At 35.2% G+C, this 70535-nt stretch overlaps 7 protein-coding genes, 2 long non-coding RNA genes and 1 pseudogene across 9 annotated transcripts; 5 read left to right on the top strand and 5 right to left on the bottom strand.

The window, feature by feature from the left end:
- Positions 1–15932: 15932 nt before the first annotated feature.
- Positions 15933–19226, top strand: LOC125583652. Its single transcript, XM_048750969.1, has 8 exons — positions 15933–16339; positions 17125–17187; positions 17269–17958; positions 18048–18179; positions 18269–18352; positions 18446–18505; positions 18605–18691; positions 18783–19226. The coding sequence occupies exons 1-8, from the start codon at positions 16034–16036 to the stop codon at positions 19005–19007; spliced, it is 1647 nt and encodes a 548-aa protein (XP_048606926.1). The 5' UTR covers positions 15933–16033; the 3' UTR covers positions 19008–19226.
- Positions 19227–19422: 196 nt separating this feature from the next.
- LOC125583651 lies at positions 19423–20152 on the top strand. The gene is made up of 2 exons (XR_007320694.1): positions 19423–19748; positions 19833–20152. It is a non-coding gene; the product is annotated as an uncharacterized LOC125583651 (long non-coding RNA).
- A 6988-nt stretch (positions 20153–27140) lies between these two features.
- LOC125583650 lies at positions 27141–28026 on the top strand. The gene is made up of 2 exons (XM_048750968.1): positions 27141–27707; positions 27782–28026. Exons 1-2 carry the CDS (start codon positions 27180–27182, stop codon positions 27974–27976), a joined length of 723 nt encoding a protein of 240 aa, XP_048606925.1. The 5' UTR covers positions 27141–27179; the 3' UTR covers positions 27977–28026.
- A 2735-nt stretch (positions 28027–30761) lies between these two features.
- On the bottom strand, positions 30762–32567 carry LOC106454224 (protein FAR1-RELATED SEQUENCE 4-like). The gene has a single exon (XM_048749445.1). It carries the CDS (start codon positions 32565–32567, stop codon positions 30762–30764), a length of 1806 nt encoding a protein of 601 aa, XP_048605402.1.
- A 3108-nt stretch (positions 32568–35675) lies between these two features.
- On the top strand, positions 35676–39024 carry LOC125583649. Its single transcript, XR_007320693.1, has 5 exons — positions 35676–35826; positions 35916–36040; positions 36158–36200; positions 36294–36798; positions 38741–39024. It is a non-coding gene; the product is annotated as an uncharacterized LOC125583649 (long non-coding RNA).
- Positions 39025–39053: 29 nt separating this feature from the next.
- On the bottom strand, positions 39054–43925 carry LOC106384091 (putative cysteine-rich receptor-like protein kinase 31). Its single transcript, XM_048749443.1, has 4 exons — positions 42922–43925; positions 42709–42734; positions 42387–42612; positions 39054–41098 (listed from the first exon to the last, which is right to left on the bottom strand). The coding sequence occupies exons 1-4, from the start codon at positions 43384–43386 to the stop codon at positions 40823–40825; spliced, it is 993 nt and encodes a 330-aa protein (XP_048605400.1). The 5' UTR covers positions 43387–43925; the 3' UTR covers positions 39054–40822.
- Positions 40276–40755, bottom strand: LOC125582962 (cysteine-rich receptor-like protein kinase 19). The gene is made up of 2 exons (XM_048749444.1): positions 40594–40755; positions 40276–40515 (listed from the first exon to the last, which is right to left on the bottom strand). Exons 1-2 carry the CDS (start codon positions 40753–40755, stop codon positions 40276–40278), a joined length of 402 nt encoding a protein of 133 aa, XP_048605401.1.
- Positions 43926–45877: 1952 nt separating the features above from the next.
- Positions 45878–48121, bottom strand: LOC125583648 (annotated as a pseudogene).
- Positions 48122–50007: 1886 nt separating this feature from the next.
- On the bottom strand, positions 50008–52654 carry LOC106388559 (putative cysteine-rich receptor-like protein kinase 31). The gene is made up of 6 exons (XM_013828661.3): positions 51648–52654; positions 51447–51568; positions 51144–51354; positions 50804–51041; positions 50548–50704; positions 50008–50472 (listed from the first exon to the last, which is right to left on the bottom strand). Exons 1-6 carry the CDS (start codon positions 52582–52584, stop codon positions 50161–50163), a joined length of 1977 nt encoding a protein of 658 aa, XP_013684115.2. The 5' UTR covers positions 52585–52654; the 3' UTR covers positions 50008–50160.
- A 12710-nt stretch (positions 52655–65364) lies between these two features.
- Positions 65365–69859, top strand: LOC106384088 (eukaryotic translation initiation factor 3 subunit A). Its single transcript, XM_048750967.1, has 13 exons — positions 65365–65485; positions 65717–65804; positions 65889–66370; positions 66440–66655; positions 66752–67120; positions 67203–67232; positions 67307–67534; positions 67639–67800; positions 67883–68311; positions 68391–68597; positions 68692–68772; positions 68859–69060; positions 69152–69859. The coding sequence occupies exons 2-13, from the start codon at positions 65759–65761 to the stop codon at positions 69643–69645; spliced, it is 2946 nt and encodes a 981-aa protein (XP_048606924.1). The 5' UTR covers positions 65365–65485; positions 65717–65758; the 3' UTR covers positions 69646–69859.
- The last annotated feature ends 676 nt before the right edge of the window (positions 69860–70535 follow it).

The raw sequence follows: 70535 nt of genomic DNA, 5'->3' as shown, positions 1-70535 counted from the left end.
ATGCTGAGTTATCATTTAATTGAAATGTTAATTTGTTTATGTGACGGTTTGAAAATCAATTAAGAATTTTGTTAGTCCAAAATTAAATTGCTAGGAAATGTTATATTATGTAGTATGTCTATTATGGACCATTCATTTATCAAATTGAAATTTATTATATATTATTTCCTTAAATAAAACCTACAGAATTACCTAATGTGATTATTATATATATATATATATAGTAATTAATAATTTTAAATAATGAAGAGTTGCTAATAATTTGTATTTTTCTATCATTTTTGTCTAATTCTTTATTATTAAAGTAAATTACATAATTACATTAATCATATATTAAAAATTTATATTTTTTTTTGTATATGTCATATTTTAAATTTTTCAAAACAAGTGTAAATTACTAAAACTGTTAAAAGTCTTACATAAACGTTTGTGATCAATGTTTATTTTTTTTCTATAATAAGATACAATGATAATAAAATCATATAAATAAATAATTTTATTTTAATAGGTGATTATGTTAATATAATTATATATACTTCATATCGTTTAAATTTAATTATATATCATATACAATAGATAAGATTTATTGTTTTGATTTGTTTATCCTAAAATGATTGCGAATAAACAAGAGCAGTTATTTGATTTATATGTGCAAACCAATTTATTACATAATAGAAACTGATTTCTTAGTTATTTAATATATAATTATTATTTTATTATTTCATAATATGCAAAAAAAATAAGTAATAAATATAAAATATTTATTTTGCATAAGGAGCAGATCTTAACCTAAATATATATCTCTTTAATAATTTTGAATCTTAAACATTTTCTAAATCTCAGGTCAAAATAAAAGAAAGAAACAAGAATAAACTCAGAAATCAACATTTATATCGAACAATAACCAAAATGACACAAAAAAGAGAAAAATATCGAAGATAGATAGGATTGACACGTGAAAGTAAACTTATCATAACCATAATTAACTTTTAAATTGCTAAATCATGATATAAAATCTAGATGACATAGTTTCATTGTAACCAAATAGTAGGTATAAGATTCTTCGGCCTAAACGTTAGGTTTTTATGCGATAAATAATTTTTTGACCCAAAATATTTTAAAATTTTTGATCAGTTCATTTGTAAAAAAGCATTATGTAATTAACAAAAAAATGTTTTTAAAAAAATTGTTTAAGGGCCAAAAATATTAATTCGATAAATAATATAAATTTTATTTTTTATACGAGATTTTTAAAATAATTTTCATATAAATTTATTGTCTTATCCTAGTGTATTTATTAAAGGTCTGTAAGTACTTTCAATATTGTAAACTACAATTACTCTCTAAAAATATTTGAATGCTCTAACAGATTCAACATTTCAATTCTTATAGCGATTATCTTCTGCTCTGGTGGAAGGATTTGCAATTGGATTTCGTAGAAGTTGAAGAGTGTCTGAGAACGAAAGGAGGAAGGGAGCGGGGCTCAGAAGAAGAAAAACACTTATTGTGATAGAGTGATGATGAAAGGCGCAAAGCTAATTAGGAAGTATAATAACAAACCGCAAGTTAACTTTCAATCTTAAAAAGTTAGGGGTTTACATGATAATAAGATTTATAACCAAAATTTTCAATCTTATAACTGAAATACTAAAAGAAATATTCAAAAAAACAAGACATTAAATTAGAAAATATTTATTGAAAACCCACATGTATATGCAGGGGTTCACCTAGTAATCATAAAGGTTGGAATACATACACTTATGTAACCCAAATTCTAAATAATAGAATCATCTAAAGATATATAAAAATCAAGAAAAAAATTTCATTATATCTTTGGATCTTTTCTACTCAATTAAAGAGTTTGACCATCAAATGGCTTTTTTTTTTTAATCTCACAACCATCAAATTATTATAATAACCAGGAAGAAAAGGGGCTTTTTGCAGAATTGACCTATAACTTAAAGTCAAACACAAAACTAACCTCTTTTTTTATGAAAATTGGTTTTGCCCTATTCGCCCCACAAGTTCATATAATTTACGAAAATGCCATCAATTTTTTTTTTCTTTTTTTTTCGAAAATGACATTTTTACTCTCTCACCCTCATCATCTTCAAGTAATTACAAGATTGTCATTGTCATCAATACCACAACCACTATGAACAACCAAATTGAAGCTCTTAATGCTCCCAAAATCGATTTACCCTTCTTCTTTTTCCATTCTTGTGAACTAAACACAACATATCTCTCACTTTCTCACCACAATGAGCTAAAAAAACCCAAGATTTTGATTCTAAATTTTTTATGGTTCATAGAGACATAGAAGCTAACGATTCTGTGTGGGTTACTTTCATTTGTGATTCTGTGTGCTTGGAGAAGCCTTATGTATGCTAAGGAACTTATCTCACTAATTTAAGGTATGACATCGAGTTTTTTTCCAGATCTGTTCGTCAGACGACTTACTTGGGAAGTCTTCTGGCTGTAGACAACTTACTTGGAAGTCGTCTGGTCAACGCAGAGGTTATTTTTGCAATTGACTTTGAAATCTGTAACCTGAGACGACTGAAAGTTAAGTCGTCTGTTTTTGTTTGGTTTCAAAAAAATTTCCAAAGAACCTAGACGACTTACATTTCAGTCGTCATAGGTTAGTTTTGCATTTGACTGGATAATTTCAGAAGTTTGACTTCCCCAGACGACTTACATTTCAGTCGTCTAGCAAAAATTAAAATAATAATATTTTTTTAAAAGTAGACGACTTACAGTTAAGTCGTCATAGGTTAGTTAAACAATTGAAAAAAAAAACTTCAAAATTTAATTATACACAGACGACTTATACTTCAGTCGTCCACGAGACGACTTACTTGTAAGTCGTCCAGGATTTTTTTCTGAGATTCTGGTCAAACCTCGTAAATCCTGGACGACTTACATTTCAGTCGTTTCGTGGACGACTGAATTATAAGTCGTCTGTATATAATTAAATCTTGAAGTTTTTTTTTTCAATTGCAAAACTAACCTATGATGACTTAACTGTAAGTCGTCTACTTTTAAAAAAATATTATTATTTTAATTTTCACTAGACGACTGAAATGTAAGTCGTCCAGAAAAGTCAAACTTCTGAAATTATCCAGTCAAATGCAAAACTAACCTATGACGACTGAAATGTAAGTCGTCTAGCTTTTTTGGAGTTTTTTTTTTAGCCAAACAATAGTAGACGACTTATTTTTCAGTCGTCCGAAATAACAGATTTCAAAGTCAATTGCAAAAATAACCTCTGTGTTGACCAGACGACGTATAGTTTAGTCGTCAGGACAACTTAGATTGAAGTCGTCCGCGTCTTCTCCGCTAGTTTTTAAGTCTTCTACGTTAGTTTTTGAATAACTTGTATTTTTAAGAGTGATAAGTAACTTCAAGATATGTAAAACTCATATTTACAAAATATGTTCTCTCCCTTAGTTTTACTAAATTTGACTAAGTTTTTCAACGCAAACTTATAATAAAATATGATATGCTTTGACTAGTTACTATTGTTTGTTTCCATCTCTTAAGTATTATTGTTATAGACAATAATGATAACTATTGTTATGAGTTGGAAGAAGGGTTAAAATACTTCTTAAAATGTTGTATCAATATAAAGCTACCAACATTCTTGTTTATTAAGATGAGAAAAAGGCCATTGGAGTTTATTATTGCATATGAGAGATCCAAAGATAAGAAAAAGGCTACTGAAGTCTATTATTTCATTGATTTGTAAATGTGTAAACACATTGTTAGCACATTTAATACATCTTGGAAAACATTATTACTGATTTTACAAAAAATTCACAACTAAAAGAGTAGACATGCAATTCACAAAACAGACCACAAACAAAACTATTATAGATCATTCCTCTACAAAGACAAGCTTGGATTCCACTTGAGTAAACAAGACCACACGACTTTTAAGAAGTCCAGACGACTTCTAAAAAGTCCAGACGACTTCCAAGAAGTTCAGACGACTTTGTCAGAAAACTTTTAGGAAGTTCAGACGACTTCCAGACGACTTTACAGGAAGTCCAGACGACTTTACAGGAAGTTCAGACGACTTTACAGGAAGTCCAGACGACTTTGTCAGAAGACTTCCAAGAAGTCCAGACGACTTCCAAACGACTTCCAGAAGACTAACAGGTAAGTCGTCCCAGAAGTCTTCCAGATCTGAAAAACGTGCATATTAAATCCAGATCTAAAAAACCTGCATATCCAAAAACGTTCAAATGGCTTAAAAACAGAAAAAATGAGTGAAAGATTAGATAAATCTACCTTTACAGAACACACAAAAATACATATCTAAAAATAATAGATTTACCTTTAAATTAGTGGAAGATGAGTACCATCTAATTAAAAACCTGCAAAAAAGATATATTAGTAAGAAAGACATGAGACAAAACTGGAAAATTCATATAAAGTTTGGTGTTTTCAAGTCAAAGAGATTAGAGTGGGTTTGGAGAGTTTTTGTTTTGGAAAAAAGTAAGAACTTTATACAACAAGAAGTTCCCAAATGAAGAAAAATCAGACATAAGAACTTACCAAAACGCTCAGATCTATTATGAAAGGGAGACTTCGTCAGAAGACTTCCATGAAGTTCAGACGACTTCCTGGAAGTCCAGGCGACTTCCCTGAAGTCCAGACGACTTCCTGGAAGTCCAGACGACTTTGTCAGAAGACTTCCAAGAAGTCCAGACGACTTCCAGACGACTAACAGGTAAGTCATCCAAGAAGTCTTCCAGATCTGAAAAACCTGCATATCAAATCCAGATCTGAAAAACCTGCATATCCAAAAACGTTCAAATGACTTAAAAATAGAGAAAATGAGTGGAAGATTAGATAAATCTACATTTATAGAACACACAAAAAATACATATCTAAAATTAATAGATTTACCTTTAAATTAATGGAAGATGAGTACCATTTGATTAAAAACCTGTAAAAGAGATAGATTAGTAAGAAATACATGAGACAAAACTGAAAAATTCATATAAAGTTTGGTGTTTTCAAGTCAAAGAGATTAGAGAGAGGTTGGAGAGTTTTAGAATGATGAACATTACATTTTTGTTGCAGCCATTTGAGAGGAGAAGAGAGAATGTGTAAATTTTTCTTTATATTGGGAGACAAAAAATCCAATTAGATTAAATATTTTTTACTCAGACGACTTCCTGGACGACTTACATTTCAGTCGTCTGGTGAAGAAATTAAAACAGACGACTTACATGTAAGTCGTCCAGAAGAGTTTAATATTTTTAGCGGGAAATTAAATATTTTTAGCGGGAAACTAAAATAGAAGACTTTCCAGACGACTTACAAGTAAGTCGTCTGGTTTAAATTATTTAAGCGGGAAAATAATTTTTTTAAAAAATTTTAGGTGGGAATATTTGGATGACTTACATGTAAGTCATCTGTTTTAATTTCTTCACCAGACGACTGAAATGTAAGTCATCCGAGTAAATTATTCAACAGACGACAAAAATATACGTCGTCCACACCCTAAACATAACCCCTAAACTTAATTATCTAATTAAAGACTTCATAAAATCAAATCAAACTTGAAAAGTGTTTACTATACACATAAATAAACACATATAGGTGAAAACTAATTTTTGAAAAAAACATTTTAGTTTTCCAAAATCTAACCCTAACAATACATACAATACTACAACATATGTTTGCCAAACTCCTAAACCAAAGTATTTCATGATTCACTACTTCCACTCATCTATCTTCAAAACAAATCAATTTTATCATATCTTAATTTATATCACTTAAAACTGTTTATAATTACTTGATTTTTATTTTTCACGCATCAAAATATTTTTTTACAAGATTTATAAATTATTTTTAAAATAAACTGGTACCAGACGACTTAAACTTCAGTCGTCCAGACGACTTCCAACATCTCAGACGACTCAGGCGATTTACTGGGGCTATATTCGTAAACAAGGGGTTGATCTCAGATGGCTTCTACTTTTTTGTTTGGTCACAAGGGGTTGAGCTGTAATTTTACTAGGCTTTTAGGTTAGTTTTGCATTTGATTCAAGTTTGGGTATAGGTTTGAGATTAAAATCAAGTTGTGGGTTAGTTTTGGCAAAAACCCGGAAGAAAAACTACAAAAATCACATTGAAGAAGGAAAAACATTCTAGAGTGTCCATCTCTTAATTTTTATTCGACCATCTTATATCTCCATCCCAATGCAGTACAACAACAAAAGAAAAGTTTTAAAACAACAATAGCTTACTAAGGATTAAAAAAAAATGTGGAAAAAAAGCAACAACATGTTCTCATACGAAACTATTATCATTTTGTCTAAAAGAGTTTTTCAAAACTGAAACTGATAAAAAAATTATATTCATTCGAATATGTCACAAGCAAAATTAAGTGATTTGGCTATCTTATTTAATAAAATAAAATTTAAAGCAATATTAAAGTCTTGTCAATTAGTGTTTATAGGAAAAACATGAAGAAATATGTTAAAAAAATATTATTTTTGTTTCTAGTCTTTTTTGTATCAATGATATTTTTAAGATACTTTTTTCTTAATGAGGGCATAAATTTTGTTTATCACTTATGTATACAATTTGTGCTCGCACGGCTAAGAGTTACATATGTAAATGTAATGTTTACTAAGAAATTAAAAAAGTTTACTAAGAAATCGCAAGATAATTTGATAAAGAACTTTGAAAAACATTTTTTGGTATAAATGTTAGAATTTAGACCATTTTGGTAGATAAATGGTTGTTATTGAACAGCATATTACATACATAGAAATAAAGCGAATAAAAACAAAAACATTACAGGTTAATTGAAGAGAACCTAAATAGACTTCAAGAAACAGATAATGTCGGATAGAATAGAAGCCGAGGAGGAGAATTACGCTCCCATCGATATATTTTATTTCTGAAGTTCAGAACTCAAGTTCCTTTATCTCATTATTTCGCCAACTCTCAGAACCATACGACCCGAGCCCTTCCAACCATCGTTTGTTTCTGCAAGTACAATTGTTTGAACAAAGTATAAATTTGACACGCTTAAAAAAAATAAAAAATAAAAAATAAATTTGACACGCTTCTGAGTGGCGGCTTGTACAATATTGTCCATAGTTACCGTCTGGTCATCAAACTCTTTACAATGTAAAACATTAAGGATCGCAAGGTTTTGGAGGCCTGTAATTAGCAACAAAACTCCTGGTCTGCTGACATAAGCGCATTGCAAACTCAGCCTCTTGATGTTCTTGAGGTAACGCACGATTTCCACAACAGTCTCTTTTCCTAAACCACCCAAATATTTTAAGTTTGTGAGGTTATTACAGCTCTCTCCCACTACTTGAAACTCAAAAGTCTCTGTGAGAGGGTCATCATGAGCGATAATCAATGTCTTCAGATTCTTCCATTTACTGAACGCAAAATGCTAATAATTTCGTATGAGAACATATTGTTGCTTTTATCCACAATTTTCTTATTTTTTTTTGTCCTTAGAAAGCTTTTTTGTTGTTTTATAACTTTTCTTTTGTTGTTGTTGCTGCATTGAGATGGAGATATAAAATTTATTGAAAACCCACATGTATATGCAGGGGTTCACCTAGTAATCATAAAGGTTGGAATACATACACTTATGTAACCTAAATTCTAAATAATAGAATCATCTAAAGATATATAAAAATCTAGAAAAAAAATTCATTATATCTATGATATCTTTGGATCTTTTTTACTCAATTAAAGAGTTTGACCATCAAGTGGCTTTTTTTTAATCTCACAACCATCAAATTATAATAACCAGGAAGAAAAACTACAAAAATCACATTGAAGAAGGAGAAACATTCTAGAGTGTCCATCTCTGAATTTTTATTCGACCATCTTATATCTTCATCTCAATGCAGCAACAACAACAAAAGAAAAGTTATAAAACAACAAAAGCTTTCTAAGGACAAAAAAATAAGAAAATTGTGGATAAAAGCAACAATATGTTTTCATACAAAACTGTTAACATTTTGTGGAAAAGAGTTTTTCAAAACTGAAACTGATAAAAAATTTATAGTTATTAGAATATGTCACAAGAAAAAATAAGATTTGGATATCCTCCTTAGTTGCTCTTGTCCTCCTTTTATAGATAAACATTTTCATATGTTCGCCCTAAGTTTGTTTGACCTAATGGGCTGAGCCGTGCTTTATGGGCCAAGCACCTAGGCCGAGCATTTGGACAGTTAAGCCGAGCTCGCAAGCCTAGCTGGTGGCGCCGAATATGTGAGGCGAATCCTTTATTTGATGGCTTTTGTGAAAAGATGTAATCTTTTCGAAAATTCTATTTAAATTGGATTTCATATATCCTTTTGATTCTGTTTCTTTATTTGACAAATATTTAGATTATTTTATACCTTACTAGGATTTTTCTTCTTGGCAAATACAGAAGTAAGAGATTTTAACTCTTTTTTTGGTTTTAGCTTTTTTGGTTAAAATTTGAAATACACAGAAAATGATATAAGAAAAGATATTTTTTCTCTGGTTCTTGTTCATTTGTGACGGGTGGAAATTTCTATGGAAAATATTAATTTTTTCTTATTTGTTTTATGGTGAATTTTTTTAATCGAAAGCAGGCACAATGAAATTAGAGAATACTTCATGCTAAATCTTATGAAATCAATGAATCAAATACAAAATAATATAGTATAGCCAAACTTAAGAAGTAAAAATATTGTTGTACAATAAGTTTGGTATACTTTTAAATAATAAATATAAATATATTAGTTAATATATAAGAACTTGATAGAGGGTTTGAATCTTTCATATCTTACAAATTTGGAGTATTAGACTATTGCAAATGTTGTCTTTCCCCCTATTTTCCTAGTTTTTTTTTTGCTTTGCTCTCCATAATTCAAAACAAATTGATTTGATTTTGAGTTAATAATACTGAAAATCCATATTACATGTCTCTATATTTTTCCCCATTATTCTAAAAACAGCAGAATACATTAGTAGTTTGAATTATGATATTTAGGTTAAATCGCTGGAAACAACTAATCTCAAAGACACTCAAGAACTTAGACACAAATTATTGCCAAATGTAAATTTCATATTAGTATTAGACGAGTTTGTAAATTTTAATTTTTTTAGAACTTAGCCAAGTCAGCCTTGAAAAAGAAAACAAGGCTGAGTCAACATGTTATAGGGCATTACGGTTTAGTTATGGGTTCGGTTTGGTTTGGGTTATTTGGGTCTAAGAAAACTTGAACCAAAGTCAATCCAAAATTAATTTGGTTTGGTTTGGTTTTAGTTCAGTTTGGTTTGTGTTCAGTTCGGTTTTAGTTCGGTTTAATCTTGTTTTATTTTTGTTTTTCAGTTTAATTTATCAAAAGGATTAATACATTTCTTATCATTTTCTTTACATCTTTCTTTTCTCTCTTTTTTTTCATCTTTTTAAAAATTCTTTTTAAGTTGGATTTCACATATTCTTATGAATTCATTTCTTTATTTGCCAAATATTTAGATTATTTTATACCTTACTTGAATTTTTCTTCTCGGCAAATATATACCGAAGTAACAGCTTTTAACTCTTTTTGGTTTTCAGCTTTTTTTGGTTAAAAGTTGAAATACACATAATGTAGGTAAAGATATTTTTCCTCTGGTTTTTGTTCATTTGTGACAGGTAGAAATTTCTATTGAAGTATTGAATTTGTTTCTTATTTTTTATGATGAATTTTTTTATCGAAAGCAGACACAGTGAAATTATACTATTCATGCTAAATATTATGGAATAAAGATATTCTTAGGAAGTAAAATTATTTTTGTACAATAATTTTTGAATAATTTAAAATAATCAATATAAATATATTAATGAATGTACATAATAAGAACTTGCTAAAGGGTTTGAATCTTTCATATCTTACAAATTTGGACTATTGGACTATTGAAAATGTTGTCTTTTCCTTTCCTAGTTCTTTATTTACTGTCCGCAACTTCAAAACAAATTGATTTCGATTTCGACTGGTAAAGCAGATGGCAAAGCAGTTGCATTATGCTATAGAAGCATTATGCTACATAATCAGAATGCTCTTATAAATGCAATTAATACAGTGATTGGTATAGCAATTGATGATTATTTATATATAAAATTATCTTATAAATTAGTATATAAAATATAATTAGTTTATTTCTGAATAATATAGATACATTATATTTATAATATATATTTTTACTAATTTTTAAATTTTATTGATAATAATGAATTATATTTAATTAATTATATTTTAAAAGCAAAATAATTTTATTGAAAAATTTTATATTCATTTAAGTTTCTTTTTAAGTACTATTTTATTAAAATTAGTTTTTGAATTTAAAAAAAATAAAAATTAATTTTTAAAAATATAAAAAATTTGGTTATATATAAAATTTGTAATACTATAATATAAAATAAATTAATTCTATTAAATTATTTCAAGAATTTTATATATTTTAAATGCAAATGCTCTATCAAAAACTTCATATGAAAGCATTGGGTAGAGAGCATTTGGAGAGCAGTTGCATCATAAATGTTATTCTAATTAAATGCTTTTAAAAAATTGTTGATTGGATAATGAGGAGCATAATGTTTATGCTAATGATATGCCAAGTCAGCCTTCAAAAAGAAAAATCAAAGAAGGCTGAGTTAACATGTTGTAAAAAGTGAGTTTGGTCACTTCTAAAGGGATTGAAGTGTGCGATTGTCCTCTTCCCAAGAATCTCATCACTTATGAAGCAGTCGATGAATCTGAAGATTGCAGTAGGTGTCTGAGCTTGGTTTTCATGAAAACTCTTGTGTCCTTCAGTCTATAGACTTGAGAGTGTCGCCTGATCTGCTAAACTTTTCAGTGTCCAACTTACAACGTTATCACGCAGAGAGACCCATTGTGAGAATGATGTCAATTTGTAAAATGCAGTAGCATTAGCCCAGTATGTGAGACAACTTACTACACTACTATAAAAGCCTTTCACTACAAAGAAAAAACAGTGTATTTCCGACGAAAGTGTATCGTTGGGTTTATTTGTTGATGTTTAATCTGAATCGGCATGTACAGGAACAGGATGTGTACAAAAATTTGATGGTGAATTATTTAAAAGATTTTTATTGATTAATCAAGAGACACATTACAAGAGTAAAGACTGAGTTTATGTGAAAAGATGATTAGCTCGGCAAGAACAAAGAGAATAGTGAAAACCCTAGCTCTTGTGTCGAGAAGCGTGTGTTTGTAAATAATGGTTTTCTCGTTCTTCTCTTTATGTACTCGCCTTTCTTTTTTTGTCTCCAAGTTGGCATAAGCTCTTGCCAACTTACTAAATTAAGCGGAGTTATATTTTTTTATGGGCATTATCCGAAGGATAATCAATCTCCAATGATAAGTCCCTTCCCCCAATTCATCCTAAGAGGAAAAACTTATCTCGATAAATTTGTAAGAAGTTTTTAAAGAGTAAAAGAACTCGGCGTTTATCTTCCAAATTAAGATGATCTTCCATCTCCGGGTGCCGAAAGGAACCAATCCGGTTTAGCCCTGAACCGATTAAATCCCGGTTACTAATAACTGATGGATTAAATCCCGGTTACTAATAATTAGGTGCAGTGAAAATGGATCTTTCATATGTGGAGCTGAAATTACAGAAGAAAACGTTATGATGTCAAGAGTCGAAGGCCAACCTGGATAAACAACTTTCCCACTCGGTCAACCGTCAAAACCATCAGAAGTCTGCTCACCCGTATGAACGTAGGAGCATGATTTATGTATCTGATTCTGAAACCACATCAGAGACTGTGCAGGACATCGACCTTCTTCTTCTACGTAGATGACTTGCAGCTTCCAGGTGCGTTTTCCTGATGCCTATGGGTAAAATGGAATTTGTTTTTATTAAAGAGAGATATTCCATATTTTAGGGATATAGAAGGATCTAACCTAGATTTATACTACAGTTTCCTATAAAAGGGACTATTAAACCCTAGAATAAGAAGATCGACTATTATACACTTCGATTATAAAATCATACAACTAGAACTAAGGTTTATGGACCAATATGATGTACTCCTGCTCTATAAAACATTATTTTGATCTATTCTTCTTGTTTATACAACTTCTTATAAGATTTTGGGAACTTGTTAAAAATATTTTTTTGCCAAACCATTTTTATTATAAAATATTTAAAACTTTTTTTTTATTATTGAAAATATTTATAAAGAATTTAATAAAATTTTAAAATGTAAGCAATGTTTTGAAAATGTTTTGAAAACAGCATAATTAATTCATATGGAAGGGATCTAACCTAGATTTATACTACAATTTCCTACAAAAGGGACTATTCAACCCTAGAAGAAGAAGATCGACTATTATACACTTTGATTATAGAATCATACAACTAGAACTAGGGTTTTCCGGACCAGTATGATGTACTACTGCTCTATTGATCAATAAAACATTACTTTTGATCTATTGTTTTTGTTTATACAACTTCTTAAAAGATTTTGGGAACTTGTAAAAATATTTTTTTTTGCAAAAAAACTTTTATTATAAAATATTTACAACGTTTTTTATTTATTGAAAATATTTATAAAAAAATAAGAAATTGGTAAAATGTAAACAATGTTTGGAAAATGTTTTGAAAATAACATAATTATTTTAAAATCCAAAATATGTTTAAATTTGAAAAAAAAAATGAATATTTCACAAAAAAAATTAAACTCACTAATCCTAAAATTAACATCTAAATCTTAAAAATAACATGTGAAAGCTAAATTAACACTTAATCCTAAAAATAACATCTAAATCTCTAAAAGTAAAACTCATATAAAAAACTAACAACCTAAAATAAAATTACCCGCACCCGTCTGGGATTTTTCACTTTAGGCGTACATGGGATAAGACATATTTCCAAAATACATGAGAGAAACTATGGAAGAGAAGGACATGGCGTAGCCATATCATGATAGTGTTTTTGAAGCACTTGAAGCAGCTACTCAATTGATTTATGATAGATTTGAAGAAGAAATTTCTTAGTTGTATGTTGCTTCGCAAATGATGAAAGTAAAGACAGATTAAAATTCGACGTAAAAACGTGTTGATGAGATATTTGAAGCATTTAAAAAATGCTTCCGCAGCCGAATAAAGCTTCATCATCATATTACAAAACAAAGACGCTGACATGAGCGTTTGAGTTACCAGTCCAGAAGATTGATGCATACGAGAAGAATGAAACACTATTTTTGAAGGGAGAAATTCGAAGTTGGTCCGTTGTGGTGAAGATTGATACCATCCGACCAATGGCAAAGGAAAATAACATACCAAAATACATAATGTTTCACATGCCGATTTCAGATCGTCTGAAGCGTCTATACCAACTCGAGGCAGCAGCTTCCAAGATGTGGTGGCATAATGAAATTATGTGTATACGCACACCAATTAACCTAATGTGCACATTACCACAATCGAATGGTATGTCGATCTAGCACTTTAGGATCGAATCCACAGAGACCAACTATTACACTTTATCTGTATGGGATCAATATCAAGCTAAAACAATTGGGGGTTTTAAGATTTGAGGGTTTCGTGAGAAACAAGTAACAAGATTAATTAAAGATTTCAGATGATTAAAATGCTAGCCTAGGGTGGTTTGGTCGGTGTTAAACAGGTGTGAGCCAAACAATTATTCAAGTTTAATTAAGAGCAAGTCTAGAACTCGGATCACTCAAGTAGAACAGTCCATTGTCGTGGTACTGCTCCCTATGCTGATCGATTTTGATACCTAAACTCTCGTTTGGATCAAGATGCGACAGCAAGCAATAGAGATCAAGTCCGATATGTTCACAAAACACCCTAACATCTACTTTCGCTGGTTAGGGATATGATGCTCATTCAATTTATGTCTAGCAACCTATAACACTTTTGATGAATATATTAAACCTAGAATCAGGCACTAAGTGGTTAACTTGATGCAAGCCTTAAGAACAACAGTGAATGAAGACAATCGATTTATAATTTATCTATGTCAAGCTCACAAATCTAACACCCTAACACCCTAGACTAAGCAAGCTGACTACTCAGCCACAAAACAAGAAAACACAGAGACAGAGATATAAAGTAACATGAAATACGACTGAAATAAAGTAATAGGGTTCAGGGGGTTCTTCTCTAAATTGAGAGAGATGGCCTTCTCCCTTTTACAAAGTAGCAAAATCTCAAGTCTCCAACTCTAAGGTCCGGTTTCTTGTGTAAAAAGTAGCGTAGAATAATAAGAAGAAACATAAAAAGAAGATATATCAAAGCCACAAGCGGCTGGGAGAGAAAATAGAGAGATTAGGGCAAATCCTGAAATAGGTTGTAGTTTCCTTAAAAATCTCTGCCGCTGGAACAGATACTCGGAACAGTCACTCGGGTTGCTCCGCTTTCCGAAATAGTCATCAAGACTGTTCTGCGTGAAAATCATCAAATTGCACTATTGTCTGCCTCTTTTGTTCCAGCTAGTCCATCTACCATCCAATGCAACTCCAGACCTGTAATGACTCGAAAAGGACTAGGAAGACTCGATAAAGACTTGAAAACCAATTGAAAAGCATATATACAAGATGTATAAAACACCATATATCACATAAGGAACATGCGTCTCCAGAAGGCGAGATGTATCACCCATCTGATGCCATAGCGTGGAAGCACTTTAATGAGGTATATCTAGCTTTGGCTGCTGAAATTCGTAATATTTATCTGTGGTTTTCAACATATGAGTTTAATCAGATTGGTATAAATGGTGAAATACATTATGTTTGGTACATTATTGTAATTCCTTACAATTGGGAATGTGCATGAATTTTTTTTTTCTTTTGGTACTAGTGCCCGGTCCCAAACAACCAAAGAAAAGCCTACACATTTACCTTCAACCGTTGATTGAAGAATTGCATAGCTTATGAAAGGATGTTGTGGAGGCGCTTGATATTTATAGGAAAGAAAAATTCAAAATGTGAGCAACGTTAATGTGGACAATAAGTGATTATCCATCGTATTACATGTTGTCAGGTTGGATGAATCATAGACAAAAACATGGTTGGTTTGATTATGACAAAGTTTTTGGATGCGGATCATCCCTATAGGAGAAATGGTCAAGCATTTAGATGGGGGAAAACATTAGGAGAACATCTTCCACCATGGTTGACTGAGAAATAATATATTAGATTTATCGAAAACTGTTATTTATCGAAGCAATGGACATGAAAACCCATCATAGACAATATATAGATACAAGGTTAATCACAATTTTCTAAGATGAGTATCTTCTGAATGTTACCGTATAGCGAAACTCATCTTCACCAACATAATCTTGATTTCATGCTCATTGAGAAAACTGTAACATCCCAGTTTGTGGTATATGAAAAGACTTAAGAGCATTTGTTTGGCTACCAATGTCGTCAAAATGTGCATACCTTTTTTGTTTCACACATGTTTCGAACTCTAGAATTAAATGATTTGTGATATTATACGAATGAAACCAAAGCACCGGAAAAGATCGTGTAATAATTACAAGGTCAATATACAAATATTAATTAAATTGTCCCTTGCATGGAATGGATCCACAAACCGAATGAGCAGGATTGAGAAGTTTATTAGCCATGGATAGTCGGTCTTTACTATTTAATCTTCAATTTTTTCTTATAACAGTTTTATATTAAAAAAAAAACCATCGTCATCATACATATTAAATAAGGAATGACTTAAAAAATTTAAAATAATTAAAAATAGAAAAAATCATTAAAATAGTTCATATGAAAAAAAAAAGTTGAAATAATTGTTTTTTTAATCAAAAGTGGATCCATATCTAAATGGATAATCCATAATTTATTTTATCCTAGTAGACAAAATTGATTGGAATAATAAATTGAAATATTATAATAATATATATAAAAGAAATAGGAGGATCCATCCATAATTATGAAAGAAAGAAATAAAGGTTATAAATATTCCTACAAATCAAGTCCTCCTATTTTCTCGATTCTCGGCGCAGGCAAAAAATGGTGGTGTCTCGGCGATTTGCTCAAGTCTCGAGCGACGAAGAAGACGATGTCCCTGCGAGGAGGGCCAAGGTACGGAACTCGAGGAGCCCTGAGGAAGCAACGGAGGGGAAGCGGAGGAAGCGTAAGACGGTGAAGCTTTACGAAGATTTCGAAGACGATGTGGAAGAGGAGGAAGAAGAAGAAGAAGAAGAGAGGCCCGAAGACGCGAATCCGGTTGGTGAATCGGTTAAGGTTACGGGTAAAGGCAAAGGGCGAAGAACCCACTTCGAGCAATTCGAGTATGACGGCAACAGATACAAACTGGTGCGTTGTGTTCGCTTCCGGTTTTGAATTGAAAGTTTTGAAATTTAGGGATTTGGGATTCACTGAGTGCAGTGCACCTTGTTCTACTGCTTGATGTTGTGTTTTGTCTGAGTTTGCGGTTTTGTTCATGTTTCTGATCCAATCTTTGAGGTTTGGAATTGAAAAGTTGTGAAATTTAGGGATTTGGTTTAGATTTTGTTTTCCTGATTGGTTCTGCAATGTACCTTGATGTTACTACAACGAACTGGTCAGTTGTGTTCTGTTCACTTTGGGTTTCTAGGGTTCTGGTTCTACCTCGATTGATGCATTATGACGGATTTTTCTTCTGTGATTCCAATCTATAGGTTTTCAATTGAAAGTTGTGAACTTTAGGGATGTGGAACTCATCACGTATGCTAGAACGCACTCAGTGTTGGTTTAGTTTCTTTTTTAATCCGTAATTGGGTCTACAGTTATTACCTTGTTCCATTGCTTGCTGTTATTACATTGTTGTAAGGAACATTGATGTCTACGTGACATGATTAGAATCAATTGCTGTCTTGGGTTTACTTGGTTGTTAGCAATAGATATTATAGTCTTTGAACAGATTCAGATGTATAAAATGGTCTTATACTCTCATGGTTGTTGTCACTTTATTTGATACCCATTGAAGTGTTTGATGGATGCTTCTCTCTGGTTTTTGCAGTTTAGATTTCTAGCGGCGTATAACCATTGTGCAAATATTATAGTTTCTTACTGCACATTGCTAAGAGACCATTTGTTCTGACATTTCCTTTCTTGCACAGGAGGACCCGGTGCTGTTGGTTCCAGAAGACAAAAGTCAAAAGCCATATGTTGCCATTATCAAGGTACTAGTGTGCTGCTAGATTGTGTATATGCTCACCAGTTCTTGTTGTATCATCCGCTTGACTTGTTTTATTTTTTGGCAGGATATCACCCAAACAAAAGATGGAAGCATGATGATTCTGGGACAGTGGTTTTACCGTCCAGAAGAAGCAGAGAAAAAGGGTGGCGGAAACTGGCAATCAAGTGACACACGAGAACTCTTCTACAGTTTCCATCGTGATGAGGTGCCAGCAGAATCCGTTATGCACAGATGCGTGGTCTATTTCGTTCCAGCCCACAAGCAACTTCCCAAACGCAAAGTCAACCCTGGTTTCATCGTACGGAAGGTGTATGATACCGTTGAGAAGAAGCTCTGGAAGCTGACTGATAAGGACTATGAAGACACAAAGCAGCATGAGATCGACCTCCTCGTCGAAAAGTCGATGGCCCGACTGGGCGATCTTCCTGACCTTGAACCTGAGGAAGTCCATGCTGATCTGGAGAATCTGTTGAAGACTAAAAGATCTTTCCGGAAAGTGAGCTTGGCTCCTGTTGATGTCAAAAAGGAGGAAGATGCATATTTAAAGCCTGAGACACCTGGAAGCGCTGCTATTTCATCAGAGTATCATTCTGTCTTACAGAAGTTTGATTCGCTGACTGGTGATGCTCATCGCGACAAGTGGTTGTCGAAACTTCTGGAAGCTGTTCAGAACATATGCTATACCGCTGAGAACAAACAAGATGGCGATGAAGCAAAGGTGGCTGATAATGGATCTCACAAAAATATGTCAAAGGTCTCTAACTAAACGTTTATATACTTTTGATCACATTCCAAATATTAAGTAGTTGCTAGAATAACCTTTTGGTTTAAATTGCTTGATAGGATGAGAGTTTCCTCTGGCCAGATGCTGCTGTTCCTCCGGTGTGTGCTCTTGAGCTGGCCTTACATGCTTCTCTTGCATCGGATTATGTTAAGTATAATCAGAAGATGAGAACATTGGTTTTCAATCTAAAGGTGAGAATCTGCATCCATGACATAAAAAATTACTATTGGCGTTTCTTCCAAGTACTTCACAGTAATTCCATTTTTTGTTTCGTCTGCAGAACACTGCTCTGCTGGCTAGACGATTACTCAATGGCGAGTTAGAACCTGCAAAGATTTTGAACATGTCACCCACCGAGCTAAAGGTTAGGGACTTGTTATGGTACAGATTTGTATACAGATTCTCCTTCCATGTGATTGCGAATAAAGATTTGTTTTTTTTTTTTAATGGGATTCAGGAGGGTCTAACTGCTGAGGAAACAGAGAAGAAGGAGCCTGATGATGCGGAACGAATGCAGGTTTTTTATCCATTTCTGACAATCTAAGTTTTATCTAGTTTGTTTGATTTCAGTTGGGGAATGTCATTTGACCATGTCATGTCTTGGTTATGGGTGCAGATGACTGATGCAAGATGCCCGAGATGCAGTGAAATTAAAGTTGGTCTGAGGGATATCATCCAAGCTGGGCATGGAGATCGCTACGAGGTTCTTTGTGCTTTTCCATAGTCTTCTTCTCGTAATGTGCATATCCATGGATCCTAATAATCACATTCCTGGTTCTGTTTTATGCATTTAGCTGGAGTGTATTGCATGTGGACATTCTTGGTACGCCTCGAGGGATGAGGTGTCAACTCTGACTATTGACACTGCAAAACCTGCCAAAGGAAAAGAGAGTGAGGTGGTAGATAAGAATTTGACCAGTCCTCGTGAAGGTGAGAAGAAAGCGACAGAAGAGTCCTTGAAGATTATCAATGTCTCCAGTGCTAACAACAACCCTGTAGCCACCAAGAAACCAGAGTAAATTAGTATGTTAAGGGTTTTCAACTTTCAACAGGATGCTTATGATTTGGAGTATAAATTGAACTTGGTTTCATTATAACATATGATTAACCGTATAGTTAAGTTTGGTAAAGCTTATGCATGACAATAAAACCAAGACTTGGGTTATTGGCATGTAACGATTGTCTATGAAACCTTCTCATGTGTACTAAGCTCATGGGTCCTCTCTTTGATTTGTCAACAATCGTCTTTATACGTTTATCGACAATACACAATCCGAGTAGGGAAGTAAATGGGTTGCCTGCCTATTCTCCCCCTTAGATACACTGACCCTATTTATTTCCCCCCAAACTATGAAGCTCTTCATAAACCCACCAGATCATATACTTTCTCTTTAAGTCTCCCCCCCCCCCCCCCAAACTTTTTTAATCTCCCTTTCTAATTAATTTCGAAATTGCAATTAGATAAATTAAAAACGCGTTTAGAAAACAGCGATTGCCCAATTAAAAAAAAACCAGACCCGACCCGACAATTAAAAAACTTGACCCGACTTTAAAAAAAAAAAACAGATTGGCTATCTAATTGAAATTAGGGCTCGTGTCTCTGCTTCACGACACTTATTACGAAGAAGATGACAGAAAAAGAGAGAGAGAGAGAGAGAAACGAGAGAAGAGAATGCTGAGGGGAGAGAGACCGTGAGGAACAAGGAAGATGTGGAGGAGAGAGAGACAGTGAGGAATGTTGAAGGGGCTGTTGTTTTTAGGTATGGAGAATTTTTAAGCTTGTTTAACCGAGATTTCGTTATTGTTTATGTCTGGATTTGAGTTTGAATTTTTTTTTTTTACAGAAATGAAAGAGGTGAAAAGGAAAGTGCTGACACCATGGTTGAAACAGAGAAGAAAGACTTAGAAAGGAGGTTATGAGAGAGTACGAGGAAGACATGAAATCTGGAAAACGAGATAAGATGGATGAAGCTGAGGATACTCTTGGTAGATTTGAGTATGAGATCGAGTCCACGAAGATATCAGACTTACACAACCTACTCAATCTTCTCAAGCTCAAGACTAGTTAACACTTGATGTGGCGTACTTGTGTGGCTTTTGTTATTAGGGTCTGTACTCCGTGGCTTTTGTTTTAAATTCTGTGTTTTTATCTTCTACTACTCTATTTCTAATGATGCAGCTAAAATATAAGTTAAAAAAAAATATTTACCAAAACAAGCCAGCAACGTCATTTAGTGTTCTTAGCTTTCTTGCAAGAAGACAATCGTTGTGATCATGATTATCAACATACTTTCTCGATTCTGAGTTACTTGAACTTACAAGTTCTCCAGCAAAAAAAAATCTGATGAGAAAGGCATGAAGAACAGGAAAAACAAACACTTTATTCTTTAAAACTCTAAGCATAAAAATGCAAAACCAAGCATAATTTTCGATCATAACAAGTCAAACTCATGTTCTAAACTTAACATCACAAATCCACATAAAGAACATGACCATTTTCGACACTAAACACATAAGAGTCTTTCATAAGTCTAAACACATAAGAGAATGTGATCATTCAGTTAGCAGACCCCTTTCCAAAAAACCATATCCTATCATAGCTTTCAATCATCTCTTCACTCATCTTAGTTCTCATGGCTTCTTCTTCCATCTTCTCAAGCCTTGTTTCTTGAAACTCAAAGCGCTTCATCACACTCTGTTGCAGATCATGAACATCATTCACAAGTCATCATGTTTTGCATCCACCTTTCCAATCTCATCTATCACAGCCTCACCTCCCATTGTTCTCTGTCGCCAAGAAGATGAGGCTGAGCTGCTCATGATCAGTGGAGAAGTTCTTTGTCACTCTTTCTGATCGTTTCTCTCTCTGTTTTTCGTCTCTCTCTCTCTCCTCCGTACTTGGTCATTCTTCTCTTTGCCTCTCTCTCTTTCTCCTCTGTTCTTAGTCGTCGTCGTCGTCGTCTCTCTCTCTATTTCACGTCGTCGTCGTTGTCTCTCTCTCTCTGTTTCTCGTCGTCATCTCTTTCTCTCTCTTTTTCTTTTCTTCGTTGTCTGAAAGAGTGACAAAGAACTTCGGATATCGACACAACCCGAAGTAAATAGACACAAGTTAATCTTATAGACTAGGCCTGCGCATTTTGGTATCACATATTTCGGATATCGGTTTGGATTTGGTATTTCGGATTGGGCCAACAAAGTATTGGTTCAGATCGGTTTGGGTAGTTTTGCGTTTGGGTTGGTTTGGATAGTAAATCGAGAAACCATCTGATACCCATAAAATGTTATCTGATACCCACAAAATGTTTGGTTCCCTTTTGGCTTTGGTTTTGGTTTGATTATTTTGGGTAATTCAAGTAACACTTCAGATATTTTGGGTAAAATATCAAGTAATTAAGTATCATTCGGATAATTCAGATTGTTTTGGATATTTCAAATCAAAATATTTTGATGTTTTTGAATAATTTTGGGTAGTTCGAATATATTTTGATATTTAAAAAAAAAAAAATTGTATACTTTAGATAGATTTTTAAATATTATGTACATATATTTAGTTATGTTATATGTATATATAATTAATGTTTATATATATTTGGATATTTGTTCGGTTCTCGGTACTAGGGGAGGATGGACTTCAAAGCCCAGCAGAGACACTTTAATTATTTTTTGACCCCAGTCAATTTCACTCCTGGGTCCGCTACTGATCAGAAGTACTTTCGGTTAAAACCAAAAGCCAATGTTGTTACATTCTTGTGAAGAAACGATGTCAATTATGCTTATGAGGACAAACCAGAAGATCAATAAAGAAATCTTCTTGGCCTTTCTAGTGGTTGTACAAATGATTTTGTGTTAGTATATGCATGCAGATACACTCAGTATCAGTTTCATAGTATTTGAATTAACTATGCAAGTTGCCAAACTTAAATGTCAATGGAATTAGAAAAGCTAAGTAAAACTCAGAGAGGCAATTATATTTGTTGTTGATTATGAACATGTTGTTGAAGTTCCAAAGTAAAAGTTCATGATGTGGGATGCACTCCGACACCACGATGTTTGTTGTTGAATGAATCTCATAAAGTTAATAAATAAAAAATCTATAAATTATTAGCCGATAAATTAATAAATATATTAAACTAATAAATTTTGTTAGTTCCGAATTAGACCGATTCAAAAATATAACACAAATCGATAAAATAATAAGATAATATTTTTTTCATAAACTTTTATGTTGATATATAGTTCCATTAAAATAATAAATTAATCACTTATATATATGTAGCTTATATAAGTACAAATAAAACATTATATTGTTTGCTTTTATATTCACGATGCAATTTATTTCTATTTTTCTTAACAGGTATTTTATAATACTTTGTAAAATTATATTTAAAACTCATCTAAAATTTATGATACACTAGGGTCAGTCCGCATTACGCGCGGGATATGATTGTCGTGTGATGTATATTACTATATAATTGTATATTTTTATTGTATGTGTTTCATATTAGGATTTGCAAGAGGAGTGTACAATGGCGTTGATGGTTTTTAAGTATTTTTGTGTGTTAAGGGTTTATAAATGTTAAGTGTGTTTATATTAAAATTTTACTATATACTTTGGGTGAGGTGGTAACGGAAATTGAAAATCTAAGCTATTTTATACATGGAGAATTTTCATGTTTACTTTGTTGGTACAATTATTCATGTTTACCATTACTAAAAAAACATTTTGAATAATAACTTCTTCAGTAACAGATAAAATACTCTTATACCCTTGTTATGTATATAATAAAAAAATATTTAAATAAATAAAAAAAAACTTTTTTTCTGTTTTAGAATTATACTTTTTCAAATTTGAACTTTTTATAATTTATTTTTCCAATTTTTTTTTATTTTTTTTAAAAAAGTTTTCTTTTTGAAATATTTTTTTAATTAAATTTTTAAGTATTTATTTATATATTTATTAGAATCCAAAATTTCACATTTCAAAAACCTACCACACTCTTCATCTAAACCCTAAATCTAGAGTAGTTAATCCAATATTTATAAATGTTTTTTTTTTCCTCTTTAAAAGTGAGGGTAAAAGTGGTTAGTGTAAACATGAAAAGTGGTATTATAAATGTAGTATTTTTGAGAATTTCTCTTGATACATTTGATATTGGTGGTAAGTGCCATTAGTGTTAATTACTAAGTGAGCCGTCCATGCATACAATATTCCGTGAGCTGATTTTAATATATAGAATCATCGTTGTTGTGATGTTATGGTCTTTCGGTTCGAACAAATTTACATCTAACAATTGTTTTAATTTTCTAATGTCTCTGTTTTTTTTTTTGTGGAATGTTATTGTCCTGTCAGACTAAAATGTTACGTCTCTTGTTTAAATCACATGTAATACGTTGCTTTTCTATCCCAGTGAAGTGATTACAAACTATAACCCTATAGATATTTCTTTTCTTTCTTCGTGCGACCAAATGATCTAGTTTGAAGGACTTTACATTTCATGTTTTCGGTATTCTGCTCGTCAGGTTGTAAACCCGTGTTTACACTGTTTTCATTTCCATGTTTAACGACCTTCTCTTGTTGTGCTAAAATTGGTGAAGCTCTCTGAAATTACTCTCGTTTGTCATTCAATTCTAATTTTGCTTGATATTGTAATGTAAATGATAATGGGTGGTTCTTCATTGGGGTACAAAGATTTCTGTCTATGTCGAGATACCAATTTTCATGATATATTAAAAAGAAATATTTTTTAAATATATTAAAATATATTTTTTCACTTCCTGCATCATTGGTATTGAGATCATTGAAAAATAAATTAAACTTAAATATATTTAAAATACATGGTTTATTTGTTAATATTGATTTTACTATGATTTTAAAAATGGTAGGTTTTTTCCTGAAATCTTAAAAACAAAATAACTATCTGAAATAAATAAATAAATGAAATAGATTAATTGTTTTATATAACATTTATTTGATAATGAAAAATAAATATTTTTAATGTGATAAACTATACAATTTGTGTTATTTACAGAATCAAAACACACCGTAGACTTTCACGTTCAACTTTAATATTATGCTGATTCTTTATTTTCTCCTTCACAATAATGACAATTCTTAGTGTTGAACTTGTTAACAAAATAATGCTTAATGTTGTTCTTTGTTCACTTATTTGTAGTGTAGAACGTGAAAGCTCTACGATCTACGCATTTAAGATTGGTCTTGAGCACAATACTAAACGAATATAAGAAGTGTTATAACTCATCATGCTGAAAATGATACGAATATGCGAAATCGCTAGAACATACAATTATTTCACTTTCTCCAAAACGTATTGTTTCAAGGAAACTCTAAATATATATGTTTTGGAAATACATGCTGTTCTGACCTTCACTTATTGATCTTTAGTAGCCAGAGGAAAATCGAAAACTCCATCACAGTTTTCACTTTAAGAAGTGGCTTTTCCGGCAGCTCTTTCTTCTCCTTGATTATATCCTTAGGGCCTAAGAAACTGGGCTGATTCGTTTAAGACATTAGCCTTGTCCACACTCTATCCGTAATCACCACATTGTTCTGTTTATATTTTATCCTCTGCAACAACAATAAAAAAAGATCAGGTCAGGACGATTCCAAGACCACAACTCTGTTATGTCGAACCAGATTATTCCATTGTAACATATATAATCACAACTCGTATCCTTCCGGGATTGAAAGCAAAAAATGTGTTTGATCTGTATCAGTAACTTACGCTGTAAGGAATGTATGTTTGTCTTCTATTGATAAGACTACTGATGTAGCTAGTGTAACCTGCCACTGCACCATGAACAACGCTCTGAGCAAGAAGCCTAAAGTAAACAGTGTTTGATGCATTGGTAGAAACAGTCCGAATCATGTACGCAGGATCTAAAAGCAAGAAACAAATAAATGAATTTAAAATATCCAAGTAGTTGAAAGTGGGGAGAAAGGGTCATGGTTTTTGTTACCTACGTATTTGAGATTCATCACCATGCTAATCTTCTTAAAATGATCCTATCACCAGAGAAGAAAAAAAGGTGAAAACACACTGATGAGTTTTAAAATTATCTGGAATTGCATAAGAGAAAGTTTGAATCTAATTTTTACCTTGATGCTTTGTGGTAGCCAGAAGTGACATCTTTAAGAAGCTTGTTATCAGAGGCGTCTGTTAGATTCCATGCTTTTGCACATCAACTCTTTCCCTGTTCTTCAGCAAGAACAATCACCATGTGACCATTCAACTTGATCTGTTTCTCAATGAACTCCAAGATCCACCTTTTCCTTCGAGATAAAATGCTGACTCAGGAGGTTAGGTATCAATCGACATCTCTGCTAGCTTATGTAGCATACATCGCTATGAAACCTGTTGTAAATAATCGAGTAGCCTTTAGTCATTAACAGCTCAAAATGTCTTTTAACTGTAATTTTCAAAGCAAATACAAATGAAGAGAAAAACTTACCACTGTAAAGACCCACAGCTTACCAAACCCGAGACCATTCTCTTGCTCGCTCTGAGCCCCCTCAACAATACCTGTATTATATAACCACCAGAACCGTTGATGCAAAAATTCTCATTCCAAGACGGGCGCTTCCGAAGGTGAGATGTCATTTTTAACCTGCTGTTATTGTAGTGCTCAGGAAATGGTTTCATGCAACTATATTTTTCATTTCCCTGTAATAAAACCAATAAATGCTATAAACTAATGTTTTCTTACCTGTAGATACATCAGAAGGTTCACTGGTAATTTTCAGAGTAGGTCGCCGAAATAATTTGATGTCACTATTATCAGCATCGCCTCGTTAGAGCTTTAAGCCGTCCTGCCCGAACCACTCTCGATTCACCATACTTCCATCACCGCCGTTGAGCCAAGCAAGAACCTGGAAGAAGGCTGACTTTTTTTATAGGTGTTATCCAAGAGAGAATACGCTTTGAATGATTGATCGTGCCTGTTGTGGTCGAAGAAGTAAAGATGGTTGCTAAGGGAGACTTCAATGGACCCGTAGGTTACAGAGGAGAAGAATCTCATACGAAACGACGCCAATGAAACTCGACCAGAGATTCCTCATGACGATTCGTCTTAAGCAACATCCTGGAAGATCAAAAGACCCGATCGAAACCCATAGAATAGAATCCTCACGTCGGACTTTAACTCGAAATGCCCCTCCTTCTCCATTAGAAATGCTGATTTCACCGTGTAATAAAAAATAATATATTTTTTATTTTTTTTTAAATATAAAATCGGGTAGAACGTGGTTAAAGACGCTAGGGACCTTAATGAAACCAACTTATTACCAACCCGACCTGCTCTACCCGACCCAACCAAACTGAACCGGATCCTATTCTCTAAACGAAGCGTTTTGTCTCTCTCCCTCTCCACCTAAATCTAAATCCCGTCTCGTTCCTCTCCGGCTTCCCTCTTGCGATTGCGACGAAACCCTAGCCTCCGTGCGTTGTGGCTTTCTTCGTCGTCCTCCTTCTTCTAAATCAAGAATCCATCAATCTCTCCGTAGACGTCCTCTCTCCCTCTTATTTCTCGGGTCTCAACTCTCTAGAATCGAGAACCGCTTCGTTTCTTCTTCTTTCTCCGACGAAATCTAGTCTCCATCTTCGTTCCTTTCGTAAGTGAGTAGTTTCCTCTGAGTATTACATTGTTGAGATGTAATAATTGATGTTTGCTATGCGGTTTGCATTTGGAGTAATTGACGGTGACTTGTTGTGTTCTTAACAGCGTTTCTAACTTCTTGTACAGGAAATGAAGGGCCGAAAAAGAAAGAATCCATCTACTACGTGCGTTGGAGTCTCCAGTAGAACTAGAGCTAGAAAGGCGGTCTCAGCTGGGAATGAGCCGACAAGAGAAACGACTGTAGTTTCTCTCTCTGTTGATTCAGAAAGTGATGACATGTCTGCTGTATCATCTAAGGTAGTTTTTGCACTCGTTTCATTGTCAGTGTGAAAGTATACTAGTTTTAGTAGTAACAAATGACTAATACATATATATTATGATTGCAGGCAAGGCAACCACCACAGCCCCTTGAATTATACTTCAAGAGCACAAAGTTCACGAAGACTTGCAAGATTCAAACCAAGTGCTTTGTGAATAATACAGTGGACGTGATTAAGAAGCTTAAGGAGGAGGTTAAATGGTTCACAACCCATTCTCAATTTCGTCACTTCTTCCACATGCCTGATGAACAATACCTGAAGCTCCAAGGAATATGGATGTTACTCTTGCGCACCATTTCGACTGAAGAAGAAGATGTTGCATGGTTTAGTCTGAATGGTGTTCCCATCCGCTATTCTATGAGGGAGCATGCCCTCATCTCGGGCTTAGACTGCCATGAGTATCCAAGGAAATATTTGAAGCTCGGGAGTACGAAGTTTGTGGATTATTACTTCGGTGGACTAAAGAAGATCACCATAACAGATGTGGAGCAGAAGCTGTTGTCTATGAAGACGCCATGCAATGATAGATTGAAGATGGCTGTCTTGTTCTTCCTTGGTCGGGTTATCAGAGGACAGGCAAAGGATTCCGGACCAGTAGACCCGTTCATCTTAAGGATCGTGGAAGATTTGGATGTTTGCAGAACATTTCCATGGGGTCGTTTGACATTTGAAGATGCAATAAAGAACATTAAGCATATGATGGAGCTTCTGAAGGGTGAAGTGCACCCGGCATGCGGCTTTCCTGGATTCATAATTCCATTAGAGGTGAAGCATACAATTTAGTCAAATATGAGTTGTTTTATAACCGTAAATCTGACAGCGCTACAATATTTGTGTAGATTTTGGCTTTTGAGTGTATTCCTAAGCTGGGGAAAACATTTCGACTATCTGCAGACACACCTTCTGAAGATTGTCCTAGGATGTGCAAGAGCCGGAATACAAAGAGTAGCATGAAGGGCTATCCTTTGAAAGATATATATGCTGCACTTGGACACACAAAGGTATATGTATATATACTTTGTAGTAGAAACTAGAAGAATATAATAAAATTTAAACTGATTTTCCTTTTCTGTTTTTTTTTCAGGTTATTAACAGTGTGTTGGTGCCAATTGTGGGTGAGGAAATCATGCTGGCTCGTATAATTGATGAGGAGCGAGAGTATCATTGTGAGGGAAGCACAAGTGATACTTGGAACCACTGGCTAAATGTGAAGCAGAAGAAGATATTTTGGAAAGCGCTATACGACTTAGATGTTGCTGCACAAGTGTTTAAAAAGAAGAAGGACAAAGAAAAGGTGACGTTTTTAGAAGATTCGTCTTCTAAATCTGGATTGGAGAGCTTGAAAGCTCTGGAAGAAAAGATTTTGGGGGCCATGAGTGAAGTGTTTTCTGGTCTTAAATCAGTGGTGGAGGCAAAGCTGGGTGATATGGATGTGAGGATGAGTAAATTTGAAAAGAACCAGCGTCAACTTAGAAGAAGGGCTAAGAAAATAGAAGAAAATCTGACTTCTATTGAGAGCAACAAAAATGAGGAGAGGAACTATGGTGAAGATATGGATTTTGGATGGGATGATAGAGATTATGGTAGAGCTGAAGGGAAGGAAAACAGTGAGAAGGCTAAGGAAGACAAGGAAAACAGTGAGAAGGCTAAGGAAGACAAGGAAAACAGTGAGTCTGGCGAGGAAAAGGATGTGGTCTCGTGTGGGGAAAATAGTAAGGATGGTGAGAAAGAAAACAATGAGAAGGGTGAAGAAGAGAAAGACCAAGAACCTGAAAAAGACAAAGAAAACAGTGACTCTGTTGAGAAAGGCGAAGAATACGTGGAGGAATCAGATGAAGAAAGTTCTCTGTTAAGGCTTCAGGAAAGAGTGAGAGTGCAAGCAGAAGAATTTTGGAGGACAATTGATGATGAGTCTGAGGCTGAGGAAGAGGTTGAGAAAGAGGGTGAGGAAGAGGCTGAGAAAGAGGTTCAAGAAGAGAAAGAGGATGAGAAAGAGGCTGAGAAAGAGGTTCAAGAAGAGAAAGAGGGTGAGGAAGAGGGTGAGAAAGAGGCTGAAAAAGAGGCTGAGAAAGAGGTTCAAGAAGAGAAAGAGGCTGAGAAAGAAGAATCCAAGGGAACTCCTACCTCTACCGGAGTAATAGTCATTACACCACGTGGTAGAACTAAGGCAGCAGCTGCGAGGAAAGCAATCTCTATATCACCAGAGATTGTTGTGGTAACAGGGATTGCTGAGCTAGCTGAGAAAGAGGTTGAGGTAGAAGCTACTCAGACAGAGCAAGAAGCTATTCAGACTGAGATTGTTGAGAAAGAGGCTGAGGTTACTGAGAAAGATGCTGAGTTAGCTGAGAAAGAGGATCAAGATGTGGATGAAGAGGAGGAAAAAGTAGAGGAAAGTGAAGATAATCCTGTGGAGAGTCCCTCTGAGAAACATGCTGAGCTAGCTGAGAAGTCAGTTGAATCTGATGTCGATCTAGATGTGGAGGAAGAGGAGGAAAAAGCTGAAGAAATTGAAGATAATCTTGTGGAGAGTCCCGCTAAGAAACAGACTGAGCTAGCTGAGAAGTCAGTTGAGGTAGAATTAAAGACTAAGCGCAAGCCTAAGGTCAAGGTCATAGCAGTGCCGTATGGCATTCCCAGAGCTGAGAGACTAGCAAAAATGAGAGCTGAAGCTGAAAAAAAGAAAGCTAGAGCTGAAAAAAAGAAAGCTAAAGCTGATGGTGCACCTAAGAAGAAAGGCAGGCCGAAGAAGACTGAGGCTACATTAAAGCCATGTACGCCGCTGCCGGAGAAGAGAAAAAGTGAACCATCACGGTGGGTGCAGTCTCCTTTCACTGAGGAAAAGACTGATGAGCTAGAAGTGCCAAAGAAGAAGCTTAAAACAAAAACCTAAAATGCTTATTTTATGTATATGTATTATTCAAGTTAGGATGTTATGTTTCTGCCTAAAATGCTTCTCTTGAACTTGTTAGGATGTTATGTTTCTGCTTCTGGATGTTATGTTAAGTTTCTGGATGTTTTATGCTTTTTAAACAGGTGTGGTAACTCAAAATTACAGGGGAAACTCTGGTCAAAATTTTGGAAAAATACTTCATAATTTTGAAAAAAATTACTTTTTAAAATTTGGAAAAATACTCCATTTTATAAAATAATTAAAAACAGTTTACATGTAAAATGCAAACCACATGTAAAACGTGCATGGATAAAAAATGCACATGTAAAACGTGCAGCCGTCATATATTTTGATATTATATTTTGATTACACTTAGTAATTCTTGGTAAGTTTCAAGGACTTAGTAATACTACCTTACACATAGTAATCTTTTGGCAATTTTTAGGTTTATCTAGTAAAACCCTGAGAAAATGAGCTTTTTTGTAGTAAAACTGATGCTTTTACACTATAATAATTATTAAAGAAGACATTTTCAGGAAGCATTTGCCAGGAATACGTATTTTTTTAGATTTTCCTTACTATGGTCTAACCATTCATACAATAACAATGAAAGTTAAGAGAGTTTTTTGAAAAAATGAAAAGATTTTTCTTAAACTGCTGAAATAATCATAAAAAATAGTCTTAATATATATTTAGTAAGTAACTAGTCTACAAATTGATAATAATCATAAAATATATATCGATTCTACATACTAAACATAAATACTCATACTAATATATATGTGGTCCAAATAACACATAGTAAACCCAGTATTCCTAGTAGTTCAAATAACACATAGTAATTCCAGTAGTTCTAGTAGTCCAAATAACATATAGTAATTCCAGTAGTCCTAGTAGTCGGAATAGCACAATGAAACAAATTTCAACAATCAAACACCTGAACCTGAACCACTTCCACATTCAAAATACGCTGCCATACCTCTTCCTCTGGCTCTCCCTGTGTCTGTGCTTGTGGCTCTCCCTCTTCCACTCCCTCTGCCTCTTTTTCCTCTTCCACGCGCTTCTCCTGCTGATGGTTTCCTTGTTTGTTGTGGTTTTCCTTTCTTGACTTCAAATTCTGGAGGAAGTACTTTCTTTGCTCTAATTTCTTCTGGTATAACCCAATCAGACATATGAGGAACATGATATATTGTCCGGTGATAAGCCAAAGCCCATTGCTCTACCAAATAGTACTTAGAACAATACTCAGATAGATGGAGTTCCTTTCCCGCTTTCTCAGTCATGAATGTGGCAGCAGCTACTGCATGAACACATGGATATTTGTCTTTATCAAATTGCCCACAGGTGCACGTGTTCATAGCCATGTCCACGGTATAACGCTTCCCGTCACTACCATGCACACTGTACTCGAGATGGAAGCTGTTTAACTCATCAACCCGAAGAAACCCTGCATCAACACATCTTTTAGTCATTTCCTCCTCCACTATAGGCACAAGCTTCAGTGCGGGTGGCATTTCAGCTGCCTCTTTCCTGTGCTTGTTAAACCATTCAGCAATTTTTCCAATGATAAAATCAAACATTGGAAGTAAGGTGAACTTTCTTGCGTCCTTAATAACACCGTTAAAAGATTCTGCTGAATTGGTGGTGTCAACATTGTACCTAACTCCTTCAAAGTAACATCTAGCCCATTTCTTTTGTTCACAACTTCTGTCAAGATACTCCGCTGCACTAGGATATTTCCTGCCAAAAGCGTCATAAAGGACCAAGAACTCCGCCTCTGTATAAGCGTGTGCGCACTCCATAAACTTAAATGCACATGTTTCTCTGTTGTTACGGACGTAGCCTTTAACATTTTGAGACAGATGCCATATACAATAACCATGAGCGGCCTGAGGGAACACTTGATGTACTGCCTTGATCAAGCCTTTGTTTCTGTCCGAAAGAAACACCAATCCAGGGAGATCCGATATCACTGATTTCAACTGTTCCATAAACCATAGCCAACTCTCATATTTCTCACCATCAGCAACACCAAACGCAATTGGGTAGTGGTGATGATTGGGATCCTGAGCAGTCGCAACAAATAACACTCCACCATAAACAGTCTTCAGGTGTGTTGCATCCACAACAAGGACTTTTCTCATCGCGCGGAATCCTTCTATGCTAGCTCCCAAAGCCCAAAACAGATACTTAAATTTTTTGCCCTCATCCACAACCACACGAGTTATTGTGTCAGGATTCACCTGCTCCAGCATGTGCATATAACAATATAATAAAGAATAACTCTCTTCAGGAGTTCCGCGCACTTTATTAGCAGCTAGTCTTCTTCCTCTATATGCCGTTGTGTATGATACTTCCACAGCAACTCTCTGATGAACCAAATCGATCAGAGCATTGGGACGTGGTGTGTCAAAACTTCCAGGATAATCTTGGGCCAGGATAGATGCAACGATTTGTTGTGTGCCTCTCCTTCTATTAGGCAGTGTTCTTGTGGTAACAACAGAACATCTATGCTGCTTGATGTAACTTCTAACTGACCAAAGATCTGAATTCGTTAACTTTGCAACACGCACAAACCACTTGCAGCCTTCTTTGGCTCCTCGGCATTTTATCACATATCTCTTAGTATCCGACTTAATTACCTCATACTCAAAACACTTCACATGTGACGCCGCCTGAATATGAGTTTGCGCTTCCTCCTTGGTTCTAAATTCTTGATCTAAAACCAAATCCATACCATCATCCCACTCCTTATAGACAACTGGTGTGACTTCAACTGAGGGTCATGCTTCTCTTTCGGTGGCATTCTCATGCATCTCAATGTCTTCGTAAAGTGTAAGCACACCACCAGTACCTTCATTATCAGTTGCATCCTTCTCAGTACCTTCTTCATCACCACCCTCTGTCTCAATAGCCTCTGTATCAATAGCTTCTGTATCAGTAGCCTCTCTATCAGTAGCCCCTCTTTCAGTAGCCTCTCTATCAGTGGCCTCTCTATCAGTAGCCCCTCTTTCAGTAGCCTCTCTATCCAATAGACTGCCATAGAAATCAGTGTCATCATCCCTTTTGTTGAACTCCACATGTAGAACACTTCTACAATTCTCTTGATTTACTTGCATTAGATAACAAAAACGTCTTCATCTTCCCAGATATATGATGGCTTGTTCGAATACATTACCATTGGAAAGTAACTAATCTTCGCTTCCATCTTATAGTCATCTACCTTTATCTTTCTGCAAATACGCTCAACCAAAACATAGCGTGTGATCTCATCCACTGATTTCTTCAACACAATAGTGTGAATTTCATCTTCCCCTTCACCATCTCCCGAAATCCATTTCATTTCAACCCCATCTTTAATATAATATCCTCCATAATCAAAACAAATCATTGTACAATGCGGATTTTTCATTTTCCTGAAATAAAATGAATTATAATTAGAATTAGCATTACTAAGAAGTTTAAATTTAATTCTCACGTAATATTTTACTGTTAGCATTCTGACTAATACTATTTTTTTTCAATACTATATATATAGTAAAACCAGTAATACTAGTAATATTTGTAAACATAGTAATACCAGTAGTATCAGTAATACCACGTTGCATTAGTAAAACGGGTTATCTTAGTAATACCCAGAAATTATCTTTGCACTAATTAATCAACTTTTTAGTCCGATTTTGTTCGGATTTTGCATTACCCATGTTATATAATTCATATTAATGAAATTACACCGAAGAAATCATCAAAACGGGCTCAAAACGTACATAAAATATACCCTGAAACCAATAAATACAGTTTACAAAATCCTTTTAAATCTCTTAAAATTTGCATTCAACCTTTCTTTTGTTACACTAGCCGATATATACACTTATTTTTATAAGTATTCCAGCAAAAATTTAATCAAAAACGGACATAAATTAAACCCGAAATTCATATACACAGTTTTTAAATTCATTTTTTCTCTTTCAAATTTTCATCAATTCTTACTTTTTTAGGTTACCCATGGTTACACAAACATTTAAAAGATATTTCACACAAAATTTCATGAAAAACGGACAAGAATTACCTGATGTTAAAGCTTCAAAATCGCCAATGAAGGATGAGGAAGAAGAGCTCTTCACGCTGACAGAGGAGAGAGGAGAGGGAACATGAAGACATGTGGACCAAGGTAAATCTGATTGGTTAAGGTTGTTTGTGGACCCCATTTGGTTGTTGTGTTTGGTTGAGTGTATTTAATTGAAAAATTAAATGAATTAATGAAGTGGAGAAGAAATATATTAAAGAAAGAAAGGTTACTGTAGGGAATTCAAAGACAAAGGGGTAATGGGAAAAGAGAAAGGACAAGAAGAATGAAATTTTTTTTCATAAGGGCATTTGGAGTTACCCCCCCCCCCTCACGTCTCAAGCTTTCGAACGCGTAGAACAAAGGCTATGATGAACCCTAATTTCAAAACAATGTGGATTAAGTTTCACGCAGACGGGTCTTGAGGACAATACAAAGCCCAAATAACACATAACGAAACCCACATATATTGCATAATTCACTTAATGAAACGCGATGTTTCGAAAAAAATGGACAGGTCTCTCGCTATCCTTGAATGAATTAGTGACGTGGCGGCCTGTAAGGAGAGAATTCTCTTATTTATATAAATAGATATCTCACACGCACTAAATAATATAATAAAAATATTAAAATCACATTTATAAAATTTAGTTCGTATATAACTTTTAAAATTAATTATTTTCTTATTTTATAATAAAAAATAATTATAAAAAGGAAAAATATTGTAAATTAATAATTCCATAAACTAATAAATGCCATAGTCCCTATTAATTTATACAGTTTTTACAATATACGTACTGATGATCATATGAGTTATAGAATAGGAATCACTAATAAAGTGTGGAACTTGTAGTCAAATTAATGATTCAAGCCAGCCAATAGCTTTACAATAACAATACGTTGGTACCTTCATTTGGTTATTAATAAAATTGTAACCAAATTGATCAACCTAAAGAAGCAAAACTAAGTCCTTTTTCAAAAAAAAAAAAAAAAAAAAAAAAAAAAAAAAGAGAAGAAGCAAAACTAATACTATACTTTAAGTTAAACTAGATTTTGACCCGCGCTTTCAAAGCGTGGGATTATCTTATTTTGAAATATATTTTATTTATAACATGTATATTTTTTAATTAGTGTTTTTATGTTATATTTGTAGTAGTGGTTTTATATAATTAGGATGATAAGTATCTATATATAAATATAAAAATATATAATCTTGATGCTAATATAATAGTATAGATGTATATGTGTATATATATATATGTATATGTATTTATAGTTGAGAGGTTTTGAAAGAGTTCAAATATTAAGTGGGTTTTTTAAATACTATCAGACAAATTTTACTATCAAAACTAAAAACTAATTTGGTATCTATAATTTTCCAAATTTGTAATAATTAAAAACTATAAATGTAATTTTTAAAATTAAAAAAATATAATTTGTTTTGTTTAGTTTTGTAGTTTTCTTCTTTGTTTTTGGGTGATCTTTATCTATATGTAAGGGTAGCAGTAGATGATTAGTGTTAATTATGTAAAGTTTTTTTAAAGTGTAATTAATATCATTTTGTCAGATTTGTTAAATGGGACGTTGAAATTATTTTTCAATCTTATTAGTCCACACTGGAATATGAATTAAGTCTTTTTTGCATATATAACTCGGCTTGAGACACTATAAGATGGTCCAAAAATATATTAAATATTTTCTTTATGTTGAAATTAAAAAGACAAAAAAATCTGATTCTTTAGTATTATTAAAAAATCAGATAGTCAAAAGTAAAAAGACAATAACTCTGCCGACATATTCCTTTCCTCCGTAACTTCTCTCAAATTAGAAAAGCAATCGACGATCCTCGTTGTTTCCGATTCGAAGATAGAACAAAATAATCAGAAGGAGTAATCTCATGTCTTGTTCATCTATGTGTGTTATAAAAGGTAAGCATTACTATAGTTTCAATCGATGATTAAATCTTTGTTATTTTTGTTCTTGGTTTTTAACAATTGAAACCACATGCAATTGACAGAATAAAAGCTCACAGAGTAAAAGCTCTTTCTCAAGTCTACGGAACAGAGCACGGAGATCTCAGATCTGTTCAGATCTTGTTAAGAACTTGGATCGAAGAGGAAGTCAAAGATCTTATAAAAGCATGTAAGTTTTGAAAACCCGATTCAACTAATCTGTTTTAGTTAAATCTGTTGCTTACTTTTCGTTTTTTTTAAGTAAAAAACTTTTTAAAAAAATTGCTTCTCTCTGGAAATTGTAAAGGAAGAAAGGATGCGACATGATCCATCATCACCGATCTACGAAGGTATAACACGAATCCGACCGTTTTGTTGGTCATTAGATTGTACGCACATAAAAACCATTCGTTACGAACTTAAGTTTTATGTTTTTTTTTCAGATAATGTTGCATGTGTGATCCGATGATAAATCTGTTTATTCCGATGAGAATCTGATGTTTTTGTTTATGTCCGAAGACGATCTGATAAAATAAAGTATCTCTTCATACATACCAAGCTCGGAAAGCACTGATCCAGATAAGTCTCGGACTATAGGTTTATTTGGTTGATTTAGAATTGACTTACGGTATATGTTTTAGATTTTAGTTAGTTAACTTAATCAAATATACAATTGATGTACATGTGGTGCAGTATGTTGTACAGAAGAGGAGATTGAGAAGGACATTACACAAAGTTAGGAAAGCCTAACAGTACACAGATAAGTCTCTGCCTATAGCTTTATTATTTGGGTTATACATGAGAAACGGTATACGTTTTATACTTAGTGAGTTGACTTAATATATACAATTCATGTGCAGGTTGGGCAGTCAAAGGTATAGAGGCAGAAGTTTTATTCATTTGAAGGACATGGGACAGAGACATGACAGCAAAGAAATACAAACTAAAGTAAGTGCATTTTAAAAGCTTAAATTTGTAGTAATTAGGCTTCGAACTGAAACTGGTAGTTAGGGGAATAAACCGGAAGATTTTTTGATGAATGTTGATTGCAGTAGACGTGTTTCCTACATTAGAGACTTAAAATTTAGTGTGTAAAATTCGATTAGAGATGAAGCTGGCATCTGACTTATATGGCATTTCATGTTATGTTTTGAAATATAAAATTTTTGCACAATTCAAATATGTTTGTTTCTAACAGTCATTGTTTGGTATTGAGGGTTTCCAGCCTCATCATGAAATAAAAATATTAGGATCCTCTATGTTTCGAACTTTTCCAAAAGTTCCAATAATAATATAAGCAAAACTTATTAATATAAAACAGTAACTAAACAAAGCACGATAGTATGGAAATAATTAAACGAAAACAGTAGTTCCAAACTATAAAAGATAAAACAAACAAAGAAAACTAAAGATTATCGAAAATCTCTTTAAAGAGTGTCTTCAAGCTGTCAAAATAAATTTCGTATATTAGTTTTATTTCGTCAGTAGGATTGCATAAAATAAGCACTATAATTGCTTTATAATATTTACCTCATCCCAGCTTCCATTCAACAACTTGAGTGGAGATTCAGAAACAATCCCATTAGCTACCTTGTCTAGGATCATTATTTTTGACACACCAGTATCATCCTTGACCATCAAGTGAAGCCAGAACCTGTAGATTTGACAGACATCAGTTACATTTTTAATTGGTCAACACCACTATAATATTGAAACCAAGTGGTTGTGTTTTTAAATTTAAAGTCATACCTTGGTGAAACTTTCAAGACATAGTCGTTGCATGCCTCACAAAACCAAATAGAATCCCTAATAAGATTCTGCCCCTGGCTTTTCAAGTTATTTACCACCAAATGCCATTCCCTTTAATTTTTTTTTAAAAAATCGTCAATGACTTAAGGCCCAAGCCGAATGCATACTATAAAGGCCCAAACCGTATGCATACCTGAATAATCCTTATTTTTTAAAACATCATCAATGCCCTATAACATGAAACCATCTTCATCTTTTCTCAACCCCTATACCCTAAAATGAAAAGGCTTAAAAGATGAAAAAAGACTTCCGAACAACTCACGTGTGCAAATAAAAATATGACATTTTTACTAATAATATTTTTCAAACCTTATACCCGAACGTATTCATACGCATTCTCATGTTTTTACAGAAAAAGATTTTAAAAACATAACCTAATGGTTAGTTTATTCCATATTATAAAAAACATATTCAATATTTGTTAAATGTATATATATATCTATGAGAAATCAATTATTTTAAAAATTAACCAATCCCATATCTAATAGATACGGTTTATTTTAAAATAACTGATTTTTGTTCATAATATAGAGTATCGATACCATATCTATTCTAACTATAATTTTAACAACATAATATTCCCTATAAGATTTTCCGATTAAAAAGGTGGAAGGTATGTAGCGCCTACAATCATGGTGCAAATAAATGTACAACCAAATTTAGAAAATGAAGATACACAATTGGCTACATTCAGTGAGTCTGGTAAAACATTTAGGGAAATATGAGTCTGATAAAAAATTGCTTGGATTGAATTAGATGACAGAAAACTTACTTGATGTCTCTAAGGGTGAAATCTAGTTTTTTACGCTGGTACCCACCAGCACACTGAATGGTTTCGACAGCACCACAATCCAAAACTTGGCCCAGCACATCTATTAATCAAAACATTTTCAAAGTTATTAAATGTAGCACGTACACAATATAATTGTAGAAACTATCGATCACGTTTTTACCTATTAGCAGTTTTTCATCAAGAGTTTCAGATAAAACGCTTTGAAAATCGACCAAATTAAGATATAACTCATCATTCATGAAATTGGACTGAGTAACGACTGTTGCTTGATTGAATGAAATCTTGTAGATATGGTTTGTTGTGCGATATGCTCCTCCCGCAGGCCTGACTTGGAAGTTTCTGATGTTGTGCCATACTCCAACCAGAAGAAGTCTTCCTTTACTCTCAAAGTAAGTCTTTTTGCAGCTTGCATGAATTTTATGCCCCTTGTACATGTTACAATTAAATAAATTAGAAATATTAACATCAATTAATATCAATGCTCAAATTACACAATTTTTTTATAAAAAACTCTATTCTATTGAAAAGGTTTGGATTGCTTACATTCTCATCAGCCAATACGAATTCCATGGTTTCCCCCCCCCCCCCCGTGATTGATGTTTTGTGACCAGGAATGTAGAACCTTGACATGAACCATCTTAGTAGTGTGCTTTGGCTTCAAGTCGCTGATGCCGGTGATTTGTTGTTTAGAATCATTTGCTGTGTTGTTGAGCGCTTTAGAAGCCATTCTTTTGGTTTTGCGGTATGAGTGTTTTAGGAAGAGGCGTGGGTATTTATAATAGGAAGAGGTTATAGGAAGAGTAGATTAGGTTATTTGAAAACTTGTAGGCTACTCTAAATATTTGCGAGATCTTTATCGTTAATAGTACTAAATGCAGTTACCAGAAATTTTTAAAATATATTATGTGAGTAAGTTACACGCAATCTAGATTATAGAAAGATATTTTTGAACTTTGAATGTAGCCAATTGTGTATCTTCATTTTCTAAATTTGGTTGTACATTTATTTGCACCGTGATTGTAGGCGCTACATACCTTCCACCTTTTTAATCGGAAAATCTTATAGGGAATATTATGTTGTTAAAATTATATTTAGAATAGATATGGTATTGATACTCTATATTATGAACAAAAATCAGTTATTTTAAAATAAACCGTATCTATTAGATATGGGATTGGTTAATTTTTAAAATAATTGATTTCTCATAGATATATATATACATTTAACAAATATTGAATATGTTTTTTATAATATGGAATAAACTAACCATTAGGTTATGTTTTTAAAATCTTTTTCTGTAAAAACATGAGAATGCGTATGAATACGTTCGGGTATAAGGTTTGAAAAATATTATTAGTAAAAATGTCATATTTTTATTTGCACACGTGAGTTGTTCGGAAGTTTTTTTTCATCTTTTAAGCCTTTTCATTTTAGGGTATAGGGCTTGAGAAAAGATGAAGATGGTTTCACGTTATAGGGCATTGATGATGTTTTAAAAAATAAGGATTATTCAGGTATGCATACGGTTTGGGCCTTTATAGTATGCATTCGGCTTGGGCCTTAAGTCATTGACGATTTTTTTAAAAAAAATTAAAGGGAATGACATTTGGTGGTAAATAACTTGAAAAACCAGGGGCAGAATCCTATTAAGAATTCTGCTTTAATAGTATAGATTTTGACAATTTCAACGTGAACGATTTTAGTCACTCCAATCAGCAAAACACAACATCAGTCACCTTTCAAACAAGGATCTAAAAATACGTAACACACACAAATACAGTTCATAGCCTCTAGAACAAAGGAACCAATTTGCCAAAATGACATCAAGCCCTTCGACTAGGTACCAAAAACCCAGGTTCATGTGGCGCTGGAAGACTAATTTTGCTAGAAGTGAGCATCGAGTTGATTTTACAGATTTTTGGTCGATCTGCATGATCGGCTTGAACACATAAAAGTGCAATATGAATGCATCGAGTCACTTGTTCGATTTGATAATTATCACCGAAAGTCGGGTCCACAAACTCTTCTGCCGCATAGCTGCCTTTCCTCCAGATCTTCCAAGCCTAGTGAATAAAAAGAACAGGACAATTCTTCTAAGAATTTGACCTTAGTTGAAAGAAAAGAATCTAAAAACTACTCACATATGTGACCAGATTGCAATCAGTATCACCAATCCTGTAGAATCTACTACTAGTATTGCCGCTAATGATCTCAAGAACCAAGACTCCAAAGCTATAAACATCAGATTCCATGGAGAACTGACCAAGATTCATATACTCAGGAGCCATGTAGCCGCTGGTCATATTGTAGCGTTTTGTCCAGTCAAGCTGTGGTCGATTCGTAGTGTCTGTGCATGAATATATTAGCTAATTAATCAAGAATGGGATATGGATTCATCAGAGACTGCGAGTTGGGAACTTGGAATGTTAACAAACCAAAGAGGAACATATCGAGGCTTTTGTTACACAAAAACTCATAGACGAGTATCTTTTCTTCTCTTTCCATGCAAAAACCTAAAAGCCTAACAAGATTATTATGCTGAAGCTTTGCCACCACAACGACCTCGTTCTTGAACTCTTGGAAGCCTTGTCTTGAAGTTCTTGTTAGCCTCTTAACCGCAATTTCTGTTCCGTTTGAAAATGTACCCTATACAGTCCAATGTATATATAAATGGAAAAATCTTATAAATTGCACATTTTTAGTTTTTGTCACAAAAATAACACTAAAAAAAACTCCAAATAGTTTTTATTAATCAATAAAAGTACTAAATTACCTTACTTCATAAACCATAACCTCAACTCCACCTTCTAAATACTAAACTCCGAACACTAAAATAACTTGATTTAGTGTTATCTTAGAGTATTTCTCATATATATACTAGTTTAAGATCCGCGCAATTGCGCGGGATGAATGTTATATATAAAACTAATTATTATCTATTATTATTTGTATTCATGTATGTATTATGTATATAATTAAATTAGAGTAAAGGCATAAATCAGAACAATACATCTTGTTTATTTACGATATTTTTTTGGTAAATTAATCAAAACAATCATTTTATTTATTTTATATGGTATATAACTAAATTTCAATGACATGGACATAGATATATAGTATATTTTAATATAAATATTTATTATTGAGAATTCATACTCATATGATAACACAAAATTTATAATGTGCGATTTTTTGAATGCAAAATATTAAGGTTTCAATACTTTTTCAATAAAAATTTAGAAATTATCATATTTAAGTATTTTCCTATGTTATATAGTTTAATTTTATATTAATATATAATATAAATGTCTAGTAAATGAGACTTCATATTCATACGATTTATGGTCATTTGTATCTTGTTATTACCAAAACAATTAAACCATTGATCACAAAAGTCTACTATGACACATTTAACGTTTTTAGTAATTTATAGTCGTTTTAAAAATTCAAAATATAACATATAAGAAAAAAAAAATTTATTATATGATTAATGTGGTTGTTTAATATCTTTTAATGATATAAAATTAAACAAAAAAGAGGTAAGATACAAAAATTATTATCAAATATTTATGATTCATAATCATTGATTGTCATATATACGTTAATCATATTAGGCAATTCCGTAGCTTTTATTTAAGAAAAGTGTGAGAATATTATTTTGTACACTATTTATCAATTTAATAGTTAGTTTAATAAAAAGTATATTATAAGTTAAGATGGACCAACCAATTTCTCTAAAAATTCTGAATTTCATTCTCATGTGAACACGTGACTACAAAAGAATGTCGTAATGTTTCTATTCTCATGTAAACACGTGACTACAAAATAATGTCGTAATGTTTCTCAATTAATATATAAGAGATATATGGATTGTTTCATAATGTTCCACTTAAGCTAATAAGGAAAGCTATTAAGGAATGTAAAGAACCCATACCTTGTAAACTACACCAAATCCACCTTCACCAAGTTTGTTCTCGTCCGAAAAATTATCTGTAGCGGCTTCAATTGTATTAAGATCATACTGCAGCTGATGTGTAGTTGCCATGTCATCATAAGCTGCAAATATATCATTGGCTGCAAACGAATGTATGGTATTGTTTTGCAAGGAAGTATATAAATCTTCAGCTCTGAAATGGATAAAAGTATAACTCACTTTCAAGTTTCATTGGTTTATATGATTTTCTACTCCTGTAAAATGCAAAGCCTAGAGCAAGCAGGAGCACAATTATTGCTACTGGGACAACAATTGCCACTACAGTTCTTGTGGAGATCGTTTTGCCATCTGCAAAAGCAAGTCAAGATTTGGATAGTCAGAAATGAGATTAAAAGGTACTTTCAAGATTAAGATGCGGATGAAGCATATATATATAGCAAAAGAAAATATCCTCTAAAACTCTTTTGAAGAATATAATTAAAATATCTAAAACTTATTAAGTAAAATATCTTAACGAAGCCTAAAATCGTTTGACGTTGTCATGTGTCAATATATAAAAGATTACGTTCCCAGGGATATCTCCAGTGTAGTACTCTGCGTATTGCGGCTTGAGAGTAATCTCGTTGTAAAACGAGCTGTTGGAATAACGAACATAACAGAAAGGAGGGCTCCAGTCATATGAGTCTGTCTGGTTCTGGCAGTCTTGTAATAAATATTTGGACGAGGCTTGGATACAGTCTGAACAGATCTGTGGTTCAGTCCCTGGGATGCACATCCCTAAGGCATATATCCTTCCGGGGCCTTCACCAACAGAGACGTTGTAGTAGCCGTCTTGAGAGATGACGTTGGAAGCAAGAGTTGCGAGGACGAGACGACGGTTGGTATCGTAAGTACCGTTGGGTGCGAAAAACATCTCGTCCCCACATACTACTGCAGACACGTAGTCGAAGCTAACGGCCAGGGCCAAACAGAGGATTGAAAACAGACTGTTCAGCCACATTTTTTGAGAGAGAGATATGATGTGTATATGAATGTCAATGCTTTAGTTTATAAGGAAGTGTGTAAACCTCTTTAGCCTAGTTGATATATCAATTAGGCCAATAGCTTTATAAAAACAATACGTTGATACTTTCAATTCCCTTTAATGTTAACATTCTAAACCAATTTTTTTTTAATTATACAGGATATCCTGGTCCCACAGAAATGGTCCAGACTAGTCACGTGTTACCATGTATCGGTCCTCTGTCTCTGACCATGCCGAAATATTAATTTTCCAGTAGCCAAGATTCGAATCTTGATAGTTGTACTGTAGTGGGGTTTTGCCCTCAAGTTAATCAACTCCGGGTCACAACGCCTTGTTAGATCATAAACAATAATTCTCGATCCTTTTATAGCTGTCTCATAACGTTTTCAACTCAACTAGTTAATATTTTTTTTTCCTTTTTTTTTTTGGTCAAAAACTCAACTAGTTAATAAAAACACATTTTATAAACGAATCATAAATCATTCGAGTTGAATAATGAAATAATCATGGTTGACAAATGCCGTTTCCAAACCGGCAAGTGTGACTATATATAAACAGAGTAAATAGACACTTAGCACAATCAATCCGTTGTCAAAAAAAAAAACCGAATCAATCCAGGGATTGAACGTATTAAGTCTAAGTCTCCCACAAAACAATCTTACAAACTATACTAATAAGAACCAACCAGCAGAATATGACATAATACTCTGTAATTCAGTATGATCAAAACATTTTTGGCATAAGATATCTTTTTTTTTAATTGATTGGATAAGATATCTGCCGCCTGATTTTTCTCTCTATTACCGACCTAACGAGCATTCCGGAATAAGAGACATCCAATGCTTGACGATCTGCATGAGTTTCTTGAACTATTGCATACATGATGCTGGACGATCTGCATACATGATGCTGGACGATCTGCATACATGATGCTGGACGATCTGCATGAGTTTCTTGAACACACAATAGCCCGGCATATATGGATTAATCTAATGACTTCATCATTCTCATAGCTTTCCTTAATGGCAGGATCTATGAGTTCTAAGAATGAATAGTTGTTCCAAAACCCAATCCTGCCAAATTGATAAACAGTTATTGAAAGGCGATAAGTTTTGAGAATTTGACTTAATCCTGTGCTCACGTACGTGAACAAGTTGCAAAGTGAACTGTTCATTTGGCTGTTTATATAGCACCGGTTTATTAAATACTCGGCCTTGATTACGTACAAACCAAATCCCTCTGGTTACATTAATAGATAAACATTAGAAGTTTAGAACACACAATGACACAAAAGAGATTATTTAACCAAAAAAAGACAACTAAAGAAATATAAATAAAATGAGGAAAGCAATATCATATTCATTAGTTAATAAGAAACTATATAATAATATCATCTTCAACGAGGATCTAGCTCTGTGATGGATGCGTCATTAACAGAACAATGAATTTGTTTTCCAAATGAATCCAAGCCCTCAGCTTCCAAATCTTGGTCCATACTACTTTGGAAGCAAAATCCAGGTGCATGAGGCCGCTGTAATGTGATTTTGCTACTACTGAGTAGCAAAATGATTTTAGACATCATAGGACGATCTCCGGGATCTTTTTGAACACATAAAAGCGCAATATGAATGCATCTTCTAACTTCTTCGCTCTGATATCTCTGCCCAAAAGCCGGGTCTAAAAGTTCTAACGCCGAACCTTTTCTCCATAGTCTCCAAGCCTAACATTAATATATGGTATTATAAAAAAGTCCCATAATATTTTATATATCATAGTATTAAAAGAGACAAAAAACACTAACATGTGTGACTAAATTGACAGCTGAATCATCTTTTTCGTTGAAACTACTATTCATTTTTCCACTTATGATCTCAAGAACCAGGACACCAAAGCTGTAGACATCAGATTTCATGGAGATTCGACCGTGCAGGGCGTACTCAGGAGACATGTAACCGCTGAAAAAAAATCCAAACTGAAAATATACTTTACACTACACGACTGGCGATCAAAAGGTTTCATAAACTTAAAAAAAAAAGCACTTACAAGGTACCAGCTATCTTTCTAGTATTAGCTTGAGTTTGGTCCATGCCAAAAATCCTTGCCATGCCAAAATCCGCTACTTTTGGGTTCATGACATCATCTAGAAGAATGTTGCTTGCTTTGATATCACGGTGTATGATTGTGAGCCGTGAATCTTGATGAAGGTATAGAATCCCTCGAGCAATACCTCCAATGAAGGTATAGAATCCCTCGAGCAATACCTCCAATGATATTGTACCGTGTTGTCCAATCTAATTGCTGTCGCTTTATTGGGTCTGTGCATTCGATATGATACCAATCAGGAGTCTAGGTTTCAACAATGACAAACAAAAATACCAAGAGAATTAAGGATTAGAAACAAACCGGATATATATATTGTCACAAAAATAGTTCTCAATGAAGAAAATGACCCAAATAAGTTTTATTTAAGGGTAAAAATACATGGTTAACTAATCTAGACTTGGTTTAGAGTTGGGTAGATTTTTGAGGATATGGTTTCAAATTTTTTTTTAAAAAAAAAATCAAAACAAAAATGGGGTATTTTGGTCATTTTTTTAAGTCTATTTTGTGGCAAAAACTTAAAAAGAACTATCTGAGAGAATTGCCTAGAATTTATACTTATACTATCTCTGTTTTGAAATGGAAAAAAAAGGTAAAAGCTACTCACTTCACGATTTAGCGTATTGTATGATTGTCTTCTCTTGAAAACAAACAATCCTAAAGCTAACAGCGCGATAAATATTCCTGTGGATACAATAAGCGCCATTCTGACTCCTGTAGATATCGTTTTGCCATCTGGAGGAGGAGGAGGTGGTGTTGTGGGTTGTAATTCTTGACGATCTTGAGAGCTTTGAGGAGGAGGGGACGATGCTATGTTATGGAAAGCATTGCGAAACCGATAGAGATCGAACCGGAAAAAGCAAACTGGTCCCCTAACGCTACCTCCTTGCTTCTCACCGCAACAGCTTTGGTAGTAACGAACATTTTCTTGAAGACAAGCACTACAGTCCGCTGAAGAAATCCCCGGGATACACTGCATCAGTGCGTATATTGTCCGGGAACCGGACAAAGAAGTTGTATTCGCAGCATAATGTCGGCCTGAAAGCGACACGGGACTTGAGGACGAAGCTGCTGATATCATACGTTCCTTGAAACCTCCCCATGTTCTCTTATACTTTGCAACATCTCCAATGAAATCTAAATCATAAATAAACTCTTCTCTTGGCCGTAGATCAATCTGGTTAAAAAACGAGCGGTTTGAGTACCGAACAAAACAAATCGTATTTGTATCGTCTTCGGATCTCCAGAACCATGAGTTGGTCTGGTTCGGACAGTTCTGTAATAAACTAACCGACGCTAGTTGAATACAATCGGAACAGACCTTGGCTCAGTCCCTGGGAGACAGAGGCCTAATGCATAGATCCTCCCGGGGCCTTCACCAACAGAGGCGTTGTATTATCCTTCTCGGGAACTGACGTTGGACGCAAGAGTTGAGAGAACGAGGAGACGGTTTATGGCGTAAGTAACAGTGACTCTCCACATATTTGTGCAGAGACAAAGCCGAAGCTAAAGGAGAGGACAAGACAGACGATTGGCAAGAATTTTTTCGTATACATTTTAGGAGATTAGTTTTGCTCATAAATTTGTTGCAGTATCAGGGAAGCTAAATTTAAATCAGATAAACTTTTAACGCTGGGGAACGTTGATTTCGTCAAAAACTTGCGTGTCTAGAATTTTAATTGAACGTAATTGAGTCAAGAATATTATTAAGTCAAGTCGAGTCTGTTAGATGTTTTGGAGTATTTTGTAAACGCTTTAAATTTAGGAAAGTTGCAAAACACACTCAAAATATTAGTCAACTGCAAAAGTAATTCATTGAAAAAAAGTTTCAAAGGTATTTTTTAAATTATCTTTATCTTTAAAAAGACCTCATATTTACGAAATTGGAGTACTACTAGTTATGAATAGTTAATTTTTCTTTTTAGTTTTTAATTTAATTATTAATATCCCGATGGTTTAGAAGATAATGATGATCGGAGGCGAAGCCAGAGCTACCACTATGGTGGCACGTGCACCCGTAAATTTATGAATATTAAGTGTTTTGTATGTAAAAGAACAAAGAAGTCATCTAGATGAGATGGAGCTAGATGAGATGGTTTAGTTGTCATGTGCACCCCTTAATGTCTCAAGTTTGAATCCCCTTTACTCCATTATTAAATTTTGCACCCACAAGGAAATTATTCTGGATTCGCCCTTGAATTGATGATCACAAAACGTTGTTAAAATATGCATTAACTCTGCAAGTGGCAAGGATCGCTCGATTTTAGAGTCAGGGGTCGACAACCGATCCATATGTCATGGATCGACCAATCTTTGCTAATCTGAGAAAATAGGAAACTTGTCATTAAATGTTTCATATATTACTCTGTAGGGTTTATACCCTAGGCTGTAGCTCAAAATATTACTAAAAAACTCAACCTCCATCAATAAAGTAATTTATGTCCGCAGACGTAGCCCTAGAGGTGAACACGTTAAATCTATGGGTCTTTCATTATTGTTTGTGTAATTTGTTAATGTGTTCTTCTCATATTTGTCACAACAAACTCGTATCAGAGCTTCGGGTTTTGTAATCTTGTGAGAAGATGTATAGGATAAACATGAAAATCGAAAAATTCACTTGTAGGAACAGTTTCAATCTTTGGTAAATCAAGATGAAAGTGTTGTTGAAGCAACAAGGTCTACGGGCACCGTTGATAAGGAAGAAGGCTGAATTTGTTACAACATAGATGGAGGTTATCAAAGAAAAAGCGTATTCAATGATCTTGTTGAGTTTGCCGGATGAAATCATCATCGAGGTTTTAGGTATTGATACTGCATCTTGTTTTTGGTCGAAGTTAAAGAGCATATACATGACAAAGTCTCTGACTAAGAAGCTACTTCTGAAACAATGTATTCGCTTTGAGGATGCATGAAAGTGCATAACTTCAGGATCACTGATATATACCATGGTTTTAACCACTTTTGAACATGGTATAAGTCCTTTAAAGAGTATTTGTTATGTGTTTTGAGCCATTTTAAAGTCATTTCAGGTCTAGGTATGCTTTGGATCTTTGGAGCTTGAGGAAGTACACTACTAAGGGTATCGATCGACACTGTCAACAGAAATCATCTCCAACTTGATCTTTAGAGCTTGAGGAAGTATGAACCTCAAAAGATCAAGTTGGAGATGATTTCTGTTGACAGAGTCGATCGATACCCTTAGTAGTGTCGATTGACACCCCCCTCCTTGCTTCACGTGAAAATTCAACTTTGTAGAGATATATCAGAATGCTTAGAAATTTCTCTTAATTGCAAAAGAAGTCAAATCGTGTTTTATGTTAACTCTGAGGTTTTTGAGATTTTTGTAAGACAGACTTGGATACTGCAGGGAGATTAGGAATTATTGTGGAGAGAAAGATCTGAACTCATACTTGAGAGAGGATTTGGAACTCCAGTGTTGTTTACTTATATCTATTATGCATTTTATTCAGATTTTGATTTGTGGTTTCTCAATTATCTCTGAGTCATCCGTTTGTTAGATTTAAGGTTCTTCAAAGGTTATTGAATAAATTGATAGACTTGATAAGATTGTTAGAGTAATCAATTAGTTTCTCAATTAATTATATTGAATATAGACGCAAGGTGGACTCTCTCTCCCCGGCAAGATGCAAGCCTCTCGTTTCTGGCTATCGAAAGGTCTTTTATGGGAATATGCTCCCTCGGGTGTTGAAGCCACATGTCAAGTATATCATTCCAATCATTTGGCACCTGCTAACTTGGTATTCAGTTGGAATTCTCATTATAAGACTTTTTGATGGGTTAGGAATAGGTTTTACTCTTGTTTTTAGTGGTAGAATTAGGTGGCGTAAGAGACGGTTTGTCCCGGGTCTTTGGATGAATTTGTTCTCGCAGTGGTGAAAATACAATATCACTTCAATTAGGTAGTGTAGGATCCTTATAAGTGTTTATAAGTGTTCATAGGTGTTAGTTGATTTTGGTATTGTATGTGGGGTTAAAATTTTGAAGAGGTTGTAATCTTGTTAATGAAAGCAGATCATGTTTGAGAAAGAAAATGTCAATGGTATGTTTTTCGTTCATTCATTAATGGTAAAGTTTTCTTTTCATTCGTTAGTGTTAGTTTTTTATTCATCATTAGTGATTAATTTTATATAGTCAGTTGTTACTTGGAGGATAATTATAGCTAGTCATTAAAGCTGCAAGATTACACATATACGTTGGAAATTTTAAAAAAAAACTATTTACCCTCTTGGAAGCATATGCCAATTTCTAGAAGAAGGCTAACATTTGATCAAGGAAATAGTGCATAAAGTTTCAAGTAAAGTTGTGGGGTTAAATTAAACCTTAATAGACTTGCGGATTCCAAATGGATTTTCTTATGTTACAGTCAAGGACTGCAAATGACAACTAAACTCAATCCCTAAGAATTTTTTTTAATTAATTAAAATTGACAATAATGTATGTAGTATGTACGTACCTAGCTAATTGAGAAAGTTGCAGTATCCAACACATACAAAATAATTTATATCTTAAAAAATCTTTACAAACAGGATTTGGAAACTGGACTTGCCTGTGCCGTAAGGAAAATGATACCCACAAATTTTTGGGAATGATACACACAATTGTCATATATGGAGAGAATAAGCAAGAATTTCATCGAGGAGTGACTATAGAATAAGAAACAGAGTTGAATCTAGAATGGCCCGGCTCGGATCCATAGGTTAAAGGGTCTAAATTGGATCTGTTCCTGAGGAAACATCCAGGTGCTCGAGGCATAGGTAGGACAGTGGAGCTATTGGTAAGCATTTGAAATATTGTAGACATCTCTGGACGGTGTGCAGGAGTCTCTTGAACACATAATAGTCCTATATGGATGGATCTAATGACTTCATCCTTCTCATAATTTTCCCTAATCGCAGGGTCGATGAGATCTAAATGTGCTTCATTGTTCCAAAGCCTCCAAACCTGGTTAAACAACTCATATTTAGGAGATGATCACAATTAAAATAAATTAAGATTTTGATTTGATTTTTTTCTCACATGTGTCACCATATTTCCACCAGAATCATCATCAATATGATAGAAGCTACTGTTCTTCTTGCCACAAACAATCTCCAGAATCAATACTCCAAAGCTATAGACATCAGATTTGGTAGAGAAATGGCCGCACGTCACATACTCTGGAGGCATGTAACCGCTGCAAATTACACAAAACAATGTTCATGTTTAATAAGAAACAGAAAGTGTTCATCGGTATTTGTGTTCCTTTTAAGTAAAGAGAATGGTAAATACTAACAAGGTTCCAACAACTCTTCCTGTGGTGTCTTCAGTTTGATCCACTCTAAAGTTCCTTGCCATTCCAAAATCTGCTATTTTAGGATTCATATCAGAATCGAGAAGAATGTTACTCGCTTTGATGTCACGGTGTATGATAGTGAGCCTTGAGTCTTGGTGAAGATAGAGAAGCCCTCTCGTAATCCCTCCGATGATGTTGTACCGTCTTCTCCAGTCTAGCTGGCTCTTCTTTATTGGATCTGCATTAAAGTAAGACTTTAAGAGAATATACTAAAAGGAATATAAATTAAACATATATATATATATATATATATATATATATATATGTTTATTGTTATTACCAAAGAGGAAATAATCAAGGCTCTTGTTTGGGACAAACTCGTAGACAAGTATTCGTTCATCTCTTTCTAAGCAAAACCCATGAAGCCTAACAAGATTCTTGTGTTGAAGCTTAGCCACAATCACAACCTCGTTCTTGAACTCTTGTGTGCCTTGTCCTGAATTTCTTGATAGCCGCTTCACCGCAATCTCGGTTTCATTTGGTAGCATTCCCTACAAATGTGCATATGAATAAGAAGAGCTTCTTATTTCTTAGCTTCGATGACAATTTAGCAGTCATAGATACAAGTATAGCTTATATATACCTTATAAACTTCACCGAATCCGCCTTGGCCAAGCTTGTTATTCGTTGAAAATTTATCTGTTGCCACTTCAATTGTCGCAAAATCATATTGTAGGGACTGTGGACTAGTCATGTCATCATCAGCTGTCACAACATAGAGATGATGGTGTTACTATTATGCAATCCAAATAGGTAAAAATATAAACTTGAAAAGGTAACTCACTTTGAAGTTTTAACTTCTTATGCAATCTCTTCCAAATAACTAATCCAAAAGCAAGCAGCACCACAAATGTAACCACAGAAATAACAATCGCCACAATAGCTCTTGTAGCAATCTTTTTTCCATCTGGAGGAGGAGGAGCAGGAGGGGGAGGAGTAGGAGGCGGCGGAGCAGGTTTGGAATGCGTGTCATTAAAAGCATCAAAGGCACCAAGGTATGCATAACCATCCCACTGGAAAAAGCAGACCGGCTTTCCAACACTTCCACCTATGTACCCATTGCAGCATCTTTGGTAGGCACGTACATTTTCTTGAAGACAAGCTTCACATTCCTTAGAAGATATCCCCGGAATACACTGCATCAGCGCGTAAACATTATCATCAAGTCTCTCACCTATCCGAGGGGATACATCAGCTAGGTATCGAGATGGGGACTGACCGACTCGGGTGATCATAGATTCCATGAACGAGTTCCATACTCTAGTATAAGTTGTAACGTTACCCGTGTACATTCCAGTATCGTATTCTGCTTGTGTCGGCTCTAGATCGCTCCGGTTGAAAAACGATATGTTGGAGTAGCGAACGAAACAGAGAGTCTTGTCGGCTCTCCAGTCCCATGAGTTGGTCTGGTTCGGACAACTTTCTAGTAAACCATCGGATGCGGTTTGGATACAATCGGAACAGACCTCTGGATCAGTCCCTGGGATGCAGAGGCCTAAGGCATAGATCTTTCCAGGGGCTTCACCAACCGAGACGTTGTAGTAGCCGTTTCTAGAACTTACTTGGGATGCAAGAGTTGAGAGAACGAGACGACGGTTTGTATCGTAAGCACTGTTTGGTCTGAAAAACAGAGAGTTCCCACATCTTTGCGCAGACACAAAGCCGAAGCTAACGGCTAGCACAAAACAGAGGATTATTGACAAGAGATTGTTTAAAAACATTTTTAAAAAAGATTGATGATTTTGGTTAGATCAAAACATATTTTTGATCTAAATAAGACATTTCCACTACAGTAGCGTTGATTTTGGGTCAAATTAGCTTGCATGTTTAGAATTGTCGTCAAGTCAATATTGGCAGACGTTTGGATAAATTCAAATATTTTATTAAGGATGAAGTAATCATGCTCCAATTATCAGTTCTCCACGACCAGCAGCCCTTCGATAAAGTCTTTAAAGTGACGTTGGAACTTACGAAGGCAGCCAATAATATTACTACTAAATATGTCAACTTTATGATTAGAAGATTCGAAATAATTTGATGAAACTGAAGTTTGTCAACTTTATACATTAGAAAATTATTAACAGTTTTATGAAACAGAAGTTAGGTAAATTAAAGTCAAATTAACAAGACTTATGATTATTACACATGCCACTCAGCACTAAATTAAATAAAATTTTTTGTTTCATTGTGCACAGAGTTTGAAAACTAGCTAGAGTTACTTTACTACAGGAAAAATTGTACGGAGTGTGATTGTAAACGTGCTGAGGTTATACTTCAGAGTGCAGTATAGCAAGAATTCAACGAGGAGTCAGTTTGATCGTTGCGTTGTCAATAGAACAAGGAACAGACTTGCTACTAGATTGGCCTGGCTCGGATCCATACGTGAAAGGGCCCAAATTGGGTTGGTTCCCGAAGAAAAATACAGGTGGGTGAGGCACATGTAGAACAATAGAACTAATTGGTGAACTTGACAAAGAAAAAAGGTTCACTTCGACTTGAAAACGCACCATTTTGGTCTGAGGGTGATTTTGGAAGCGATTAGCGAAAGGGTTTTGAGGATGGATTTGGCGGCGCCGGGTTCACATGTCTCGCCGGAGGGAGTCACGGGTGGAAAGGAGATTTGCGACGAGGGTTCTGCAGTCCGAAAATCAGGAAATCTTGCAGAATTGAAAAAAATTCCGAGCTGGGTTTCTATTGCGCAAGATAAGAAGGTTTTGAAGAAGTATGATGTTGCGGTCTCTCACAAGGATGGTCTGCATTTGGTCGAGATCCCGGATGAGGTTTTGGACAGTTCAACTCCACTGTGGGAGGATTTCATTGTCAGAAAGTTTCTGGATGTATCTCCACATGTAGCGAAGGTTCACATGGTTGTGAATAAGATCTTGAAGTGGATGAATCTACAAAGGTGGAAGTATTTGAAGTTAACGCAACGACAATGAGGTTCAGGGTTTCGAACCCGAAATCAAGGGAGAAGATCTTGCGCAGAGGCATGCGGAACATTGTTGGAGTCCCAATGGTTGTGACTAAATGGACACCAAGATCAGAGGAAGATAGGCAGGAGGAAGAAGCGACTCCAATGTGGGTTCACCTACACAGGGTTCCACTGCATATGTACTCTTGGGAGGGGCTCAGCTTCATAACAAGTGCAGTGGGCTTCCCTGTAAAGTTGCATCCGGAGACGATCGCGTGCTCCAACTTTGAAGTAGCAAAAGTTTTTGCTAAGGTTGATGTCTCAAAGGCCCTGCCTAAAGAGATAAAGTTCCCAAAGAATGGAAAGGAGTTTGTTGTGGAATTTCAATTCCCCTGGCTTCCGTCTAAATGTAAGCTATGCAATAAGTGGGGTCACACTGAAGAAGTCTGCTTGACAAAAGGGAAAGCTAAAGCCATAGGGAAGGAGAATGACGCGGTTTTGGCTACTACTACTCATTAGGAAGTCTACAAAGGGGATGAGGTTCAGGCTGTAAACACTGAAGTAACAACATAAGAGGAGAAATCAAAGGAGGTGGAGACACAAAAGGAGGCAGAGAAGGTGGAAAATGGGGAAAATATAGCTCCAGGAGTAACAAGTAATTGGTCACTGGTTTCTCCAGCGAAAGTTGGCAGATCTCCAGGGCGAGCTCTCCAAAATCAATTAGAGGATCTTCACATTTCTGCTTCGAAATTCTCAGTTCTTAGTATTGATGATGAAGAAGAGGAGGGTGAAATCAAGGAGAAGGAGCTAGAGGGTTCAAGAGAGGAGGCTCCCGAAAGTAATGGAAGAAAAGGGGAAGAGAAGGAGTTGGAAGTGGCAGCTCATACTTCTACTAATCAGGAAGAGGAACATGCTACAGATAAGAATGTCACAAAGCGTGTACTGAGTTCAGCAAAAGGGTTCAAAGAGAAGAAGGCTAACTCAGTGGATACAAATCCAATGGCAATGAGCACAAGGTATTCTCGACGCCATCTTTAATATGTCGAGCTTCTTTTGGAATGTGCGCGGCTTCAACAAAACTTTGAAACATTCTGTGGTTACTCAGTGGCTAAGCAATAAAAATTTGGAGTTTGGGTGTATTTTGGAGACAAGAGTTAAAGAAATTAAGGCATGAAGGATATTAAGTTCGGTGTTCAAAAACTGGTCTTATATGACCAACTATGAGCACAGTCAGGGAGGAAGGATTTGGTTACTTTGGAGAGATACAGTCTGTATGACACCAGTGTACAAAACGGACCAGTTAATCACTTGTTCGATTGCATTGCACGGTGAGGAAGAGTTTTTTTGCACGTTTGTTTATGCTAGCAATCAGGCTGAAGGAAGGAAGGAGCTATGGAAGATTTATGTCATCACCATAATTCTCTAATGTTCCAGAATAAAGCATGGCTAATTATGGGGGATTTCAACGAGATACTAGATGGAGGTGAACATTCGGGAGCTGATAGAGGAGTGAGATCTTCAATTGGCATGAGAGACTTTCAGAACATGGCTCTCCACTGTCATCTGTCTGATATGGGGCATCAGAGGCCGTTGCTCACCTGGTGCAACAAGAGAGAAGAAGGGCTAGTTTGTAAGAAGTTGGATAGGGTTCTAATAAATGATGTGGCCTTGCACATATTTGCAAACGCTTATTCTGTTTTCGAGCCGGGTGGCTGCTCTGATCACATGCGGTGTATGATCCATATTCGGCGTCCATTTAAGTATGTAAACGCTGTAGGTAGGCTACCTAACTTCCTACCTATGGTAAAGGAGTACTAGGAAGCAACTGAGCTACTTTTTCTCTCCACGTCCCGCAATGTTCTGGATTTCATAGAAGCTTAAGAATCTAAAGCCGCTAATCAGAGAGCTAGGCAGAGAGAAGTTGGGGAATTTGACTGTAAGAACAAAAGAATCTCATAGTCTACTCTGTGAAAAGCAGAAGAATTCATTAGCAAACCCGAATGTGGAGGCGGTCCAGGAAGAGGCTGAAGCTTATGAGAAGTGGCTACATGTCGCGGAGTTAGAGGAGGATTTCCTTAAGCAGAGGTCCAAACTCCATTGACTGGATGTGGGAGACCAAAATAAAAAGACCTTTCATAACTCGATCAGAGCTAGACAAGCTCAAAATACTATGAGGGAGATTCGATGTTCTGATGGTCGGGTTATGTCGAAGCATTTGGAGATTAAGATCGAGGCTGAGAGATACTTCTCGGAGGTGTTGAATCAGACCCCGGCCAGTTATCAAGGTGCTACGGTAGAGGAGAAGAAGGACCTGCTTAATTTTATATGTTCAACTGAGGATTGTCGTATGTTGGAAGCTGAAGTTATTGCAGGGGAGATCAGGAAGGTGCTATTCTCCATGCCATCAAATAAATCCCCGGGGCCTTACGGGTTTCCTTGTGAATTCTTCAAGACTTCATGGCCAGTTTTAGCTCAGGATTTCACAATAGCGGTTCAGTCGGTCTTCCAGTTGGGGTTCCTTTCGAAAGGCATCAATTCCACAGTCCTAGCTCTTATCCCAAAGAAAGATGCTGCTGTGGAGATGAGAGATTATACACCCATTGCGTGTTGCAATGTGGTCTATAAGGTGGTGTCAAAAATCATTGCAAACCGGCTGAAGGGTATTTTGCCAAAGATAATATCTGAAAATCAGTCTGCGTTCGTGAAGGGAAGACTGCTGATGGAAAATGTGTTGTTGGCGTCTGAGCTAGTGAAAGATTACCACAAAGAACAGATCTCTCGACGCTGTACGATGAAGATCGACATCTGAAAGGCGTTTGACTCGGTTTAGTGGTCATTTCTCCTAAACAGTTTAGTGGCAATGGTTTTCCCTCTGCTGTTCATCCACTGGATCAAGCTATGTGTCACTACTCCTTCATTCTCAGTCCAAGTTAACGGAGAGTTAGCGGGTTATTTCCAAAGTTTCCGGGGTCTGAGGCAGGGATGTTCGCTCTCTCCCTATTTGTTTGTACTGTGTATGAACGTCTTGTCATATAAAATTGACAAAGCTGCGAGGGAAAAGAAGTTCAAGCTCCACATGCGCTCTCAATCTCTTGAACTCACACACCTTTGTTTCGCCGACGATCTAATGGTATTTGTGGAAGGTTCAAAAGCTTCAACTGAAGGGGCGCTGGAGGTCTTTGATGAGTTCGCAGTTTGGTCTGGCCTATCAATCAGTTTAGAGAAATCTTCCATATTCATGGCGGGTATAATAGAGGGTGAAAGAGGCAGGATTCTAGCAAATTTCCCCTTCGCGGAAGGCGTCTTACCGGTCCATTACTTGGGCATGCCTCTCATGACTCATGCCATGAGTAGACAAGACTTCTTGCCTCTGCTTGAAAAGATAAGGGGCCGCATAAGCACTTGGGCCAGTAGGTTTCTTTCGTATGCGGGAAGGCTTCTTCTGATTAAATATATTCTGCTCAATATTGTAAACTTCTGGGCAGCAATCTTTAGACTTCCGAGTCAATGTATCAAAGAAATTGAGTAGCTCTGCTCCGCTTTTCTTTGGACAGGACTGGTACTAAAGTCCACTGGAGCAAAAGTGGCTTGGAAAGATCTCTGCAAGCCACAACATGAGGGAGGGTTAGGGATCCGAGCTCTCAAAGAAGTAAACAAGGTTTATGGTCTGAAGCTAATCTAGAGAATACTGGCTGATGACTCTCTTTGGGGCAGATGGATTAAAACTAACTTGCTTAAAAAGAAGAGCTTTTGGCAAGTCAATGAAAACACCCAAGTTGGATCTTGGATTTGGAGGAAGATGCTCAAACCAAGAAGTATAGCTAAAACGTTCTATATGAAAGAAGTGGGGAATGGGCACCATACATCCTTCTGGTACGATAGCTGGCCTGATAAAAGGGTGATGTTTGATTTGCTTGAGGAAAGAGGAACTATAGATTTGGGAATTCAAAGAGAAGCCACAGTGGAGGAGGCTTTTCATAATCATAGGAGGAGGAAAAGGCACATAAGAGCACTCTTAAATGATATTGAAAAGGAGTTGGAGAACACTAAACGGAAGCAGTGTAACACAGATAAGGATGTTGCCTTGTGGAGAAGGAACTCAGGTTATAAACCAAAGTTCACAACCTATGAGACATGACAGCTGGCAAGAGAAGCTGGGGTGCCGTCTACTTGGGGTAGTGGTATTTGGTTCTCTCAGGCTACGCCAAAATTCGCTTTCATGGCTTGGATCGCAATGAAGGACAGGTTAGCTACTATGGATCGTGTTTCTGGTTGGTGTCAAGGGGTAGACACTACATGCGTTCTATGTAATAACGCACCAGAATCCAGAAACCATCTCTTCTTTGATTGTTCCTTCTCATCTCAACTTTGGGAACATCTTACGAGGGGGTTTCTGCATAGCTCCTTCTCCACTAATTGGGATGCAGTTGTGAGGTTGATCATTGCTCCAGGCATGGAAAAACAGAAAAGGTTCTATCTCAGATACGCGTTTCAAACTACTCTGTATAAGCTGTGGAGAGAACGAAACAAGCGGCGACACGGTGAAAGGGCTCTTCCACTGCAGGTGCTGTCTAAACTCACTGACAAAGTAATCCGTAACAAGCTAAGCCTACTACAATCCAAACGAGTTAAAGGTCATATCTTGCAATACTGTTTTAGTACAAGGCTGTAAATATGGTAGACAGTTTTGCTAGGTGATAGATTCTTGAGTTTTGGGTTTCTGTAAAGGGGAAGGGGAAGGTAAAGGAGTAGGAGTAGCAATTTTTTAAACCAAAGAACCACTTGATGTAAACATGTTTTTTGATGAATAAATTTAGCATTCTTTCAAAAAAAAAGATAGAACTAATTGGTAACCATCTGAAATATTATTAACATGTCTGGTTGATACATTATGCTTGTTATGGACGATGAAACAAGTCCGGTTTTAGTATCTTTTTGGTATTTCGAGTCTCTTTGAGTTATTGGAGGTTTAGATATATTTTGGACAAAATTGAAGATTCTGGAACATCTTGGAACATAAAGAAAATTGTAGCCGAAGAGAACACTTCAAGATTTAAGCTTTGGACATGGTGTCGATCGATACCATCCATTGGTGTCGGTCGACACCAATCCACTAACAACACTTCTAGACGAGTTTTTAACAAGTTTCAAGAAATTGAAAATTGGCCCAAAGTTTTTAATTATTTGCAAATATGTACTTTTCGTGTTTTAGACTATACTGTATTTAGGTTTTTAAAAGTGACTGTAACATGATTCATACTTGGAGACGGTGAAGGAAGCAGTAGAAAGACCGGAGAAACGCCTTGAACGAAGCCACAACGAAAAATGCGAGACTCGACAAGATCTCTTGGAAAATAAAATGGAGCAATTCGATTCACACCAGATAAAGCTAATTCAGAGCCCATATTAGAAGAAGATCGAAATTATAGTGAATCCAGAGCGGCCGCCAAAAAAAACAAGGACATGAAAGTAGGTGAAAGAGCCCTCACAAACACAAATCAACGCTAACAACAAAAGAAACTGTGGACAAAACAAAGACGAGAGAGGAATCCACTCAAAAGATCTCGATCCAGATTGATGACAAGATGTATAAGTAGATGAACCACATCATCGATTAAGAAAATTCAGTACATCTACCTGAAAAACGGATTGAATCCCGACTTTGACAGAGACTTAACAATATATGAAGAGAAACAAAAAGAGAAACCGGCTCCGGTGCTAAATAAGCTACCATAGCCGATCACCAGAAAAAGTAAAATTAATCTCAAGGAGGAGAGATTCTTAGAGATATGTTTTTAGAGATATGAAAAGAGACCAAATGTATTTAGTGGGTTTAAAATGTGTGTTTTCATTTAAACTTATTTAGTTTGATGGGTTTTAAATAGATAGTAATTAGGTAACTTTAGTAAAACATTGATGGGGATCATGTTAATTTGTTTAACTAAATACAATACTAAATAAAAGTAATTAAAACCTTTTGTCAAAAATAAAATAAAAACAAAAGAAATTATAACTTTTCTAATCATTTTTCAACTTTTTTTTGTTAAAATTCAATTTTCAGAAAGAAAACAAATCAACAAATTAACTCAAACATTTTTTTTTTTAAAAACACTCTTAATTTTCTTAAAAAAGATTTGTACAATTAATTTTTATTCAAAATAGTTTTACATCATAAATATCAATAAAAATCTCTTATATACTAAAGCACAAGTCATTTTACCAATTATATTTTGACACATGGAATATGTTATACAAATTAAATAAAAAATAAAATTGCAAAAACATTCAAATGCAATAAACTGTTTCGTGTTTTCTATTTTTCAATATAAAATAAAAATTCATAATATTCCTTACAATGTGGCCATGATTCCACGATCCTAAAAACTGCCTAATCTTTTAGATAAAAAGAAAGAACACGATTGGAGGAAGCTATAAGTAATGTGCCCATGATCAGTTTATTTATTTTAATGTGCCCATGGTCAGTTTATATGTACGCTGCGGGCTAAAAAAAAGACTGTTGGAATGGAGATGGATGCTACAATGGAGATATATAAGACGAGGAAGATGGTTCAAGCATCGGAAGTCAAAGCTAACCAGTTGGGTCTTGAGAGAAGTGAGCAGCTTAGAAAGCTTTACCGCCATAGCAAAGTCTACAATACCGCCGATAGCAAAGTCTTCCTTCGCTCTCTTCTGGCTAAGTAAGTTTTTTGAGTAATTTTTAGTGACTGCAAATGCTAACGCTATAACTGAAAACGTTACTTTTTGTGTGGCATTTTTTTTCTCTGTTAAGATTGCTTCGCTTCTCACAGTGGTGTGCTTTCCATTTCTTGGAGGAGTCACGACCAAACATGTAAGCTAATATTTTTATATTAATTTTTTAAAATAGGCCGTTTGGACGCATATAAGACGAACCCAATCAACATGCAGTTACAAACTTTCAATATATATATATGCAGTTACAAAATAAAATTAATTTTTGCAATTATCAAAATTTAGCACAAATGGCAAAAGTATTTCTGGCAAGTTTATTAAACAACATATTTATAATTTTATTAATTAAGTTAATAGAAATAGCCCAGAAAAAATCCCATCAGAGAAAAGTTTTAAATTCTCCGACCTTTTTAATCAATATTGTCATAAATCTAAATATGTACATTTCCAGCAGTTAAAATTGAATAATGAAAGTTAATTCATTAAAGAAAAAAATAATGAAAGTTAATTCATATTAAATAAAAAAAATAATGAAAGTTAAAAGGACTAATTTACTGGGAACTTAAAACACACGTACAAAACCTTTAGAATGCAAACCACCACAAGAAGAAAAGAAAAAAGGGAAAACATGGAGATATAAGGCACAAATGGAGTATAAGTTGAACAATCAAGTAAGAAATTCAGGGGCTAGAAAAAACATAAAGATCAAGATTTCCTTACTTTTTTGTGTGTTTATTTTTTTTTATCAACTTTTAGTGTGTTTATAACTTATAAAAATGTTTTGATATTATTTTTGTTTAACTTCAGATCCAAATATTAATTTATACTTCTAATTAGTTTCTATTTTTATTTATAGATTGAAGCAAAACAACTCCAAGTAAGTATTACAACGAGAAAAAAGAAAACATAAAGGAAAAGAAATACTACAATATATGCTAAGGTCAGGTATCTACAAAATTAAGATTAGTATTTAAACTGTACTTATTCAAGAGATATGCTATCCTTCAATCTTATTCACTACAAGAAAACACAACATTAACGACGGCGAAATTCGTAGTAATTTCGTCGTAAAATCAGCTTTACGAGGAATTAGCGAGGAAATACGTTTCGTCGTTATTTGTTCGTCGTAACGCATATTTCATCGCTAATTCGTCGTAAACTAGCGAGAAAACGTTTCCTCGTAAAGACGAAGCAAAGTATTTGTCGTAAAAACCACGTAACCCTTCCACGTAAGGGGGACGCTACATTTCCTCGTAAATACCTCGAAAATATTTTCTCGTAAATAACACGTAAATGTTTCCACGTCAAATACTCGTTAATCTTTCCTCGTAGTGTTGACGTAAATCTTTTACTCGTTAATTCCTCGTAAAATTTCCACGTAAGGTTGTCGTAATTTAGCTACGAATTTACTTCGACTTTATATTTTCCAAATTAAAAAAAAATTATTTAATTATTTAATAAAAATCTAGTTTAAAAAGAATATTAAATACGAAAATAATTTATACATAAATAATTTTTGAATTTATAATACAACCAACGAAAAGAAAAAAAAACTAAGGGTCATTCATCCCCGGTAGAATTCCTCACTTCTCCTCTCTACATCCGCGTCGGCATGTGTGTCGGATGATGACTCACCTAAAATTAACATCAACAATAATTAACAAATTCTATAATTAACAAATTCTATAAATCTAACTAAGTTCCCTACATTAACCACCTAATCAACACTAATTAACATAAAATCCGTAAAACTATCTAAATTCCCTACACTAACCACCTAATCTACCTAAACTAATCAAATTAGAGAGGAAATAGAGATCGTACCATAGCTACGAAAGGAAGAGGAAGTTGAGACGAAATGGGAAGTGAGAACTCCCGTGTATATATAGGAAATTATGAAACGTCGTAAATTCCTCGTAAAGTTACGAGGAACTCGCGAGGCCCGTGTTTTTATTTACGAGGAACTCGGAAGGTCCGTATTTCGTTTCCTCGTAACATCGTCGTTAATTTACGAGGAATTAGCAAGGCCCGCTTTTATTTTTACGAGGAATGAACGAGGCCCGCGTTTTTTTATTACGAGGTCTTTACGACGATTTCTGCTTACGTGGAATTAACGAGTGCCGCGTTCTTTATTTTAAGAATCGTCGTAAGTTCCTCGTTAATTTAAATAACTACGTTTATGTTTAAATCCCTAAAATCCGAAACCCGAAACCCCATCTTCCTTATCTTCCTTATCTTCTACTTCATATATTCCAAACTCCAACCCCATCCTCCCTTTAACCTCAATCTCTCCTATCCATTCCAAACCCCAAATTCTAAAACCACAATTCCTTAACTAATAATCTCAATCTCTTCTTTCTAATTCAAACCCCATTACTCAAAATCAAATTATAGAAAATAGATTTCCATGATTAAATCCATCAAATCACATGCCTTAAGTCTGAAAATCAATCATATTAAAACACAAATACATCAATCAGATATATCGACATTCTCGTAATCACTAGAAACATCATCATTTTCATTAAACTCGTCTTAAACAGCTTCGTCCGTGGCATCGTCAGTAAAATCTTCGTACTCATGATTATGCGGATCAATGAGAAGGATGTCATCAATTTGTTGTTCAGGTACCTCGACTTCATCTATATGTTCTTCTTGCAATGGTGGTTTGTCTCCACTGATGATTCGTCCACGAGGTTTAACTTGGATCACGGCAAACCAATTTATTTCCGTTTTGTTTCCTCGTAACATCGTCGTTAATTTACGAGGAATTAGCGAGGTCCGCTTTTATTTTTACGAGGAATGAACGAGGCCCGCCTTTTTTTATTACGAGGTCTTTACAACGATTTCTGCTTACGTGGAATTAACGAGTGCCGCGTTCTTTATTTTTAAGAATCGTCGTAAGTTCCTTGTTAATTTACGAGGAAATAACTACGTTTATGTTTAAATCCCTAAAATCCGAAACCTCAAACCCCATCTTCCTTATCTTCCTTATCTTCTTCATATATTCCAAACCCAACACCATCCTCCCTTTAACTTCAATCTCTTCTTTCCATTCCAAACCCCAAATTCTAAAACCACAATTCCTTAACTAATAATCTCATTCTCTTCTTTCTAATTCAAACCCCATTACTCAAAATCAAATTATATAAAATAGATTTCCATGATTAAATCCATCAAATCACATGCCTTAAGTCTGAAAATCAATCATATTAAAACACAAATACATCAATCGGATACATCGACATTCTCGTCATCACCAGAAACATCATCATTTTCATTAAACTCGTCTTCAACAGCTTCGTCTGTGGCATCGTCGGTAATATCTTCGTACTCATGATTATGCGGATCAATGAGAAGGATGTCATCAATTTGTTGTTCAGGTACCTCGACTTCATCTATATATTCTTCTTGCAATGGTGGTTCTTCTCCACTGAAGATTCGTCCATGGGGTGTAACTTGGATCACGGCAAACCAATTTATTCCCGTTTTGTTTCCTCATAACATCGTCGTTAATTTATTACGAGGTCTTTACGACGATTTCTGTTTACATGGAATTAACGAGTGCCGCGTTCTTTATTTTTAAGAATCGTCGTAAGTTCCTCGTTAATTTACGAGGAAATAACTACGTTTATGTTTAAATCCCTAAAATTCGAAACCCCAAACCCCATCTTCCTTATATTCCTTATCTTCTACTTCATATATTCCAAACCCCAAACCCCATCTTGCCTATCTTCCTTATCTTCTACTTCATATATTCGAAACCCCAACTCCATCCTCCCTTTAACCTCAATCTCTTCTTTCCATTCCAAACCCCAAATTCTAAAACCACAATTCCTTAACTAATAATCTCATTCTCTTCTTTCTAATTCAAACCCCATTACTCAAAATAAAATTATATAAAATAGATTTCCATGATTAAATCCATCAAATCACATGCATTAAGTCTGAAAATCAATCATATTAAAACACAAATACATCAATCGGATACATCGACATTCTCGTCATCACCCGAAACATCATCATTTTCATTACTCATGATTATGCGGAATTTAGTAAGGTAGCCGGAACAAAAAATGTGTTACAATTACAAAGTGGGTGGACTCGAAAATTCCTCGTTAAGTAAACGTAAAATATTTCCTCGTAAAGAAGACGCTACTTTTACGTCGAGCTTACGAGGAAACAGTTTTTCCTCGTAAAAACGAAGTTACCTTACGTGATTTTTACGAGGAAATCGTTTCCTCGTTATTTTACGACAGACTGGCGTTGATTGTAAATTTCCTCGTAAGATTCTCGTAAAATTGACGTAAATTTACGAGGACAAATTTTCCTCGTAAATTTTCGTCGTTTATCTTGTGTTTTCTTGTAGTGATTTTTCATATGTAATGATTTTTTTCCTGGTCTTGGAAGAAAGATTAAATATAAAACCCTCAAAATAACATTATTTTCATACTAAACAATATCTTAAAAATATATTTATTTTAAAAAATAATAATATCCGTGCATAGCACGGGAGATAATACTAGTTAGTTATAACTCTAAACTGATCAAAATGGCGAAAGTAATAGTCATAGGTCCAAATGGATTTACCCTACGAAACTATAAAACCAAAATTGCTCTAAAAGGTTCCGGGTTTAAATGGGATGGTTTAGGTGGGAAGGATTCACCTATTTTAACATCTCTAGGCTAGATACATCTAATGACCTCCTCATATTTCTCATATTATAGTGTTTTTTGTTGGTTCTGATTATATTTATCTAACTTAATAACACGGTGATAAAATTTGACAAAGTTGAAATGCATAACATCAACTATGTAGAAAATGGACATCCGTAGATAATTGGGTTTTATAAACACTAAAAAGTTAAACGGGGTAATTTAGAAAAAAGATTGAAGATTCCGGTGTTATTTGCAAAATACAATCATATCCAATACAAGAAACCCTAGTCTCGCTGCTTCCATTTCCTCTCAACAACACTCTCATCATCACGGCGGACCAGGTTAGTTACAAGCTTCGTGTTCTGTTTCAGAAAACGACAGTGATTAGATCTCTACTCTTTCTTGTCCGACGGATCTCATCGAACTCATCTAGTCTGGATTTACATCAATTTATCGAATCTTTCGTGTTTTCTGATTGGAAGAGATTGAATTTAGGGTTTGGGCAATATTAAGATTCACAAAAAAAAAAAAAACTCTCTTTGAATCAGTTTTATGCTTATTGATTTGTTCAGGCAAAGCTGAGAGTATCCTTTCCGTGTGAGCTTGTCTGAAACATGGCGCATTTTGCCAAACCTGAGAACGCATTGAAGCGTGCTGATGGTAAGTTTACAGAATTGACCTTTTAGTTCAATTAGGTCATCATGCCACCCATGAAATGACCTTTTTGTTAAATGTGTGTTGTAGAGTTGATCAATGTTGGACAGAAACAAGATGCCCTCCAGGCGCTTCACGATCTCATCACCTCCAAGAGGTACAGAGCATGGCAGAAGCCGCTCGAGAAGATCATGTTCAAGTATCTGGACCTTTGTGTCGACTTGAAGAGAGGTCGGTTCGCTAAAGATGGGTTGATCCAGTACCGTATCGTTTGCCAGCAAGTGAATGTGAGCTCGTTGGAGGAAGTCATCAAGCATTTCCTCCATCTTTCTACGGAGAAAGCTGAGCAGGCTCGCTCTCAGGCTGATGCCCTGGAGGAGGCACTTGATGTTGATGACCTTGAGGCTGACAGGAAGCCTGAAGATTTGCAGCTGAGTATTGTCAGTGGAGAGAAGGGGAAAGATAGATCTGACCGTGAGTTGGTTACCCCTTGGTTCAAGTTTCTGTGGGAGACTTACAGGACGGTGCTTGAGATATTGCGTAACAACTCAAAGTTGGAAGCACTTTATGCGGTTAGTTAAGCTTATTAGATTCTTGTGATATTAGTTGAATAAGATCTAAGTACACTTATTCTCTTGTAGATGACAGCACATAAGGCCTTCCAGTTCTGTAAGCAGTACAAGCGAACAACCGAGTTCCGCAGGCTTTGTGAAATCATTAGAAACCATTTGGCAAACCTGAACAAGTACAGAGACCAAAGGGACAGGCCTGACTTGTCAGCCCCAGAGAGTTTGCAACTTTACCTGGACACAAGGTTTGATCAGTTGAAAGTTGCTACTGAGCTTGGACTTTGGCAGGTGTGTTTTGTTTCTACTTGTTCTGTCTTCTCCTTCATTCCCTAGTAACAAGTTAGAGAAAGCTTTGTTGATGTATCCATTTTTTATTTATTTTAGGAAGCTTTCCGTTCTGTTGAAGATATATATGGATTAATGTGCATGGTCAAGAAAACGCCCAAGTCATCTTTGTTGATGGTCTACTATTCCAAATTGACTGAGATCTTCTGGATTTCTTCTAGCCATCTGTACCATGCTTATGCATGGTTCAAGCTGTTTAGTCTGCAGAAAAATTTCAACAAGAACTTAAGCCAAAAGGATTTGCAGCTAATAGCATCATCTGTTGTCTTGGCGGCGTTATCTGTTCCGCCGTTTGATAGAGCTCAGAGTGCATCCCATATGGAGCTTGAAAATGAGAAAGAACGCAATTTGAGGATGGCCAACCTCATTGGTTTCAATCTTGAACCTAAATTTGAGGGCAGAGATATGGTAACATAGGCTCTGATGTTACTTTATTTTTATATATATATTCCAGATTTGTTATTTCTAATTCAATGCATTTCTTTTTCAGCTTTCAAGGTCAGCTCTTCTGTCAGAGCTGGTGAGTCTCTAGCAGCCACATCACATTACTGATATCCTTACAGGCATCTGATTTTGATGTTTCTGTACATTTAGGTTTCAAGAGGTGTTTTGAGCTGTGCATCACAGGAGGTCAAAGATCTTTTCCATGTTTTGGAGCATGAGTTTCACCCACTTGATCTTGGCTCCAAGATTCAGCCGTTGCTGGAAAAGATTTCCAAATCTGGTGGGAAGCTTTCATCAGCTCCTTCTTTGCCAGAAGTGCAACTCTCCCAGTATGTTCCTTCTTTGGAGAAGCTTGCTACTCTGAGGCTACTTCAACAGGTAAAGAATTCGCTCTTTGTTCTCTACTTTGTTGGGTTTAATATCCATTCAACCATTTTGGATTGGTCTTGTGGTTTATGCTGATTGTTTTTTTTTTTAATCAGGTGTCTAAGATATATCAGACTATACGAATTGAGAGTTTATCTCAGTTGGTCCCCTTCTTTGAATTCTCAGTGGTAGAGAAGATATCTGTTGATGCTGTGAAGAACAACTTTGTTGCCATGAAAGTTGATCACATGAAGGGTGTTGTTATTTTTGGCAATTTGGTAAGCCACTGTTGATGCTTTAGTGATATAACTCTTAACTATTCGACTCTTTTGGTAGATATAATCAACTTTTTTCAATCAGGGGATTGAGTCTGATGGACTGAAGGATCATCTGGCTGTTTTTGCTGAGTCTTTGAACAAAGTTAGAGCTATGCTGTATCCTGTCCCAAGTAAAGCATCAAAACTAGGTGGCATTGTACCGAACCTAGCAGAAACTGTTGAGAAGGAGCACAAGAGACTGCTTGCTCGGAAATCAATCATTGAAAAGAGGAAAGAGGATCAAGAGCGTCAGCAACTAGAAATGGAACGTGAGGAGGAACAGAAACGGCTTAAGCTTCAGAAGCTAACTGAGGAGGCAGAGCAAAAGAGACTTGCGGCAGAGCTTCTGGAGAGAAGGAAACAAAGAATCCTTAGAGAGATAGAGGAGAAGGAACTTGAGGAAGCTCAGGCGTTGCTGGAGGACACAGAGAAACGCATGAAAAAGGGAAAGAAAAAGACGCTTTTGGATGGAGTAAGTTTATTAAGACAATGTGTTGTGTATTATAGTTTGCGTGTTACTAATGTTTGTTGGCTTATAAACTAAATTGTAGGAGAAGGTGACAAAGCAAACTGTGATGGAGAGGGCCTTAACTGAGCAGCTCAAGGAAAGGCAGGAAATGGAGAAAAAACTCCAGAAACTTGCCAAAACTATGGATTATTTGGAACGAGCAAAGAGAGAAGAGGCTGCTCCATTGATTGAAGCTGCGTATCAGCGAAGACTGGTGGAGGAAAGAGAGTTTTATGAACGTGAGCAACAGGTAAAACGTTACTATTACAGTAGCTTTTCTTGCATTATAACTATGTTCTAAGTTGAAAGTATACGAGTTTCTTAAACGGTCCTCTCTTTTGCAGCGTGAAGTTGAACTCAGTAGAGAGCGTCATGAGAGTGACTTGAAGGAGAAGAACAGGTTGTCCAGAATGTTGGAGTTTAAGGTCCGTTTTCAAATGTCAAGTCGTATCTCTTAATTCTTCATATACATGTTTCCCAGCTGCTCATAATCAGATCTTTCTGTGTGCAGGAAACATTCCAAGGGGAAGTGATAGGTCGTAGACAAGCAGAGTTTGACAAAATAAGGACGGAGAGAGAGGAACGCATCAGCCAAATGATCCGAGCTAGGAAGCAAGAAAGGGATATCAAGAGGAAGCAGCTGTATTATCTGACAACTGAAGAAGAAAGAATAAGAAAGCTGCAAGAAGAAGAGGAAGCTCATAAGCGTGAAGGTGAGATCTGTTTTCCATTAAATTCACATCATTTTACATCGATGCTTGAGTTATATCTAATATTACCTTTCTTGTTTCAACTCTTATGTAGAAGCCGAGAAACGCAAGAAGCAAGAAGCTGAACACAAAGCAAAGCTGGATGAAATTGCTGAGAAGCAGAGGCAGAGAGAAAGAGAGCTGGAGGAGAAAGAGAAGAAGAGGCGAGAAGAGCTGTTAAAGGGAACAGACGCACCACCTGCTCGCCCTGCAGAGCCTACAGCTGCTCCTGCCGCTGCTGCACCACCAGCAGCAGCGCCAGCACAAGCTTCTGGTAAATATGTTCCTAGGTTCAAGCGTCAGACAGCTGAGGTCTCAGCACCAGCACAGACACCACCAGCTGCAGATTCTGACCGCTGGGGCAACCGTGGACCACCTCCAGCAGATGACCACTGGGGAAGCAACAGAGGAGGACCGTCACAGAAACCGGACCGTTGGGTCCCTGGGTCTAGAGGCAGTGACCGTCCAAGTGGTGGTGATGCTTGGCGAAGTGGTGAAGAACGCCGGTCTCCCTTTGGAAGCTCCAGGCCCAGGCCCGCCCAGCGTTGAGTAACATTTTTTTGGGTCCCCAGTTTCCTCCTTCTATTTAGCCAAATCTCTTACTTTTGAGGATTAAATGAAACTTGCTCATGTCTGTTTTTTTTGGCTCTACACATGAAGTTTTTCCTTTCCTTGTTCGGTTAGTTTACCGTTTATCTTTGTGCTGTGGTTACTTTATACACTGAACAGCTTCTTTTATTCAACTTTTTGTATTATCGTTTAATTGTTGAATGTTTACTTCGTTAAACAGAGTATGGGTGAACAGAATATAAACTGAATCCAAATTTTGTACAATTAAATAATTTTATGGCCCTTTTTGTTGTTCATCAGCTTTAAGATGTCACTTTTGCTAAGAAGATTAGAAAGAAATAAATGTGGCCCTTCTTGTTGGAAATGAGCTACTCCATGGCTAAAAAAGTTACTAATGGAATGAAGTGTTTGTGGCATCAAGTCAGAGAAAAGATTTGATGTAATGAAGTTAGATATTAGCTCAATGGCTTCCATCAGGAGCTTTGTCTCAGCATACAAGTCCTTGGACCTTCCGCAAAATCCTCCCATGTAATCTACGTTATAATGAGCCAGTTTCATCACTCCTGATACGACACGTCAGCAGGTAAGTAGACCCTTTTTGAAAAAATGTCTAGTCTGTGGCTTGAATCCGGGTTATTATGATATAAACCCCAACATTTATACCACTAAACTAAAGGATACTTTGTACATTGATTACCGAAACTAATATATATTTATGAAGGATTTTTTATAGTGGATCCCACACATAACTGTAATGTTTCAATACTCACGTGTAACTTTGATCATCGAAACCTATTTAGTAAAATCCGCACTTTGGCCCAATAAAACCTATAAGTGGGCTAAATCTCTTTTGTATGTATCTAGGATTT

This window comes from Brassica napus, chromosome C3 (genome assembly GCF_020379485.1).
Source record: "Brassica napus cultivar Da-Ae chromosome C3, Da-Ae, whole genome shotgun sequence".
Classification (NCBI taxonomy): Eukaryota; Viridiplantae; Streptophyta; class Magnoliopsida; order Brassicales; family Brassicaceae; genus Brassica; species Brassica napus.
This window is presented reverse-complemented; position numbering and strand designations above follow the sequence as displayed.

What these genes read in the sequence shown, in the direction of transcription:
- LOC125583650 (XM_048750968.1), top strand. Translation starts at nt 27,180, where the DNA reads ATGCCTGATGAACAATACCTGAAGCTCCAAGGAATATGGATGTTACTC. An exon ending in GATTCATAATTCCATTAGAG is followed by an intron (nt 27,708 to 27,781) that starts GTGAAGCATACA and finishes ATATTTGTGTAG; the next exon opens with ATTTTGGCTTTTGAGTGTAT.
- LOC125582962 (XM_048749444.1), bottom strand. Translation starts at nt 40,755, where the DNA reads ATGACCAGCGGCTACATGGCTCCTGAGTATATGAATCTTGGTCAGTTC. An exon ending in ATTGCAATCTGGTCACATAT is followed by an intron (nt 40,516 to 40,593) that starts GTGAGTAGTTTT and finishes TTTATTCACTAG; the next exon opens with GCTTGGAAGATCTGGAGGAA.
- LOC106384088 (XM_048750967.1), top strand. Translation starts at nt 65,759, where the DNA reads ATGGCGCATTTTGCCAAACCTGAGAACGCATTGAAGCGTGCTGATG. An exon ending in AGTTGGAAGCACTTTATGCG is followed by an intron (nt 66,371 to 66,439) that starts GTTAGTTAAGCT and finishes ATTCTCTTGTAG; the next exon opens with ATGACAGCACATAAGGCCTT. An exon ending in AATTTGAGGGCAGAGATATG is followed by an intron (nt 67,121 to 67,202) that starts GTAACATAGGCT and finishes TTTCTTTTTCAG; the next exon opens with CTTTCAAGGTCAGCTCTTCT.
- LOC106384091 (XM_048749443.1), bottom strand. Translation starts at nt 43,386, where the DNA reads ATGTGGCTGAACAGTCTGTTTTCAATCCTCTGTTTGGCCCTGGCCGTT. An exon ending in AAACGATCTCCACAAGAACT is followed by an intron (nt 42,613 to 42,708) that starts GTAGTGGCAATT and finishes AAACCAATGAAA; the next exon opens with CTTGAAAGTGAGTTATACTT. An exon ending in GATTTGGTGTAGTTTACAAG is followed by an intron (nt 41,099 to 42,386) that starts GTATGGGTTCTT and finishes TGGACTGTATAG; the next exon opens with GGTACATTTTCAAACGGAAC.
- LOC125583652 (XM_048750969.1), top strand. Translation starts at nt 16,034, where the DNA reads ATGGTGGTGTCTCGGCGATTTGCTCAAGTCTCGAGCGACGAAGAAGAC. An exon ending in CATTGGTTTTCAATCTAAAG is followed by an intron (nt 18,180 to 18,268) that starts GTGAGAATCTGC and finishes TTTCGTCTGCAG; the next exon opens with AACACTGCTCTGCTGGCTAG. An exon ending in TGTCACCCACCGAGCTAAAG is followed by an intron (nt 18,353 to 18,445) that starts GTTAGGGACTTG and finishes AATGGGATTCAG; the next exon opens with GAGGGTCTAACTGCTGAGGA.
- LOC106454224 (XM_048749445.1), bottom strand. Translation starts at nt 32,567, where the DNA reads ATGGATTTGGTTTTAGATCAAGAATTTAGAACCAAGGAGGAAGCGCAA.
- LOC106388559 (XM_013828661.3), bottom strand. Translation starts at nt 52,584, where the DNA reads ATGTTTTTAAACAATCTCTTGTCAATAATCCTCTGTTTTGTGCTAGCC. An exon ending in TAAGAAGTTAAAACTTCAAA is followed by an intron (nt 51,569 to 51,647) that starts GTGAGTTACCTT and finishes ATGTTGTGACAG; the next exon opens with CTGATGATGACATGACTAGT. An exon ending in GATTCGGTGAAGTTTATAAG is followed by an intron (nt 51,355 to 51,446) that starts GTATATATAAGC and finishes GCACATTTGTAG; the next exon opens with GGAATGCTACCAAATGAAAC.